The following is a 72089-nucleotide window of genomic DNA, read 5'->3' on the forward strand; positions in this document are numbered from 1 at the left end:
TCTGCTGACAAGTTTGAAAAAATGGATAGATGATATGCTTAGGCCATTATCTATCTAATTGTGGAGATTTTTTTGGCAAAGGAATATCTAAGGAAAAAGCGCAACACCTAGGCGTTGCGCTTATAACTGTTTCTGAGTTTCAAAACAGGCTAAAAGTCACCCAAAATTTCGAGTTTTTTGCAAACATATGGCTCAAATATGAAGCAATATCTCTCTAACCATAAGAATTTTTATAAACATGAGAGAGGTTTTTGTTCTTTGATATGTTAGGAAGAGAAACCTCCTCCATGTTTCAAAAATAGTTTCCCATTTTTTCAGAATCTAAGTTTGAAGTTGGTCACCTAAAATTGGAAAAGCGCAGCGCCGTGAGGGATATGTGCAATGCCTAACTTTGGGAGAACTTTTGGGGGAATCTACTCCAAATTCAAATCTTGATAGCTCATTAGAAATATGTGGATGTCTTGTTATCATCTTACTCATCAATAAAGTCATTTGGACACTCCATGATAGAGAAAAATGCATTTTCCCAAGACTGCTTCCAGAAGTGGAGCAATTCTCCTATAGCAATTACATTTTGGGAATTTCTACCAAATCATAAAACCTGTGTATAAACTGAAGGATTTTTTTGTTACTTGGTATATTATTGAAAAAAACCTCTTTCACTTCTGTAAAATTCATCTCCATTTTGTCAAAAACATACTTTGAAGAAAAATTGTCGCTATGTGCAGCAAATGATTTGTCTCTTGGAATGATTTCTTGAAAAATGGTAAAGACATTATCTCTTGTGTTGAATTTGGCTCATATATACTGATCTTACCTCCTTTGTGCCTCTTTTTTTCATATTATTCAGACTCCATGGAAAACCTAGCTCTATGGGAGAGAAATTAGGGTTTTAGTTGTAGGGAAAAACATCAGATTTGGGACAGTGTTGTAGATGGAGGGGAAATAAGGGATTAAGGGTTGTCTAAATTCTTGGGGAAATTTTGGGGGGTAGGGATAGGTTTTAGGGAGTGTAGGGAAATGGAATTCCTAGGAATGAGTGAGGGAAAGGGGTAGGAAAGTGCAAAACACAATCCTAGTCTAGAAATTTGCAAAAACGCAACATTGAGCTAGGGTTTAGGGAAAATGAGGGGAAATGAAAGGAATGGGTATGGGAAATGGTTGGGAGGGGTATATAAGGTATGTGTGGGGGTTATGGAACATAAAAAATAGGATTTTTCTCACTGCAATGAAACAAAATCATTTGGAGACCAAAATCACAACGGAACCCTAGGAGAGGGATTTTCACTAAGTTCTTCAAAATGAAGGATGTATAAGAGGTGCCAGATGTTTACCTACTTTCCAAGGAGACACTTAAACCTATGAATTCTAAAATGAAACCCCTTTTATGCTTTGGATGGTCCTTTGTAGCTTAAAAGTTAATTTTTTGCTTTGGTAGTGGCATGACATCATAGGTCCCTTTGAGAAATGACAAGACTAGGTAGTGTAGTGCAACATTGTCTTATTTGAAATAAAACATTACCTTTACCTTTATTTTTCTTTCCCTAAGCTGCTAACTCCCTTTACCCACTGACTCACATGATGGACATGTTTTTGTTTTGACATATGGTATCATGATGACACATGGAGTGAAACCCTAGACCATGACCTAAAATGAGGAATTTAACCATTTCATGACCTAAGACACTTAAATGAAGATATGATACCTCGAAGAAGACAATGACCATGATGAGTGATGAAGACCATGAGTAAGTGAAGGGAGCAACAGTGACCTAGACACAACAACCAGTGACCAAATTTTATTTTGAAACCTAATGAAATGATAAAATTTGACCTTGAGACCCTAACAAACCTTGTAAGAGCATATTTGATCACTAGTGACTAACATGACTGGCAGGCACTAACGTACAATTTTATCATGTTTTCCAATAATAAATAGGCCTTTGAGCCTGATTGTAACACAATTGAGAAGCATGTAGCCACCACATGATCTGATATTGATCTAAGACAAACAATTAAGGTATTACAGACTCATGTGCCTGGATGTGCCTATGTTATTTTATGCAATGGATCGATAAGATTGCGGAATACATAAACAATGAAGCAGTTAGAGAAAACATAACAGGCAAACATGTAAACACAACAAGTTTAATAAGGAGTTCACCCAATACTCTTGGACTATGTCTCCCGGTCCAGCCTTCAGTGGTGGCCTCTCTATTATGTTTTCACAAGAAGAATTTTTACAATAGTGAGCTCAATTTTAGTCTCACATAGCAGATATAAATCAGCAAGATTGTACTTGGATCCCCCAGTCTCTGGAGTACATAGACTCTACTTACTGAAACTTGACCTCTATTGGTCATAGTAGTATGAGCCCAATCTGAGACTCATACATGATAGGCATATATAGAGGAGTTCGCTTGAACCTCTCAAGCCTTCTCTGGAGTACAAAGACTCTCTGACTCTCTCTGACTCTGTCTAGCTCGATGCTGCTTTTTTTCTTCTGTAGGTCAGCTCAGATTCTTCTCTCCGCTCTTAGCTTTCTGTGTCTAACTTACTCTCTTTTTTTCTCTGTCAGTTCATGGCTTTAAAGCCAATCTACTTTCTGATTGTTCGTTTCTGCTTCCCGGCTTTCCGGTTTCCCTGCCTCTGTCCGTCTGAATCCCTCTGTTCTGCATAATCATCACTGTATAACGCCTCACAGGGAGGTGGCCACCTATTTCGTAATGAACTGAGTGTCAGTTCTCTTGGACATTCTCAAAATGATTGTTTATTCTGTTAACTCCAAGAATGCCTGCAAAACACGACTTCCTACCAACGCATCGTCCACGTTAGACTTCAAATCTTATACAACTCTACCTATTTACTTCGTTAAATCTGGTCACCCATCGGAACACATCTCCGTCATTGATATGGAGCCTCCAAATCCAACGGTCATCGTCCATATCGGGCGAATAAGTAACATGATGTTTACCCGTCCGATGTGAGCGGTTTTCTCTCTCTTCCACCGGACGCGTGGCACCCCTTGTGTGGCATCGGGCGGGACTCGGTTGAAACCGCTTACCGCTTGAAGCCCTTCCGATATTCTGCCGGTTTTTGTGGGACCTCGCCTCTGACGGAATCGGTGCAATATTCGTTGCATTTTATAAATTTTCGGGTTCGGGCGTTCGGGGCTTTTCCTTCTTTGAGGGGTTTTCCCGGTGTCGCTAATCACATATCAGAAACTACCCCCGTTTCTTAAATTGACCTCTGGGTTTGCTAATTTGTGGCAGCGCGTGTTACCATGGGCTAACAGCTTGCGCGCTTGACCGAGGGTCCTCGTTGCTCCGCGATGTTCACAAATTGCAATTGTTTCGAGGATATCTCTGATGAGCTTTGATCCTTATAAGACTTTGAAACTTTGGCATAAAGAGTTCATGAAAACTTAGAGAGTGTTCTAGGATCCAATTCGGATCACGACCTTCCCACTGAAAAAGCTTTTGGACCACCAAAAGTTGGTTTTTAAGCATCAATCAAGTGAGGGTATAAATTCCTCGCTTGCCCAATTTCTATCCATCTTGCACTGCTTGGTTTTGACCCTTTGAGCCCAATCCTGAGGTACTCAACATCCCCTCTGCGCATTGTTCTTACCTTCCTGTCCAGGACTATATCTTCCTGCAATTCATTGAGATATTCAAGCAACAGATCATCAATAGAAGGCAATTGACTCTGCTCTTCGAGATCTTCAATCAATGAAGGTTCAAATAATCTCAAGCTTTCGGCATTAACAACTGAATAGATGTGCATGTAAGCTGGCAAATCATGGCGAAAAGCAGTCTCACCAATTTTATCAAGTATCTTGAAAGGTCCATACCTTATCGGCTTCAGCTTCTTACCTTCAAATTGCATTTTGTCTTTGCTGATATACAGCCAGACTTGATCACCAACTTGGAAACTATGCTCAATCTGATGCTTATCATGCCTTGCCTTGTACTTGGCTTGGCTCTTTTCCAGTTGTTCCTGTACTGCCTGGTGAATCTCTTGGATTTGTTCAATGAACTTGGTTGCCTTGTCCACATCACTGTGTCCATCAACCGTTATGTCTTTACCAAAGACAAAATCCAAGGGAGACCTTGGTGTGAAACCAAAACAGGTCTCAAAAGGAGATCTCTGTGTAGAATAATGTTTAGCTCGGTTGTAAGCATGCTGCACATAACATAGGTGTTCATCCCAAAGCTTTGGATGCTTGCTGCAATAGCCTCTGAGCAACTAGATCATTGTCCTTTTGACCACTTCTGTTTGGTCTTCTGTTTGCGAATGAAAAGCTGCGTTCTTCTTCAATCTGGTGTCCATCAATTCCCACAGACTCGATCAAAATTTCCCAACAAATCGGGTATCTTGATCAGATACAATGGAAGTGGGCAATCCAAAATGAACCCATACATGCTGAAAGAACAACTTTGCAGTTTGTTCAGCTGCAATCTGTTTGTTACAAGGTATTAAAATACACATTTTGTTGAACCTATCCACAATAACATATAAATAGTCATGACCTTTTCTAGATTTAGGCAGTCCCCCAACGAAGTCCATGGAAACACTTTCCCAAGGATGAGAAGGAACTGGTAGTGGGGTGTATAAACCTAGTTTTCTATTGTTGGGCTTGCTTTTAGCACACATGGTACACCCTCTTACATATCTAGAAACCGTTTCATTCATTTTTTGCCAATAACAAAATCTTTGCAACTATGCAACTGTTTTACTGACACCAAAGTGACCTGATATTAGAGAAGTGTGTGCTTCTCAAATTATCTTTACTCTTTCAGTTTGTGGAATGCATAACTTTCCAAAATGATACAAGAGTTGGTCCTTAACATGATAATCTAATTCTTCTACTTGTTTTCCATGGCTTAAAGTTGCATATACATCTTTAAAATCTATATCTTGAGCATACTGTTCAATGTAGCTTTCATGCAACACTGAATTATGCTTAAGTATAGTAGATGCATTTATGATTGGTCTGGACAACATATCTGCAACTTTATTGTGTATGCCCTTTTTATATCTGATGACAAGATGAAACTGTTGTAGAAAACCCATCCACCTATAGTGTCTTGCTTGTTGCAACTTAGTTTGTGAGTGCAAATATTGAAGTGGTTGATGATCAGTATGTATAATTGTCTGTTTGCCCATGAGATAATGTTTCCACTTTTTCACACTCTGTACTAATGCATAGAATTCTTTATCATATGTGGGATAATTAACTACTGCAGAATTAAATGTTTCAGAATGATAACATATGGGTTTACCGTGCTACATCAACACTGCTTCCATGGCATAGTCACTGCCATCTGTTTCAATCTCAAATGGTCTTTGAAGATCGGGTAGTGCTAGTACTAGTGTTGTGCTAATTTTTTCTTTCAAGGTGTCGAAGGCTTTCTGTTGTTTGCCTCCCCACTGAAACACCTTGTTCAATCTTGTTAAAGAATGTAAGGGAGCTGCAATCAAGGAAAAGTTAAAATAAACTTTCTCCAATACTGTGCCGCTCCTAGGAAGCTTCTAACTTCAGTAGCAGATTTGGGTTTAGGCCAGTTTACAATGACTGCAACCTTAGAGGGATCTATCTTCAATTCACCACCCCCTACAATATGACCCAAATAATTCAAAGATGTTTTGCCAAATTCACATTTTGAGAGCTTAACATAAAGATTTTCTCTTTTCAAAACATCTAGAGTCTGCTTTACATGCTTCAAGTGTTCTTCCCATGTTTTACTAAATATAATAATGTTATCTAAATATACAATGACAAAATCGTCAATAAAAGGTCTAAGTACATCATTCATTACTCTCATGAAAGTAGCAGGAGCATTAGTTAAGCCAAAAGGCATAACCAACCACTCATACAATCCCTGCTTTGTTTTGAAAGCAGTCTTCCATGCATCTTGCTCTGTAACTCTGACCTGATGGTAGCCACTATGCAAGTCCAATTTGGAAAAATAAACAGCTTCTTTCAACTGATCTAGTAGATCATCTATGCGAGGAAGGGGATAACGATTTTTTATCGTTATCTTATTCAGTGCTCGGTAATCATTGCACATTCTTCATGAGCCATCTTTCTTTCTCACCAATAAAATTAGAGACCCACATGGCAATGTGCTAGGTCTTATGAACCCTTTCTCGAGCAGCTCCTGTACCTGCTTCTTGATTTCTACATTCTCTAAAGCGGACAACTTGTACATTCTGATGTTAGGCAATGGAGCATCTTGCTGCAAATTAATATCATGTATTATTTCCTTTTTGGGTGGCAAACCTTTAGATTCTTGAAATAGTATATCATATTTTGAAACAAATTTTTCTAAATCAGCTTCCTGTTTAGCATTACAACCCTCAAATACATTGGTTTTATCAGGTTTCTTTTCCTTTACAACCATCAGTAAAAATTGTTTGCATGAATTTACAATTCTTTTCACCTACCCTAAGTTTACGAGAGTATAATTATCCTTGAGTTTATGAGCTCTTACAATATATTCAATTCCATCTTTAACGAGTTGATACTTGTTTTATGCCCTATAGAAAATAGCTTTTCTATCATACAAGTAAGGACTTCATAAAACAATTCCACATATATCCGAGGGAACAATATCTAAATCAACCTCATCTACAAATGCTGACCCAAAAGAAAACCTAAGTTTACATTGTCTAGTCACTTGTAGCTTTGCTTTATCACATAACCAACCTAATGGATATGGCTTCTTGTGAGGTGTGGTTAGTAATCCCAACTTCTTTACAATTGCTTCCGAAATTAAATTTACTTGTGAGCCACTATCAAACAAAGCATCAATATTTTGACGCTTGGAAATAACTCTAATATGAAAAAGCTCATTTCTTTTCCTCTCATTTTCTTCATTATCAATAGATTGTGCAGAATTACTAGTAGATGCTTCAAAATTTTTACCTTTTATACCTGTGGCTGTGATTGTTGTTTCATCCCCTGAGTCTGACCCCAAATCTTTTTGAATAGCTGCAACAATCTTCTTCCTTTTGCCATCGTACTTCTTGGGCCTCAACTCCAGATGCAGAATCCAGTAGTGTTCATCATCATGCCCATCCTTCTTGCAGTGAGTGCATGAAGATTTGGTCTTTTGTACAGTATTTGTCTTCCTCTCTTTCCATTTTTGTTTTCTCTTTTCCTTATTCTTGCTTGCAGTGGGTTTTGATGATCCCCCAACTTCTGGGTTCACATTGTTGCCTCTAGCCTCTAGATGTGTAGCCTGAACAGATACCTCATCTATGCTAGTGGGATTAAACATGAGAATGGTGTGCTTTAAATAGCTGTGTAGACCACCTATATACTTCAGCAGAGTTTCAAGTGAGTCTAAAGAAATTCCTAGAATCAAAGCTCTTTTCCTAAATTCTTGGGTGTAGCCTTGTACACTTTGCCCCTTTAATTATCAAAGAGTTTGCCAACTCATCATGGCTTGCTGCATATAAGCTAGTGGATAGAACTATTTTTTAATTGTAGAAACAAATTCACTCCAGATAGAAAGAATTTTACCATGCTTCTTCATGTCAGCTTGTGTCTTGCCTTCCCACCATACCAAGGCAGTGCCTCCAAGGCGTAGGCTGGCCAGCTGAATCTTACTCTTGTCTGAATCAATGCTCTGCACCCTGAAATATACATCAATCTATCTAATCCAATTATCCAACTTCTCTGCATTCAACTCTCCATCATATATCGACAAATCAAATTTAACATCTAATTTAATCAAAGATGTTTTCTTTTTATTTTTAGGGCTATTAGGAGATGTGGGAGGTTTTTCTTCTTTCCCTTTGCCTTTAGAGTGGTCATGGAGGAGATATTCTTCTACTCCTTTGTCTTGTTTGGAGTTTGATGAATCTTCATCTCTACCTTTCTTGAATTCTCTATACATTTCTTCTACGTTGGCTCTCATGGTCATGAAACTATCCATGAACTGGGAGTCTGATTCCAAGGGATTTTCTTCTGACATTTTCCTCTTAGGGTAGACTCTTCCAATTTCTAGGTTAGCTTCAACCAACTCTCCTTCTCCTAATTTAAGCTTTGATCTAGTTATCATTCAACAAAAATCTAGCACAAGCTTGTCTAACCTTAGTAACCTAGACCTCTGATACCACTTGATCTGATATTGATCTAAGACAAACAATTAAGGTATTACAGACTCATGTGCCTGGATGTGCCTATGTTATTTTATGTAACAGATCGATAAGATTGCGAAATACACAAACACTGAAGCAGTTAGAGAAAACATAATAGGCAAACATGTAAACACAACAAGTTTAATAAGGAGTTCACCCAATACTCCTGGGCTATGTCTCCCGGTCCAACCTTCAGTGGTGGCCTCTCTATTATGTTTTCAAAAGAAGATTTTTTACAACAATGAGCTCAATTTGAGTCTCACACAACAGATATAAATCAGTAAGACTGTACTTGGATCCCCCAAGTCTCTGGAGTACACAGACTCTACTTACTGAAACTTGACCTCTATTGGTCACAGTAGTATGAGCTCAATCTGAGACTCATACATGACAGGCATATACAGAGGAGTTCGCTTGAACCTCTCAAGCCTTCTCTGGAGTACAAAGACTCTCTGACTCTCTCTGGCTCTGTCTGGCTCGATGCTGCCTTTTTGCTTATGCAGGTCAGCTCGGCTTCTTCTCTCTGCTCTTAGATTTCTATGTCTAACTTACTCTCTTTCTTTCTCTATCAGTTCGTGGCTTTAAAGCCAATATGCTTTCTGACTGTTCGTTTCTGCTTCCTGGCTTTCCGATTTCCCCGCCTCTGTCCATCTGAATCCCTTTGTTCTGCGTAATCATCATTGTATAACGCCTCATAGGGAGGTGGCCACCTATTTCGTAACGAACTGAGTGTTAGTTCTCTTGGACATTCTCAAAACGACCGTTTATTCCATTAACTCCAAGAATGCTCGAAAACACAAATTCTCGCCAACGCATCGTCCACGTCAGACTTCAAATCTTATACAACTCTGCCTGTTTACTTCGTCAAATACGGTCACCCATTGGAATGCATCTCCACCGTTGATTTGGAGCCTCTAGATCCAATGGTCATCGTCCATATCGGGTGGATAAGTAACATGACGTTTACCTGTCCGATGTGAGCAGTTTTCTCTCTCTTCTGTTGGACGCATGGCACCCCTTGTGTGGCATCGGGCGGGACTCGGTTGAAACCGCTTACCGCTCGAAGCCCTTCCGATATTCTGCCAGTTTTTGTGGGACCCCGCCTCTGACGGAATCGGCGCGATATCCATTGCATTTTATAACTTTTTGGGTCCGGGCGCTCGGGGCTTTTCCTTCTTTGAGGGGTTTGCCCGGTGATATGCGATTAGCGACTTGTCGCTAATCGCATATCAGAAACTACCCCCATTTCTTAAATTGACCTCTGGTTTTGCTAATTTGTGGCAGTGCGTGTTACCATGGGCCGACGGCCTATGCGCTTGACCGAGGGTCCTCGTTGCTCCGCATTGTTCACAAATTGCAACTGTTTCGAGGATATCTTTGATGAACTTTGATCTTTATAAGACTTTGAAACTTTGACATAAAGAGTTCATGAAAACTTAGAGAGTATTCTAGGATCTAATTCGGATCACCACATCTCTTCTCATAGATAAGCTACCATCACCCGAGCTATCTTATTTCCATTATGTTTGTAAGCCTGTTATGTAAGATGAAAAACCTTCTTGGTCTCTCATGAAATCCTTGGTATAGCATTGCTACTAAGAAGACACAAGGATGTATGTAAAAACTGATCCACGATATCGCTGAATGAATAATCTTCTGAATTTTTTCTGACTAAAGAAGTCAAGTGAATGACTGATAATGGACTTCCCTGATCATCCATTTTCTGTAACCGGAACTTGAACATGTTTGCTTGATAGAATAGCATTAAATATGTTAAGAATGATTTGTGTTTGAATGCACCTTCAGCCTTGAATTTCAGAAATTTCTCATGAATAACATCTGACAAGTATTGACTATAATTGAAAATGAAAGATGGCTTATGACCAACTGAAAATATTGACAAGAAACCTAACACTACTTCATCTACCCATTGGTATGTGGGATGACCTAAAAGGCAAGTAACCATGGAAATGACTTGTCTTGACATCTCATGGAAAATAGAAGCAGAGTATGGGGAGATTTTTTCTAGGCAATTTAGAATTCTTAAGCAGAAAACATTCAAAAGTATGGGTTCGCTTGGGGAAGGTAAGCTTTTTATATATCTCCATGAGTGCATCAGTATAAAATGGATGTAAAGAGGTTTGGGTATTAATCTACATGGCTTGACAAATAGCTTCTGGGGTACTTAAGAATAGGATTTCATTGTTTTGAGCAATTACTGCTTTCTGGTATTAATCTACATCCTTTTTAGGAAGCCTCTCGAAGATTGCAATTATGGATTTATGTATTTCTTCTTGATTTTACTTCATATTAATTTCCATTTCTTATATATTTTGTTTTATTCCTTCTTTATTTTCATTTATATTTAGTTTTATTCCTTCTATGTTCTTCTCTATTTCACTTTTAAGCTTTTCTTAAGAACTTGAGAAATCCACCTTTTTTAAAAAAAATACCATCCCTTTCATTAAATTTGTTCTCTAATTGTGGTTGAGTGCACAATTTGAGGAAGAATTGCATGAAACTTTCATCCCTCTTGGAGACCTTATCTTTGGGGTTTATATATGTGATATAGTGTGCATTCTGAGGTTGATCTTTGTGGCATAGTGTGATTTTTGAGGCAGACTTGGAGGACATTTCTTGACCTTGTTGCAGAGCTTCTTTGGAAGAAATTGTGGAGAGTTGACTTAGTCCTTAGTGGTTGGTCATTATGCTAATTAGTTGACTTTGATGTATCTCTTGTTGCATTCATTCTTGAAGGAAAAGGTTGGTTGGGTTTTTCCCCATTATGAGTTTTCGTGAGCTAAAATCTGCTTGTCCCTTGTGCATTGTGATCTCTATTACTTTATTGTCTATTTGGTTGAATTTATGAAGTATAATTACTTAATGATTTCTTTGTTGCACTAAATAACATATATATATATATATATGCAAGTACTTTATTTTTTGAACTATGATAATTACTTCCAATGATATATATATATATATATATATATATATATATATATCATTGGAAGTAATTATCATAGTTCAAAAAATAAAGTACTTGCATCTATTGTACTAGAAAAATCAACATTATCCATCCCTTACCCTCCTACTATCCCTTCCCAAGTTTATAAGTACAACCATCTCCCATTGAGATGGTTGGTTGGTAAATCTCAAATAGGATTTGGCTTTGATGAAACTTTGCTGAAATATCAGGCCTCTGATCTCAAGACTTTTGAAGGTGAGGCATTAAAATAAAGGACATCTGGAAGGGGACCTACAACATCAAGGTAGATTTAAGTTGTAACCTCTTCTTTATATATTAGTAAAATTATATGTTGCTGTCCCACAAATTATTGTTTATCTGTTTAAAAACTTTTGGTATACAATTCCTTGATCATGTATATAAGTTTTGTTAAATCATTTTTGGATTATATGTGATTTGATGGTTTTTTTTTTCGTTGTTTGTAGATCCATGCTTCAGGAGCATTGAAGGAAAAGTTGGGAGCTACAATATTTCAACCAGCCAATGAGGACAACCTTCATTGAAAGGTACAACGTCATCTCACTCTCATTTTCATTAATGATTTGGTTGTATTAAACTTAGGGAAAGCCACATATTCCTGTTTTTTTTTTTTTTAGATCTGGGTACCGGATTTAGGGAGATCACTCTTGTTTGTAAGAGTGATTTGTCCTTAAACAAGCTCCCTTAGAAGAGGGGTTGAATCTGCCTCAAAGAGGTTGAATTGCCTCAAAAAGGGGCCTAAGCTCTACCTCAGAGGGTCCAATGTGCCTTAGTTTGCCCATTGAAAAAACCAAGAAGATCTCCACAATTCTGTCATAGAAAAACCACTTGTCTAGAGAAGAATGCACCCAAAACCACCTTATATTTTTCTGGAATAGCTTCAATGAGTTTGACTTTTTCCAAATAGATAACTTCTTGCTTCCTAAACAAAATGAAAGATAAAAATGGTTTACTAACTAGGGTGGAATCTTTCACCACCAAAATTAATACTAGAGGAGAAAGGTATCTTAAAACCCTAAGAGCCATAACTCAAAGAACATATGTATTTGACTCCAATTTGATGCTCCCAATTTGATTTCGACTCTCTTCTATTTGATGCTCCCAAGAAGAAATACATAGAGAGTGAGAAGTGGAGAGAGGGAAGGAGTGAAAATGGTGAGATGGAGAGAGTGTGTATGTTAGGGGTGAGATAAAGAGACAAAGAAGGAGAGAAAAAGATAATGGGGGAGAGGAGGAGAGAGGAGAGAGGGAAGGATATAGTAACATAGTTGGAGAGAGAGAGAGAGAGAGAGAGAGAGAGATGGTGTTGGAGAGGGAGAGAGGGAGGTAAGAAGAAAGAATTAGAGAGATAAAGGTGGAGAAAGAGAGCGAGTGAGAAGGAAGATGGAGAGAGGGAGAGAGGACAATAAGAGGGAAGAAAGATAGAAGAAGGGGAGAGGGAGAGAAGGGGAAGAGAGTGAGAGAGAGGGAGAGGAGGAGGGAGTGATAGATAGATATATTGGAGAAAGAGAGTGTATGTTTTGGGGGTGATATAGAGAGACAAAGGGAGATAGAGATATAGATGGAAAGTGAAGAGAGGGAAGAAGAGAGAGATGGTGAGAGACAAGGAGGGACAGAGAGATTGATAGATATGAAGTGAGAGAGCGGGTGTGTTTGGAAAATAGAAGCAGAGTATGGGGATATTTTTTCTAGGCAATTCAGAATTCTTAAGCAGAAAACATTCAAAAGTATGGGTTCGCTTGGGGAAGGTAAGCTTTTTATATATCTCCATGAGTGCATCAGTATAAAATGGATTTAAAGAGGTTTGGGTATTAATCTACATGGCTCGACAAATAGCTTCTAGGGTACTTAAGAATAGGATTTCATTGTTTTGAGCAATTACTGCTTTCTGGTATTAATCTACATCCTTTTTAGGAAGCCTCTCGAAGATTGCAATCATGGATTTATGTATTTCTTCTTGATTTTACTTCATATTAATTTCCATTTCTTATATATTTTGTTTTATTCCTTCTTTATTTTCATTTATATTTAGTTTTATTCCTTTTATGTTCTTCTCTATTTCACTTTTAAGCTTTTCTTAAGAACTTGAGAAATCCACCTTTTTCAAAAAAAATACCATCCCTTTCATTAAATTTGTTCTCTAATTGTGGTTGAGTGCACAATCTGAGGAAGAATTGCATGAAACTTTCATCCCTCTTGGAGACCTTATCTTTGGGGTTTATATATGTGATATAGTGTGCATTCTGAGGTTGATCTTTGTGGCATAGTGTGATTTTTGAGGCAGACTTGGAGGACATTTCTTGACCTTGTTGCAGAGCTTCTTTGGAAGAAATTGTGGAGAGTTGACTTAGTCCTTAGTGGTTGGTAATTATGCTGATTAGTTGACTTTGATGTATCTCTTGTTGCATTCATTCTTGAAGGAAAAGGTTGGTTGGGTTTTTCCCCATTATGAGTTTCGTGAGCTAAAATCTGCTTGTCCCTTGTGCATTGTGATCTCTATTACTTTATTGTCTATTTGGTTGAATTTATGAAGTATAATTACTTAATGATTTCTTTGTTGCACTAAATAACATATATATATATATATGCAAGTACTTTATTTTTTGAACTATGATAATTACTTCCAATGATATATATATATATATATATATCATTGGAAGTAATTATCATAGTTCAAAAATAAAGTACTTGCATCTATTGTACTAGAAAAATCAACATTGTCCATCCCTTATCCTCCTACTATCCCTTCCCAAGTTTATAAGTACAACCATCTCCCATTGAGATGGTTGGTTGGTAAATCTCAAATAGGATTTGGCTTTGATGAAACTTTGCTGAAATATCAGGCCTCTGATCTCAAGACTTTTGAAGGTAAGGCATTAAAATAAAGGACACCTGGAAGGGGACCTACAACATCAAGGCAGATTTAAGTTGTAACCTCTTCTTTATATATTAATAAAGTTATATGTTGCTTTCCCACAAATTATTGTTTATCTGTTTAAAAACTTTTGGTATACAATTCCTTGATCATGTATATAAGTTTTGTTAAATCATTTTTGGATTATATGTGCTTTGATGGTTTTTTTTTTCGTTGTTTGTAGATCCATGCTTCAGGAGCATTGAAGGAAAAGTTGGGAGCTACAATATTTCAACCAGCTAATGAGGACAACCTTCATTGAAAGGTACAACGTCATCTCACTCTCATTTTCATTAATGATTTGGTTGTATTAAACTTAGGGAAAGCCACATGTTCCTGTTTTTTTTTTTTTAGATCTGGGTACCGGATTTAGGGAGATCACTCTTGTCTGTAAGAGTGATTTGTCCTTAAACAAGCTCCCTTAGAAGAGGGGTTGAATCTGCCTCAAAGAGGTTGAATTGCCTCAAAAAGGGGCCTAAGCTCTACCTCAGAGGGTCCAATGTGCCTTAGTTTGCCCGTTGAAAAAACCAAGAAGATCTCCACAATTCTGTCATAGAAAAACCACTTGTCTAGAGAAGAATGCACCCAAAACCACCTTATATTTTTCTTGAATAGCTTCAATGAGTTTGACTTTTTCCAAATAGATAACTTCTTGCTTCCTAAACAAAATGAAAGATAAAAATGGTTTACTAACTAGGGTGGAATCTTTCACCACCAAAATTAATACTAGAGGAGAAAGGTATCTTAAAACCCTAAGAGCCATAACTCAAAGAACATATGTATTTGACTCTAATTTGATGCTCCCAATTTGATTTCGACTCTCTTCTATTTGATGCTCCCAAGAAGAAATACATAGAGAGTGAGAAGTGGAGAGAGGGAGGGAGTGAAAATGGTGAGATGGAGAGAGTGTGTATGTTAGGGGTGAGATAAAGAGACAAAGATAATGGGGGAGAGGAGGAGAGAGGAGAGAGGGAAGGATATAGTAACATAGTTGGAGAGAGAGAGAGAGAGAGAGAGAGATGGTGTTGGAGAGGGAGAGAGGGAGGTAAGAAGAAAGAATTAGAGAGATAAAGGTGGAGAAAGAGAGCGAGTGAGAAGGAAGATGGAGAGAGGGAGAGAGGACAATAAGAGGGAAGAAAGATAGAAGAAGGGGAGAGGGAGAGAAGGGGAAGAGAGAGAGAGAGAGGGAGAGGAGGAGGGAGTGATAGATAGATATATTGGAGAAAGAGAGTGTATGTTTTGGGGGTGATATAGAGAGACAAAGGGAGATAGAGATATAGATGGAAAGTGAAGAGAGGGAAGAAGAGAGAGATGGTGAGAGACAAGGAGGGACAGAGAGAGATGGTGAGAGACAAGGAGGGACAGAGAGATTGATAGATATGGAGTGAGAGAGCGGGTGTGTTTGGGGGGTTGAGATAGAGAGACAAAGAAGGATAGATGGAGGGAGATATAGATATAGATGGAGGGGGAGAGAGGGAAGAAGATTTATTGCACTAGATGCATTGATTTCAGTTTAGATGGTGATTTCTAATCCTATTTCATTGCTTGCACTAGATGCATTAATTTTAGTGTAGATGTTGATTTCTAATGATATTTGATTGCTTGCACTAGATGCATTGATTTCAATGTAGATGATTTCTAATCCTATTTGATTGCTTTCACTAAATGTATTGATTTCAGTGTATATGTTGATTTCTAATCCTATTTGATTGCTTGCACTAGATGCATTGATTTCAATGTAGATGTTGATTTCTAATAATACTTTATTGGTTGCACTAGATGCATTGATTTCAATGTAGATGATTTCTAATCCTATTTTATTGCTTGCACTAAATGCGTTGATTTCAGTGTAGATGGTGATTTCTAATACTATTTGATTGTTTGCACTAGATGGATTGGTTTCAGTATAGATGTTGGTTTATAATCCTATTTTCTTACTTGCACTAGATGCATTGATTTTAGTGTAGATGTTGGTTTATAAACCTATTTTCTTACTTGCACTAGATGCATTTATTTGAGTGTAAATGATGATTTCTAATCATATTTGATTGCTTGCATTAGATGCATTGATATTAGTGTAAATGTTATTTTCTAATCTTATTTGCTTTTTTGCATTAGATGCATTGATTTCATTGTAGATGTTGATTTCTGATTTGATGTAATTGGACGTATGATGGTGCGTTAATTTTAAAGTGATTGGATTAATATTGTGCATTGATTTTAGTGTAAGCATAAAAAAATTATTGACAATGTACATTGTTTTATGTGTTACAGTAATTCAACCTACTAATATTGGAGAGAAAGAGAGACAGGGTATGATGTTTACTACAATATTCGAGCTAAAAATTTAAATGGTATACGATTTAACCTATCCTTTCATATAATCAAGGTATGATGTTTAGTACAATATCTGGAGCTAAAGATTTAAATGGTTTACGGTTTAACCTGTCCTTTCATATAATCAATATGAAAAGACTTAAATGGTTTACGGTTTAACCTGTCCTTTCATATAATCAATATGAAAAGACTTAAATGGTTTACGGTTTAACCTGTCCTTTCATATAATCAATATGAAAAGACGACAAAAGTAACAAGGGTGACAATAAAAATAGTAGGAGAAAATAGTTTGAGATTAATCAAAATGAATACTATTTGTAAATTAGGATATTCCTATTATTCACATTTTCTATCATTCAACGCTATTACATTGTCACTTTACATTCAATTTTTTTATTTTATCATGTATCATAATTAAAGTTATTCACAATATTTATCACTCAACTAACTGAGGTAACTAAGCAAATTTAAAATTAAAATGACCAGATTAATTTGTGACATATTTAGCATAAATTTTTATTGTATCACTTTTCATAATTAAAGTTATTCACAATATTTATCACTCAACTAATTGAGGTAACTAAGCAAATTTAAAATTAAAATGACCAGATTAATCTGAGACAGACTTAGCATATTTAAAATGATTATATTAATACCAAATGATTTTACACATTTTTGATAAAATTAATCATGATTTGGTTCTTCAACTTGTCGTGACGATGAACCACAATCGTTGGTTCAAAACGTGTCGACAAAAATACTATAATGTGATTTCTGCCGAAAAATATTCTCATTAAAATTAATCATATTTTCTTTCGCAGCTAGATCCATCTTAACTCCAGATCTGAGAGATCTGATCCTTCTCAGCGCTTGATAGATCCGGAGTTAAGATGGATCTTTAAAAAAATTGTTAAGAGAATATTTAAGTTACAAATTAATTAATTGTTTTATCAAATCTAACAAAATTTTAATTAATTCAAACAAACAATTTAATTTACATAAAGGTTATCTTTATTTCACAATGATTCAAAATAAAATACTCTACAATACTAATAAAGCAAATAGGACTTAATCGCTCCAACAACAATTATATATATATAAACCAGCCTAGATCTATCTTAACTATATATATATATATATATATATATATATATATATATAAACCAGCCTAGATCTATCTTAACTCCCAATCCGCAGAGAGGGATCAAATCTCTCAAGGTGCAAATCTTTTTTGAGTGCAAAACTTGAGGAAATGTTTGCACCTCCAGAGATTTGATCCCTCTGGGGGATTGAGAGATCCGGAGTTAAGATGGATCTAAGTTGGTATTTACTTAATGAAGTCTTAAAGACAAGGCAAATGGTAATTTAAGTAATGTGAAATTTGTAAAAAATGAAAAATCCAAGATTCAAATCCTTTTTTGTGACCCAATTTACTGAGAAATAGATATTGTTGTAAACCCAATTTGAAATAATTAAGTGTCATGCCGCCTACTAAATTCCATTTGAAAAAAATAAATATATATATATTTTAAAGCTCATCCTGCATTAACATGGAACAGAACACGAAGTCAACTTATGTTCAATCTCGAACGGTAATTTATTTTAATCGTGATTGATTAATTCAACAGAAAAATATAACTGTTAACTGGATTCGAGTAAAGAACATACAACATATGGAAGACTGGATCATGAGCCAACCGATGCATTTACGGAACTTGAAAATTTTTCAAAGTTGATTGCTCTCCATCCGCAAAGACAGAAGATCGGGGGATATACACGCGTTATAAAATGTCCAAGTTCCTTGTCATCCTCGCATACATTTCTGTTTTGTTATCAACACACTCTTCCTTTACATGGTGCAGTTCTGCTGAAGAGGATGAAATCATATCTGAGTTCCAGCAATATCTACGAATCCCAACGGCCCATCCAAATCCCAACTACAAACCAGCCCAGGATTTCATAGTTTCCAAGGCTAAATCCATAGGTCTCAACATCCAAATCCTAGAATTCGCCGAAGGAAAACCAGTTATACTCCTCACATGGACCGGAAAGAACCCAACATGGCCTTCCATACTCTTAAATTCTCATTTAGATAGCGTTCCTGCAGAGCCAGAGAAATGGGTCCATGACCCATTTCAGGCCATCAAGGATATCAAAGGCAATATCTATGCCAGAGGCTCCCAAGACGACAAGTGTATAGGAATGCAATATCTTGAAGCCATTAACAGACTGAAGACAAAGGGATATCAGCCTCTGCGGACAGTGCGCGTGTCCTTTGTCCCGGATGAAGAGATTGGTGGGAGGGATGGTGCCGGGGCTTTTGTTTCTTCCAAGGAATTCAAGAATTTGCATGTGGGCTTTGTACTGGATGAAGGACAGGCAAGCACAGATGAGAGTTATAGAGTTTTCTATGCTGATAGGATTCCTTGGAATTTGATTATTAGGGCTACTGGAGCTCCAGGCCATGGCTCGAAGCTCTATGATAACAGTGCTCTTGAGAATCTGATGAGGAGTATGGAGGCTATAGCTCGTTTTAGATCAGCTCAGTTTGATCTGGTGAAGGCTGGATTGGCAGAGCCAGGTGAGGTGATAGCTGTGAACCCAGTTTATGTCAAAGCAGGTACTCCTACCCACACTGTAAGTTCCTGTCCTCAGAACCATGATTTATTATATCATTTTGATCAACAAGAATACATTTTTTCTGTCATTTTCCTATTTCAAATCTACAATACTTTTTCAAGTTATTCAAGAAACAAGTCCGAACACCACAGACCTTCCTTTGGCTTCGGTGCAAGGTACGAGGAGCCACTACTCCACTAAAATAGTATAGGACTTAGCATTTATCCTCATTCTTTTGGAAATTTTCTCTTACAAGTGACACAGACCAAAGCAAGTATAAAACCTCTGAGCTCTTCAAGGGTGAGGTCAACCATAGCGAAAATGGATACCTATGATCTCACCAGATCCAGTGTCCCGTTGACCTATTTTCAATCTACTTTAAGATAATTTGGAAATGATAAGTAGGAAAGGTAATTTAGGTGCCAAATACGAGGAATGACTATTTTTTTAAAATAGTCTAGAACTTTGCAATTATCCTTTTGCCTTTGAAACTTGTGCCATTAGGGTGAGATAGACCAATTGTCTCTTAAGGTGAGATAGACCATAGGAAGATTGGAACACTTCTAAAAAATATGATAGACCACAGCAAAAAATGGAACTTCTGAGTTTATCTGATGTGTGTATTAGATGATAAGATTGTGTATTAGAGCTAAAGTTTCAGTCTTTGGCATTCTACGCATCTTGGTTGTCTTATTTGCTCTTTTCCTATCTTCCCCTGCTTTAATCGTGACTACCCTTTGTCTGTCATCATTTTACTGAATCAAAAATATGGTAAGAGTTATGTGTATTAGAGCCTTACTGAACCAAAATATAATAAAAGTTGTCTGCATGAGAGCTCATCTCTCCCTGCTTTAATCGTGACAACCCCATGTCTGTCACTACTTTACTGAACCAACAATATGATAAGAATTATGTGTATTGAACTCTTATCATATTTTTGGTTCAGTAAAGTGGTGACAGACACAGGATTGTCATGATTAAAGCAGGTGGAGATAGGAAAAGAGCAAATAAGACCACTAAGATGCGTAGAATGCCAAAGACTGAAACTTTGCACTTATCCTTATCTCTTTGAAATTGTTGAAAATGTAGCGAGCAAGGTCTTCTGGCTTGTGCCTTAGCCAATGAAGACCTCGAGTTGTCCTCATGAGTTAGAGGAGGTTGAAGTTGCAGGGCTGCAGTAGGGCCGAAATTCTGAAGCTGGGGGCCAGAATTCAGAATTAAAGCTGCATCTGAAAAGATGACACTTGGAGATTTTGGCAGGGATCATCTACTGGAAAGAAGGGCTGACTTGGTGGAGGAGGAAGGTCTTTTGGTCAGGTCTAAGGTCTTGGTTTGACTCAACTTGATTTGATTGTATTAATGGAAGACTTTGACTAGGTTTTCCCTAATAGAGGGGTTTTAGCCCTGGCTGAGTGCTTATATCTGGTGTCCTTGATCTTCATGTTTTGATTTGATGATTGCTTGACGAAAGAAGCTAAAAGAAGAACAGAAACAAAGTTAATAAGAGCACAAGAATATCACAAGTAATTGTCAATATAAGAAAATCTTTCTACCTTTTCGATTTTCTAACATCTATTACAAAGCTCAATTGATACAGTTGATCTTGGATGGCCTTGATCCTGCTTGATCTCGACCCTCTAGCACACAATTGTTCCTTTGTTGCCTCCTTAACTTGCTTTGCAAACCTTGCTGACTTGCTTCAATTTTGCTCCTCCTTCATTGCGCACTTGCCAACCTTATTCCTTGCACCAATCTCCTATATTCTAGTGCACTCGAGGCCCTATATTCTAGCGCACTTGTGCCCTATTTCTTAGCACATTTCAACCTCCTATTCTTTAGGACCCCAACTCCGCTTTCCTGTGCACAACAAACTCCTAAATGCTAGCTCATTTGTGCCTCCTATTTCTTAGGACACAATTCCTCCGCTCTCCATAATCAAGGCTCTCTCACAAACTCGTGAGCTCTGTCTTGTCACAAACCTCTGTGCACAAAACAATTATGATTTCCTTGTGCCTTTGTCCTCCTCTTTATAGGCCCAATTTGAACATGCAAGGATACCCAGTTCTGATTTTAGAAGTCGAGTTTTGATTGAGAGCTAACTGAGAGTTCTTCTTGTCCTTTCTCCAATTAACATTGGAGTTCTTAATTCGTTCTCTCTCCAATCAAAACTAAAGACTAACTCGCTCATTCTTCAATCAAGATTGAAGACTAACTCGTTCTAATTGAACTGTTAACTGCTGCCTCCTTCTGTAGTCAAACTGATGAAGACTCCACATAATTGAAGCTCCAACTCTACACATACTAACTTGATGATTATTCCAGTAAATTGGTAATAACTCATCCTAATTGAAGTCTAACTCAAGAGGACAATTCGAGGTCTTCACTAGCTAAGGCACAAGCTAGAAGACCTTGCTCGCTACATTTTCAACAAGGAGGAGATTGAGCCTAATAATGAGGATGCAAATGTTAGGATATCAGACATTGGGAATGATTAAGATCATCTTGCTTTTATGTATTTTAGTCATGTCTGTTTCTTAGTGTGCACAAGTGATGTGATGATCATGATTCTATCTTGTACATGAGTGATCCGATGGTCATAGTATTCTTGATATTCATGACACTTGATCCTTGTCATTTCATCTTATTGGTGTTAAAAAATGTAAAGTGGCAATTTATTACTCTTATTTTCTTTAACCTTGATACTTGCTTGTGAATCTTAATTATCTTCTTATTTGTTCTTTAGTTAGATCTTTTCATCAAACAATATCAACAACAACAAGAGCAAATGAGGACATAGATATAGGCTCTTAACCAGGTGTTATAGCATCATTCAACACTCATGTAGACCTGATGCTCTTTTATGGCCTTAGGCAGGCCCTATACCCAGACAGACTTGACTTTTTACTAAAAAACTATATTTCAAATTCCATACGTGACTCTGCCCACTCAAAAACGTGTACATATGCGAGTTCCAGAATATTATACCTGCGTATACATTTTTAAATATGAAAAAATAAAATAAAATACTATTTTTGGGCGGGGTTTACGAGTTTTACCGAGAACCCACCTACAAAAGCCCGTGGCTAATTCAAATAACCAATTTGAGGTGGTATATATACACCCCTTGGTTAGGCCTAATTCATAAGAGAAGAGTGATATTGACATTATACTCGATTTCTCCTAGATTAAGTCTGCTTTTCCTGTGCCTTTTGCACTCCCAGTCTCTAGGAAACCCTAGTTTCCTTTGCAGAGTTGCCCAATCTCCTTATCTAGCATCTTCTTGCACTTATTAGAGAGGTTGTCTTTGTGGCTTGAGCTGGACGGATCAGGAGGAAGGCTTCGTTAGTGCCTTTGGCCTGGATCAAGTTGTATCTATCCCGTACTTACTACTGTTAATCAATAAAGAAGCTCATGTCTTGTTCCTGATATATGTTGTCTTCTTATGAATGATAATTTGAATTGTTATATATGATTATCTAACATATTTTTATGCATGCACGTTGAATTATCTATTATGTATATGCTCATGTGATTGATTTGTAGGTCTGCACATCTTAGAGGAAGCAAAGGGTTTGGATCCCCTATGGGAACATCTTCAAACCTAGGACCTTCAGGTATGTCTCTAAGTCCAAATTTGACAATTCGAATGTTTGGCATGCTTGAATGGGTATTCTTTGTTGATTGTTTTATCTTGCTCTGTTGAGGCTTTCAACCCTTCGGAACTTTTCCCGCCAACACTAGGGAAAAACCCCTCTAAGGGGAAAACCCAAAAACTCCTCTTCTTAGAATTTGCTTCAAATGAGATACAAAGACCCAATTGTCAGCCCTTACTCAAGTCCTTCTTGAATCTGCTCCAAATTGCTACACCCTGCAACTTCGACTTGCCAGCTTCGATATTGCTACACCACTTGCAACTTTGACCCTGCAATTTCGGCCTTGCAGCTTCTTTGAAAACCTTGATGTAACCTCCTCTTGAGACGTACTTAGAACAAGACAACTCTCCCAAGGTCAATGAGGTCAATACAAGGGTTTCCTCCTTCCAGCTACAAGTTTATGCACTTCGTTCTACTGCAACTCGGACCTGCAACTTCAACTTGTTCCTGCAACCTAGAAACCCTAGAATTTCGCGCGTGTGAGAGAGATAGAGCCCAAAAATAAGAAATTTCGTCCTCCCAGCTATTTCTAGACCTTCACTCTCATCTTTCTGCTCTTCCCAACTACAAATTGAACTCTTTCCTTGTAGATTGAACTTATGAGTGAGTGTGTCTTCAAATGAGGTCAAACTACTCTTTATATATAGACCTTCGCTCTCCTCTTTCTGCTCTTCCCAACTACAGATTGAACTCTTTCCTTGTAGATCAAACTTATGAGTGAGTGTGTCTTCAAATGAGGTCGAACTACTCCTTGTATAGTCTTCTCAAGGCGTCGAATTCCCTCCTTTAGGCCGACTTGATGTTCCCATGACCAACTTGTACTCTTGGAGATTCCAGGACTTTCTAGATTCCAAAATAACTCTTTTTACAATTACAAATTGCCCGGAAGGGTCTTATAAACATGATGTTGACTCCTTTGACTCATGAAAATAAATCCTAAGACCTAACAAACCCTAGAAGCACGAAGAACACACTTTTACCTAGAAGACCATCAATAATGTTCATGAAACCCATGCTTTAATAATAATAATTTTTTCTTTTCTTTTTCTCGTTTGTTAAGTAGGATACGTATTGAAATGAGTACAACAATTATGAAGACCAAAACTAGTTACATTTCTCAACAATTAGTCTATGCTTTCTTCCCCACTTGGGAGAAACTATTTGAAAAAACATAGGGCCATTCTTGTGGAGGGTCATGGAGCATTAGCTATTTAGAATAGTATTAAAGCTTTTATTTTACAAGGTGGAGTTTTCTTCCCCATGAAGGTTTCTTCTCCATTGTAAATTTGGTGTCTTGATTTTTTGTATGCTTTGTGAGTTAATATTTGAGTTGTTCAACCTTGTCATCACAGCCCACTTGTTTTCTAACATGGTATTAGAGTACATGTGAGATCAACTTTGCTTGTGATCATGATCGAGGTAGCTTTCAGTAGGTAGGAAGGTGTATTTTTGTCCATGTTTAAGTTTTTCTTTCATTTGCATGGTTTGGCCTTATCAATTTCTACATTCTAAGAGCTTTAGATTTGTCTAGATGGATTTGAGATCAAACTTGTGAAGATCTCAAAATTAGCACTCAAAAGTTTGAGGTTTCTTGTCTGTTCTACTAGAATTGAATGTCTTGTAGTTTTTTTGATCTCACCGTCATCCTAAAGAATCATTGATCCGGGATGCCTCATCACATAATTTGTCATCTATTTCGGCACTTTTTGGGTCAAAAAATTTGAGTTGTTGACTTGTAGGGCTTGTTACCCACCAAAAGTGGGTGACTCCTAGGAGAAACTTTTCTCCTATTCATCTCTTTCAACTGAGAGCTAGCAGCCCCTAAGAGCCACCAATTATCCTATGTGATGTGCCATCCATATCTCTGCCACTTGCGTCAGTCATATGTTTCCTTGCCCATTTGCGAAGAGCACATGTTGGAAGGTGGGCTTCTGATCAAAAGGTACTTTATTCATTCTGCAATCAGGAGCTTATGCTTGTTTATATTTGGGCATTTTGGCATCGATAATGGGGTGACTTGGATTAAAGAAGGGTCTTGGCCGTGATCTTGTTCCCTCACCTTAAATGAAGGATTAATTTTGAATTGTAGTCTAGTGGGACTTCCCCTAATGGCCTAACACATATAGCAGGGATACTAATTGAGAAGTCATAATTGAGATAGCATAGCCCCATCTCTCCCTATTCCATACTTACCACTTTCCATCTTACATTACAAGCCCCTATTCCACCTCTATTCTTCAAGTTCAACTGACCACTGGTTGATTGGGATTCAATACCCACAAATCCTCATACTTGGGTAGGGCTTGGAAATGTACCCTGGGAGGTTGATGCAACTAAAAGACACTGAAAAGACCATATGATGGCCATAAGAAAAACAAAAGAAAAATCAAAATGCAAAAGATGGTCAGGACTTACAAATTAGCACGTGGGCAAAAGCCAAGCATGAGCTCTACCTCACTCATATGGCCATCACCTAGTTCCTGGGCCAATGTTACCCTATATTGTAGACAAGGACCCCTTGCATGTCCCATCCCCTAATGGGCATTGAACTGCCCCATCCTAAAGGGAGTAATAACTGCTATACATCATACAAAGTAAGCTCTCATCCTTGAGCTACAAGCATTATAAAAAAGAAGAATCAAGAAGAAAGTAAAAGGCTTTTAGAGGGGTGGAAAAACAAAGGTTGAGTTAACTCATACATCCACGATTGCTCCCTCCTCACATTCGTACATCTAGAATGAGGTACTCCATCATAGTTGGTCCCTTTGACCATGAAGTCTTTTCCCCTCCATTCCATCATTATTCACATGGCACCTATCGATTGAAGGTTGGACCAAGGACAAATCACTTCCCCTTAGGGGTTGATAACACTTAATAGGATTGTTTATTAACCACTCCTACCCAGTGAGGTAACACCATTATGTGACTAAAGCCCCAATTTTGGAAGAGAAGCCTTATATGAAGTGTTAATTTGCCCATTTCTTTCAAGCTTGGTTCACGCAGATGCAATAATGATTAATGTACCTAATGGTGAAAGTTGCAACACTGGATATTGTGTAATTGGTAGGTGGTTCCATCTATAGGCTTGGGTAACTTAACTAGGGTCCAGGTCCTCTAGAGGGACATATTGACACCACAAGTGATGCGTTGAGAGCCATTGGACTTAGGAAAATTGTAGAGCATCATTTGCATCCATGGGCACCTTAAGCACGCACAAGGTTCCTGTACTTTGACCTATATCCTTTATGGGATGATGCACCTGGACCAACATGCCCCTAATCGACTTAGTAGTACTATAGGGTCAGGTAGTTGATCAGGGCCCAGATGAGGTTTGTTTCATGCCTTGAGACATGGGAGAGATAACACTATCTTCAGTGCACTCAGGGTTGGAGCAGAGCCAGGTATTTTCACCACTTAGAGACCCATGAGACCCATTTTTGGTTCCCCAAGCCCAAAACTGGGGTCCACCGAGGATTTTGTTAGAGTCCTAGGGGCCAACCCCTAGAACATGATTTTAGAGGGCCTCTACACTCATCACGACACTTTAAGCCCTCAACATCGTCGCTAAAGAAGCCTATGCTAGCATGATGTCAACATTTCGCCTTGCATATGTGGAGATTTAATTATATTGTCAAAAGCAATAAGTTCGACTTGTGACCTTACATGTTGCCACACATTACTTTATGATTTTGAGGGGGCTTGTAGGCCTAATTAAGCATTCACATGCCTCATACAAGTAGATAAACATACAATTGTAACTTCTCATCATCACACCTTTGGATTTTCGGCCTCATTAGAGAAATTCAAACTTGTTCTCTTGTGGATATATTGGATATATTGGATGCATTTTGATATTTGGAGCTGATCTTGGATATTCTTTGGTCTAATGGATGGAAATATTGCATGTTATCTTGTAAGTGTACTTAATTGTTGAATATCTATTTCTTAATGTCTAATGTATGGAATTATTGATTCTAGGTTATGCTAAATTGTGCCCTAATTTGTTGAAGATTAATTGAATTGCTATCTAGATAAATATTGCATGCATTATTCATACATAACATGTAATGAATCATCCTAGTGGTGAACTCCTAGAAGCTCTCCTATAAAACATCCATATTTCCTTTGCATAGGTAAATGCTTGAAATTTCGTTGCTAGGGCATTAAATTTCGGCCTCCTTATGAACTTTTTTGGTTAATATATCTCATGCTAGACTCCATATCCCAAGGGACAAGGGACTAGTCTAGTTGGTTGGTGATCATAAATTATTTTTATCCATATTTCCTCTCTTCTAATTTGGCCCTTTCAAAGCCAAGCTAGGAAACTAGGGCTTGTTGTGAATCCCTAGGCAAGTGGAGTTTTGGTGATTGGAGAGCCTAAACATCAAAGGGATAGTATTTGCCACAAAATCGATCCTTTTGGTGGGCATTGACTTCAATTTCATCCATAAACTTTCTCGCCCTAGTTGTTTGCCTAAGGGGGAAACCCTAGTTTCTTTGCTTCAACTTAAGGGCTTCCTTGAAGGTTTCATGAGCCTTGGTATAGCTGGTATACATTGTAAGAAACCTTTTCTCTTTGCCTTGACCACTGGATACTCCAACACTCATCAAATATATCAAACCCTAGGTCTTGTGCTTTATCTTCTAGGTCTCATCATAGAAAGCAAATTGTTCCCTTGTGGAACCTTGAACCTAAATTGTGCCTTTCTTGAAGAGCTCTTAGTGAGGTCATCTTACATATTAAGCGTAGAACATCTGATATAAGTGATCTCTTTCCTACCGAGACTCCTCCCATTGGTGAAAGTCCATAAAGAGTAGGTGGTTTTGGCTGTGGTGATAGTGGGCCTTTACCCCTTTGTTGTCGCTTTGTCTAGTTTATGCCTTGTAGGGTTTCCCTGTCCAAGGCTTGCTAGATTTTGCGGCAACATTTTTGGCGCCATTGCTGGGGACACAAAGCGTCTGTCTTCTTCCCAACGACATATAGATCCTTATTTGGCAACTCCATTGGAAGAACGACACCCTTGTTTTTCATTGAACTCAAATTTCAATACTTGTAGGGTGAAGCAAGGAAGTAAGGATCTCTTAAGGCATTTTAAAATTCACCTTGGTGACTCCTCCTGTGGTTGATATGCAACACTTAAAGCAACGTGAGATTGGGAAAAACCATACTCGACTTTGGATATTGCATGGATCTGTTAATTTGGCAGCTCAGGGACAAATTCCCTACTTTGGACAACCTTCCTCATCTAGAGAAGACCCTCTTTTCCCTTGGAAGAATTTAATTTGGTTAAGGAAAAATATATTTTTAATGTGAAAACCCACATGTGCACAAAAGTATAGGTCGACTTTAAAGTTAAATTAGGTCTCCAAGGAAGCATATAAATACAAGACAAGTCAACTTCATTTGGCATCACATCAACTCATCCATTCTTCTCTCTCTCCTCTTGTGATTGGTTCGTACATCTGAAATTGCAGGTCTCTCTCTCACATTTGGAAGGAAAGAAAGGACAATTTGAAATTTGCATTGACTTTTTCAGCTGGGACAATTTGACCATCTATTGACCACCTTTGACTTGGATTTTTGACTTGGTTTGACTTGTATAATTCCAATTTTGGGAGGCCAAATTCTTTGGTACAAAGATCGAGTTGTTATGGGTAGTTTGACTACAGTTGACCGCAGGAACTTTGAGTTTGACTGTGGACTTTCTCTCTTCTTTGACTGTGGATTTTGGGACTATTTTGATTGATCTTTGACTAGTTTGGAATGCTGCATCGACTAGCAGTTTGACTGAGACTTTTGGAGGGTTGTTAACCGTTGACTAGAGGATTGGTTAGGGCATCATTTGCTGCTGTTAACTTTAACCAGATTTGACTTGGAATAAATTTGACTATTGGCTCATCATTTAGATATTGGTTGGTTGATTTTGTTGGATAGTCAAAGGATTGACTTTGACTCTTGATTGGTGAATCACAACATTGTAATCTCTCCGTTGAACATTTTATGACAATCTAATAAGAAGAAGAATTTGAAAGGGTTTTCCTCCTTGTGGGGTTTTTTATCCTTGTCTTTGACCAAATTTGGTGTCTCTTGTTATTGCTCTTGATTGTTTACTACTCTACATTGCATTTACTATTCTATCTACAATTACTATTGATCTACGTTGCACGGGTTCGCGAACCCGGGGGTGGGGTTCTTGACCCCAAGTACCGGGTTATTCTAAAACGCACCCAAAAGAATCGGGTTCTCTGAGTAAGCACCAGGTTCTTCACAACCAAAATTTGGGTTCTTTTGTCTAATTGGGTGTGTCGAACCCCGACAACGGGTGCGTGGAACCCCAAAATCGGGAATGTTAGGGTTATTTTTTTTTGATTGATTTTGTTGTATTTCTTTTCAATGTCAACCTTTTTACTTCTCTTTCTGCAGTTTCGACCTAGAGACGACCATTGTAGATTCATTGTGTAGGCCAAATGTCATTATTATTGTAGCTATTTTAAGGTCGTTACTATTGTAGTTATGTAGCTGGAGAGCATGCTGACTGAAGATCTAAGTGATGCTGATGACATGGCTTGAGGAAGCCACTGTTCACTATTTTGAAATTTCCTAGTTCATGTTTGGAGATGCCTTAAGGCAAATTTTGAATATGGTATGACAATGGACATATATCAATGTATCACGATTCTTATTAACATGTAAACTCCAATTTGCACTTGATATGAAACTATAATTTTGAGATTTCAATGTGAATGTTGAATGTTCAATGATGTGCATGTTTAAATATTTAAAGTTTGAATCATAAATATTTTATTTTTCTTGTTTAACGTTGGAAAATATACAAATTCATATCTTTTACAACTTATAATCTCTCTCTCTCTATATATATATACCCTAAACGAACCCACGAACCTTGTTTCAAAAAGTGACATACCTGTCCCCGTCCTCGTCCTCAAACCCACGTTTCCTAGCAACATAGCTATTGATCATTGGAAGATTAAATTGTTTTGAAATATTGCTAATTGAAAGTAAAAATTGGGCTAAAGTGATTGTAACAACATAAAACAATGGAAATTTGACATGGTATCAAAGCCAAGGTGAAGACAAGCCTAAGGAGACGAGATGTGAAATCATCTTTGGAAGAAATTGAAGGAGCCTATTTGACTTGGTCAATATGTCTACCTCTTACTTCAAGGATTCTGAGAAGCTGGGTGACTCATCAAACTTTGCTGCTTGGAAGATCAGGTTGGAAGTGATATTAGATGAAAATGATGTCTTGGAATATGTGGAAGGAAAGGTTCCTGTGCCTTTGAAAAATGCTCTTGTTGCTGCCAAATCCAAGTATAAGAAAGGTGAGCTCAAAGCCAAGAAAATTCTCATTGATGGTTTGCAAGATCATTTACTTGTTTATGTTGGAAGCTTGAAGAAGTCTAAGGATATTTATGACAAGTTGGTTGGGATGTATGAAGTCAACAACTTGAATCACATCCTCTCCTTGAAAAATCAACTCAAAGAGATGAAGATGAACAAAGGGTGTTAAAATTCCTAAATTGGAATCCTATTGCAGCAACTGGTATTATTTCTCCTAACTGATAAACTAATTATTCAGTTTATTACTACGGCAACATCGAAATAAACACATTGCAACCTTCACAAATAGAGAGAAAAATTATCTCACTCCATAAGCAATCCCGACACTGGCTTCTGCAAAAATCTGGTCGTCCAAACCCCAACGTGAGCCCTTCTACGCTGCGTTTGCACTGTCTCTCACACATGTGGCTCGATTTTGCCTCTGATCAAACCGTCTAGCCTACCTCTGCTATTGGAAGCGACTCTTCAGCCTTCTAGAAGACTTTCCCGTCCTCTAGAAACTGAATTGGCCTCCTCAGCTAAATCAAACTACTCTGCGTCAGCCTCTGCTCTACTTTTGTGTGGATCACTTCTGCCACTTGCTGCTGCCTCTCCGTATCTAGAAAACGTCCTCCGGATCACTGCCCCTGCCCCTGCCCCTCACTCACTGTTTCGATCTCTAGCTCTCCGACAGCTTAGTGCTGCTACTCTGGAAATCAATCTGCTAAGAAAATCGAATTTTTGGTGTGTCTTCTCCAAGTGCCCATCGATCCATTCTTATGTCTTCCTGTTGGGACTCCAACGACTAAGATTAAAACTTAATCAATGGCTCAGATCATTTTTGGATTGATCCATGTGAGTTTCTAGATGATTCTCACCTTATCTCAATTAATATTGATTAATTAACCATATTCCCTAAAGTTTAGACTTAGGAAATATTTAAAAAAATCGGTTAATAATCTAATTGAAACACTTCTAGGTGGAATTTCTAGAACAATTTCTAGGTCTTGGAGATATCATGTATTCTAGCCTCTCCACCAAATATCGTGGCTAGAACCAATGTTATCAGAACTGGACCGAAACTCGCTGAACCGACCGGTCCGACTGGTTTGGGGTCAAATCCGGTCCGGACCGACCCTTTGAACCGGAATAGACCGGTTCGGTACTGAACTAGTCTATTTCGGTTTAGAGGCCGATTCCGCCAGTCTGCAAAGCCCGCAACTGTGTGGCCCAGGCTTTAAAAAATTCATTTTTATTTATTTATTTTACTTTTTCCTAATTTCTAACCTAGTCTAGCCCCCTAAAGCTATTTAAACACCCCCACCGCCTCTATTTCACTCACACTAATCATTCGAGTCTCTTGCAATTCTTGAGCTGAGTTCAGTGAGGAGAATTCAAAGAGCTTTTTGCAGGGTTGTTTTGAGGGAGATTTTTTGCAGATTTGAAGAGCTGATTGGAGTCTTGGAGAGCTGTTGGATTGGGAGATTTTTGAGCTACTTCAAAGATTTTTTTCCCAGAGATCTTTGGGTTTTCTTCAGTGGTGTTTGGAGTTGGTTGAAGAGTTTTTTTTTTTTTTAAATTTTGTTGGGGTTGCTACATATTTGATTTCAGAGGATTTTTGAGCTGATTTTCTCCAAAAAAATTATTGGATAAATCAATGAAATTTTTGCTATCTATTTTTGTTGCATTTTCTCCAAAAATATTTTTTCCCCAAAAAAATTAAAAAACCCTAGTGTTTTTATGCCGATTGGTAGGGGTTGCTCCATAGTTGATTTGGGAGGATTTTGGAGTTGATTTTTTTTAGAAAATTAAGAGGGAAAATCAAAGTATTTTTTTCAACCATTATTGTTCTATTTTTCTCCAAAAACCTATTCTTTTTTTCCCTAAAATTTTTAAAACCCTAGTGTTTTTATGCAAAATCCAGATTTGTAATTTTTTTTGGAAAAAAATTATGGCCGTTATTTTTTTCTCAACAATTATTGAAATTTGCAGGGTTATTTTGAGGGATTTCGTTGGCAAATTTCTAAGGGAGATTTTGGAGTTGATTGAAGAGTTTATTTTCTGATTGGTTGGAGCTTTTTCTCTTCTCAAAATTTACAGATCTTCTCCAGGTATTTCATTGCCTCTATTCCTCTTTTATTTTTCTCTAAAAAAAATTGCCATAGAATTCTAAAAACCCTAGGGTTTTCTATGCAGATTTTTCATTTCTTCTTGTAGAAGTTGTCATGGCCCCCAAAAACAAGAATGATTCAGCTTGGGTTCACTGCCATTTAAATGAACAAGGGATAAAAGTCTGCAACTATTGTGGGAAGAAAGTTAAGGGTGGGGGGATCCATAGAATTAAAGAACACCTAGCACATTGGAGAGGGCAAGTAAAACCTTGTGAAAATGTTTCTGATGATCTTAAAACAGAGATACAAAGTCTAATTGAAGCCTACAATGATGAAAATGGGAAAAACAAAAGAATTAAAAAATATATAGGCAAAAGTCAAAAGGATGATGCTATGCTTAGTGACCCTGATTTTGAAGAATATATGCCCAGTTTTGAAGATTCCTCTAGTTTCCCTGCTAGAGTTGGAGAGGGTAGTTCAAGTGCTTTTAACTTGAAGAGGACAACAACCCGTAAAGGGATTGACTCCTTCTTTGTACCCCGCACCACCCCTGGTTCTCAACCAACCCTTGATGCTAAATGGAAGAAGATAGAGAAGGAGGCTGCATATGAATGCATTGCTAGATGGTGGTATGATGCAGACATACCTTTTAATGCTACTATTTCTGCATATTATCAACCTATGATTATTGATATAGCTTCATGTGGAACAGACTTCAAAAGCCCTAACTTCCATTATATTAGGGGGCCACTTTTACAAAATGAGGTCCAAAGAATACAAGAGTACCTTACAGAGTACAAACAATCATGGACCAAAACATGATGCACAATTATGTCTGATGGATGGACTGATGGTAGATCTTGCACCATACTAAATTTCTTAATTGCTTGTCCAAAAGGTACTATGTTTTTCAAATCTATTGATGCATCTGATCAGGTGAAGGATTCGCAATTGTTATTTCGTCTTTTGTAAGAAGTAGTTATGGAAGTAGGAGTTGAAAATGTTGTACAAATGATCAAAGATAATGCCTCTGTTGCAGTGGGAAAGATGTTGGAGGAAAAACACCCCACCATTTGGTGGTCTCCATGCACATCCCATTGTTTGGACCTCATGCTTGAGGATATTAGCAAAATTGAGTGGATTAAGAAGTGTGTGGATGATGCAAAATCCATAACTAGGTACATCTACAACCACTCATGGGTTTTGAACCTTGTGAGAAAGCACACAGGGGCTAAAGAGCTTGTTCGATCAACCATCACACGATTTGCAACCAACTTTCTTTCGTTGCAATCCCTGATGAAGATGTTTTCATGTGATGAATGGAATTCATCTCAGTGGAGCAAAAAGGGTGAATGGAAACAGATGATTGACTAAGTATTTGACAAAATATTTTTGTCAAAGGCAGAGGAGATTGTGCTATTTAGTGAGCCTCTTGTCAGAGTTTTGCGGATGGTGGATGGTGATAAACCTGCCATGGGTTTTGTTTATGAGGCCATGGATCAGACCAAGGAACAAATAAAGGTAGCATATGGGGATAAAAGACAAAAGTACATTCCTCTATGGAGAATCATTGATGAAAGATGGAACAAACAACTCCATAGACCTTTACATGCAACTGGCTACTACTTAAATCCAAGGTATGTAATTTTGGATTTCAATGCTTATTACTTATAATTTATAAGTTATAAGTTATAAGTTTTGTTGACTTGATGAATATGTTTTTGTTTTCTGAATTTTGAAGGTACCATTATGTTAGCCTCCTGTTGCAACAGGGTTTCATCTTTCATGATTGACATTTTTACATGCCAAATATGTCATACTTTGCAAGCTGCAGTGTTCCATATTTTCAGAAGAAGCCAAAGAAGAAAGCCATGAAGTGTGCTAGTCCAAATGCCACTGCTGATTCCAATTTTGATGAGTTGTTCCAGTTTTGAAGAGTTTTCATTTAAGGAAGGTCCAAACAGTCTAAACTTGGCTTTCCTAGGTTTCAATTTCCTGTTTTAGAATATAGAGAAATGTGTCTGTCTAAACAGTTTAATCTTGGCAGATTTGTAGATAGGTAGAGAATCAAAGGGACCCAACTGTTTAATCTGGGCCCTGGCAGAAATAAGTGTAGAGCTAGATAGGAAACATTAAAAAAGAAAAATTGTAAATTTGGGTCTGCAAGTCTAAGTGCACCCAAACCAAAAAAGAAGAAGAAAAAATGTTAGGTGAGTAGGCTGGGTAGGTAGCTGAGAGGTTGCAGAAAGATGACTTATGATCAATTTTGTGTTACTAAGTGTATATTTTTCTGGATCACAGTGCAGACAGTTTTCATTCAAAGGAGCTCAAAGGTGGACATCACTAACTCCCCCTTCTTCTAATTCCCTAAGTCACTTACTAATTTCCCCAAAGAGGTCAAGATCTGCTTGATTCCTCTTAGTTCCATCATCCTCCGCATCAGATTGCCTTGGTGAAGATCTGCTTCACTCAAGGATTTTATTTCTTTTCAAATTCTTTTCCCCAAAATTAGCCCAAGGTCCCTGACCTTGGCGCCTGCTTATCATCACCATATTAACCACTAATTCTACTAAATAACTCCCTATCAGTTTTCCCCCTTCCCCTACTAAAACTTTGTATATAAAAATCCCCCTATGTAAAATATCCCCTCCCTGGCAATATAGCCATATTTTTATAAGTCCGGGAAAAAATGGTCCACCTGGGGCTGTTTTTAGCCCATCCGAGTCATAACAGGAGTTAGATGACACCTGGTCATGCTAACAGCCTCTTCCCTAGCCCTAAAACCCTCAAAAAACCCACTTTTTGCCCCCTTATCCTAAGTTTCGGGCATAAATTGTTAAACCCGCTCGCAAAAAACCATGTTTGACCCCTTATCCCTAAGCCCCAACTGTAAATACATTAACCGCGCTCATTTTAAACCCATAAAACCCCTTTCCCTAAGTCTAAACCCACCCGCGCGCTTTATTAAATTCGGAATATCCTGCGCATATTCCCTGCCCTTATACCCCCGCCGACTCACCATCGCCGCCAGCCGTTGGATCGTCAGCCCCGCAGATCTACGGCTGACGGGCCCTCCCATCCCCGAACCGCCCGAAGCTTAGCGTCCGGGAGATGGGCGGTATTACCGCCGTACTCCCGCCACGCGTCAAGCTCTCGGGTGTGGCGGAGCCCCTCCCTCCAAAACCACCCAGGCGCTAAGGCGGTGCGCCCAAAACCGCTTACCGCCATTTCCCTTGTGACGTCACCCGCCTGCGTCACCTCCCTGCCCAGTCAACATGACACGTCATCCGCCTGCGTGGCCTCCTGCCACTGTACCGCCGAGTCACCTGCCACGTGTCCTGCCACATCATCAGAGCCGTCGTACCTGCCACGTCACCGTCCGTACGTGATGACGTCATCATGCTGACGTCATCCCGCCACGTCATCATGCTGACGTCACCCGCCGTACGAGGTCCCATCGCTGACGTCATCATCACTTTTTGGCGCGAAGGAGCAAAAATCGCACTTCGGAGCCTCGGAATCAGTTTCTGAGGCAGTTTTTGATGAGCGACTAGCGCAAATTGCTCATCGCTGGATTTTTTAGGTCGAAATGGGGAATCTTTAGGGAATCTTTTCATTTTGCACCCCCCAGGAAGCCCGAAAGGCGCCGAATGACCCATTTTTCTTCGCGAAGCTTGCCGGAAGGAGCAGAAGACAGTTCTCGAGGAAGCAGAGGCCGAACAACGGCCATTAATTTGTGATTAGACCCACAGCAAAGGAAAACAGCGGCCCAGTTTATTGTCAAAGGGTATCAGAGGAAGAAAAAGAGCCAAAGAGTATCAGTCAAGATTTTTTAGGGGCTCGAAGCACCTGAACATTGATGAGCCCCCCAGAAAGTCAAATCAAGAGGCGTAAGCCCATCCTTGCTCTCAAATCACAGTTAAAGCTTTAAATGCAGACCGAAAGCAAAGAAGCAGAAATCCATACACATTTATTGCACAAAACACTGCACCAAAGCCGCCAAGGACTACATCATTTACTCAGTTTTGATAAGGCAGCCCGAGATATTTCTTGTATTTATTTCTGGATAGGATTAGGTCAAGTAATCATCTTTCTTTCAGACCTGTTTAGGTCAAGTTGTAATAAAAGCAGTTGTAGAGAGTTTTTCCCTATATATACCGCCCTCTACATTGTTACAAGGGTTGGACAATTGAGAATTTTCACTAGAGACTCGCCTTGTATACCTGGGTTTTTCTATAATCAAAGATTGCTGAAAGCTTGGAGAGCAAACTGTCTGTTGTAAATGAATGTTTTTGGAGATATGAAGATGGAATTCTTGTGCTGCAGTCTGAAGCAATAAGTGCATCTTACCTCTGTTTATTGTTTACCACTATCTAGATAGCAGAAAGAAAGAATAGCTTAGAATTTGTTTAAGTACACTCTATGCTCAATTTCTGCTGTTTCTTTATGTTTTCCTCTGAATGAATTGGTTATGAATGTGAATTCCCCCGGGCTCATATTTACCCCGATTCACCTGTGCTAGCCAATTATCTAGGGATTCTTTACTGCCCCTAGGTAGAGCTCTGTTACCCCCATCTGTTAAGTTGATTGAGAGATTCTTAACTGCCTCTCATTACTTAGCATTCTTTCCATCACTTAAACCTGAAATACTGTTTCATGCGCAGCTATCTGGCTCCACTTTCCCTCTCCTGTGACTGAAGAAGTGCACCAGCAGTTCTCCTCCTCGACTCCACGCCCAATGGTTTGAAACTCCCAGCCTATGCCTTGCCTCTCTGTCTGAAGACATCAATTTTCCCACCAAAAACAAAACAAAAACCCTCTGAACTCAAAACCTAGCCTAAAATCCTTTTCAACAAAGCTAAATATAAAAGAGAGAGCCCTCTCTGATTGCAGGTTGGCTAGAACCTGCAGTCCAAAGTTGGTCTGTGGTTACCTCGGCCGTATTCTTTTCCGGAGCTTAAGGACAACCTGAGTGATAACACATTACACTACAAATTTTGAAGCTGATGGGGAGGTATTAGGGGGATTGTATAAATGCATTGAGCGCATGGTCCTAGATTCCAAGACTCAAGATCAGATTCATAACAAGCTCTTGAATTTCAGGCAGAGTATCGATACCTTTGGAATTTCTATGGCTGTATGAAATAGAGCAAAGACTCCCCAGGTAAGAACTGTTAAAATTTGCAAATCCTTATATAAATTCATTTGCTAATACTTTTTTCTCCTTCCACCTTTTTTGCAGCTTATTGGTGGCAACACTTTGGTGGTCAATGCCCTCAATTGCAAAAATTTGCAATTCGAATATTGAGCCAGACATGTAGTGCTTTAGGGTTTGAGCGGAATTGGGTTGTGTTTGAGCGTATACACACAAGAAGAGGAATCGTTTGGAGCAAAAACAGTTGAATGACATGGTTTTTGTTCATTACAACCTTAGGTTGAGGTGCAACCAATTGTTGAATAAAACCCTTGAATCAAGCAACATTGTCTTGGCTGAATTTGATCCAACATCAGAATGGGTTGTGGAGAGTCAAGCACCAACATTTGACAATGAAGAACTTTCTTGGTTGGGCTTGGACCCACCTCCAGAGGATGCAAAGGCAGATATATTAGAAGCACCAGTAGTAACTTCAGGGCTAGGGGAATCAAGCCATAATCCCATTGCAGACTTGGATGCTACTCATTCTTCAATTGAGGATGAGGAGGATGATCAGGATGATGATTGATCATTGATTTGCTGTGGCTGTAGCTTGTAGTATTGTAGACTGTAGTATCATACTATGATCTATCATGTTATTTTGGACTATAAAGGCCTTTTAGAGCCTGCTTCTTGATGTTTGTAACTTTTCTAGTTTAGTAATGTTTTGCAATAAGTGCTATTTTGGTTATATGCACTATTACTTGCTATATAAATGAGAACTTTTGCATATTTGTGCCTAAATGGTTTGGATTCATATGGATGCACATGAATATATCTTTTTCTTTCTTTAAAATATGAATATTTTGTGTGTTTTTGGTAAATTGTTTTTTTTTTTGTCCGGTTCCAACCGGTTCCCTATTCGCAACGTTTTTCGGTTTGATCACTAGTTCGGTTCTGATAACATTGGCTAGAACACATCCGATCCTACAAAAACCAACACTCCCTCTTAGTGAGGAATGTGTTATATCGCTGCACACCTTGTCACAACACCCTGTCTCTGTATCATCTCCTGTCACGCTGCTGATGTCTGGTCACTGTTGCCCACCAACCATTGCACAACTTTGATATATGCTACATCTGTGCTGCTGCTGACCCTGCTGAACCACTGCTAACATTGCATCTGCACTGAAACTTTGTTGCTATTGCAACTGCAACATCTGCAACTGAAAAACATCCAAAATACTGAATCATCTGTGATCAATATGATGCATCTATCATTCAAGTCTTTGACTGCTACTAGCATCTGCACTGTCCACTGAAGACTCTGCGTTGCTGTTGACTCTGCACTGTGCCACCTGCACTGTTGCCAACTCTGCACTCTGCTCTCAAACCTCTGACTGCTACTAATCTGCAACTGTCACCCTGGTACTGACTGTTGAAAAGTGTAACTAGGTTTGGTCTTCGTAATTGTATGAGTCATAATAAAATGTACTTATGAAAAAGAATGAAAATAAATTTTATTATTATTATTATGACTTATTAAAGCATGGGTTTCATGCTTGGGTCATCATGTTTTAGGTCAAAGTCCCCATTGTGGACTTCTTGGACTTACTCTAAGTCAATAGAGAAAGAGATCCTTCTTGGGAGTTTGAATCGTGTGAAAAGAATTATTTTTGAGTCAAAAATGAATTATGTCACCTCCACACCAAGTTGGTCTGAAGAAGATCAAATCGGCCTCAAGAAAGGTAATTCGACCTCACCAGAAGCCTATATATTGAAGTAGTTCGATTCATTTGGAGGACAATCACACACACAAGTTCGATCTCCTAGAAGAAGCCGTGAAAAAGTGTGAAGATGCAGTGGAAGAAGGAGAATTGCAGGATCAAAGGTTTTGGGTTATCCCTCCCTATCACACGTGAGATTTTGTGGGCTATGACATCGAGGTCAAAGTTCTGTTACGACATGAAGAAACATCAAGAAGGTCAGTTACAGCATCAAGGTCGAAGTACGACATAAGGGTCGAAGTGCTGCTTCAAGGTAGAAGAGTTGCTTCAAGGTCGAAGAGCTAAGTGCTCCAAGGTCGAAGCTGTTGCATTAAGATTGAAGTTGCTAGGTTAAAGATACTACTGCATCGATGTGATGCTGCTGCTACTACTGCATCTAGGTCGAAGATAGTACTTGAAAGTGATCATCTACTGAAAAAGGAAAGGGCTGACTTGGTGTGGAGGAAATCTGTGTCTAAGTCAAGAGTCTTGGATTATCTCAGGAAAAACTATTGAACGAAGAGCTGTTGACTGGGTTTTCCCCTGACTATCCACCTACATTTGGTGTCCTTGATCTTCGTGCTATTGTTTTGGTAATTGCTTGATGAACTAAGATAAAAGAACATAAGAAAGTTAATAAGAACACAAGAATCTCATAAGTAATTATCAAGTATAAGAAAATATTTTTTCCTTTCCGATTTTCTAACACGGACTGCATCAACTGCCACTAATCCATCCTGACACTGAATATTGTGGGCCCTTGTAGCAAGGTATTGATCCATGAGGTTGACTCCTCAAGGATCCAACCCAATCTCTGTAGCTCTTTGGGGCTACAACACCAAGTCACCCCACCTCACTCCTGGAGGTATGTGGGCAATCATCGCGAAGTCTTTCTCCAACCTGGAGAACAACCTATCGATCTCAGCAGAAGCTGCCTGCTGGTCTTGCTTCTCCGACTTGTCCCTTCTTCCTTAGAGGACACTGGGTACTGTAGTGACCAAGATCACCACACCTGAAGCACTTGACCTTTGATAGGTCCTTCTTCTTCTTCTGCTCCCCTTGCCCCTGACTAGGACCCTGAGATGCGAGGGCCACATTCTTCTCCTCCTTCTGTTTGCTGCTACTGTTGCCACTGATGGAGCTCCTCAACAGAGCTCGTCTCAATTCTTCCTGTTGCAGCTCGGCCCACATTCTGTCCCATCTTGGTAGTGTGTCTATGCCCAATATATTTTGGAGGAAGACCTCCCAATCCTCAGAGAAACTGTTGAGTGCCAATCGTACTAGAGCTGAAGGTTGAGGCACTGCCCCAACAACCGACAACTAGTCTCAGACCTCCTGAATCCTGGTGAGGAAGGGGTCTATGCCTTCTCCCTTCTGCATTCTGATGCATCTCAACGTCTCCTCTAGGAACATCTTTTGCTGCTAGGAAGTGCCCTGGTATATCGTGGAGAGAGCATCCCACATCTCTTTGTCTGTTCCTTTGGCTGCTATATGTGAGACTATATGGTCCTGGACTCCATCCAGAATCAACCGCTTCGCCTGTGCCATCTCCTTCCTATATTCCTTGAGCTAGTCTGCATCCTTAGGAATTGCCATTACATTATCAATGTAGGCTTTCAGGCCATATTCATCTAGAAGGAAGGACATTCTAGCATTCCAGATGACATAATTGGATGATCCATCCAACCTATCCTGATCTCTAAGCCCGACAGTGGCCATCTTTGAAATTGTGGAAAACTCCCTCTTTCCTTGTGCTTAGCTTTTGCTCTGCTATTCGCACTCCCTTTTGGAATGCGTAACTCTGCTAGTTGCTACTGCCAATCTGCAACTAGAAATTCGAACTTCCGAGACTCGAAGTTCCCTAAGGAAAATTTTCCCTTTGCTGTGTGTGATTTTCTCTTCCACTTGGTGCGGATTCTGCTTTTGCAACCTGCACCAAAACCCTCTACATCCAACCAAGGAATCTGCTTAGCGAAAATCTGAGTTGCTACTGTTCCCTTTGACTATTGGAATCACTCTCTTGGGCAAATCGATTTTTTTTCCCAATCTTGCACTGAAAAAAGTCAAACTGCTGCTTCAACAATTTTGGCTTGCCTGTCTGGATATAGCGCTGCCCCTGAAAATTTCGGCTTGCGACTCCTTAGCAGCGAAATATTCTTCTCCGCTTCTGAACTTCCTGACTGATCAATCACTCTCTAATACCATGTGAAAATTCCTAAATTGGAATCCTATTGCAACAATTGGTATTATTTCTCCTAACTGATAAATTAATTATTTAGTTTATTGCTACGACAACATCGAAATAAACACACTGCAACTTTCACAAATAAACTGTGGAAAATAAATAGCGCTGGAACTGAGAAAATACTAGCACGTACACACATAAAATGACACCGTTGTTTTTGGACAAATGTCCCCAGAAAAACCCAACTTGGGAAAACTAGTGTAGCAGTGAGGGTTTTTGTTATTATGTAACAATGAATTCCTAGTACAATCTATGGATGCCCAGCTGACAATTTGTTAAGTTATGGTATGTTCTATGCTTATAACAGTTTACTTCTTTTCCTTATTATATTCCACCGATTAGCAATCACATGTACATAAAGTAAAGTGTAGATAGAACATTAAACGATCGACAGAAAACAAGCCAAGACAAGAGACACAAGATGTGGCGGCTAGCCAGGGACAAACCCCACAATGTGTGGGGAAACCCTTTGATCAAATATTCTTTTATCTTCAATAATTTAGCAGAGAGAAATAGTACAATAAATCTGATTCATATCAGAAGTAGCAAACCCTAGATCAGTAGCATCAGCATTAGCGGCTTCATTATCAAACTAGGGCAGACCATATCTCACAAACCGACAGTCGGATTGACTTCATTCCACCACCAAAAGTTTCGGCTTCCAGAGGAGGTTCAGATGAACCTACAGAGCAGTTCAGATGAGGAGATCTTCTAGGCCACGCAAGTCAATCTTTACTTCTGCAGTTGCAGCTTCAGTTTCAGCAGTTTCCGGCTTCAAACTAGGGCAGTCGATATCTTGCAAACTGTTCGTTGGATTGACTTCATTCCACCACCAAAAGTTGCGGCTTTCAAAGGAGGTTCAGATGAACCTACAACGCAGTTCCAAAGAGGAGATCTTCTAGGCCACGCAAGTCAATCTTTACTTCTGCAGTTGCAGCTTCAGTTTCAGCAGTTTCCGGCTTCAAACTAGGGCAGTCGATATCTTGCAAACCGTTTGTCGGATTGACTTCATTCCACCACCAAAAGTTGCGGCTTTCAAAGGAGGTTCAGATGAACCTACAACGCAGTGCCAAAGAGGAGATCTTCTAGGCCACGCAAGTCAATCTTTACTTCTGCAGTTGCAACTTCAAATTCAACAGCTTCCGGCTTCACATGTGTGAGAGAGAGAGACCCATTTCAGCGCAGTAGAGAAGAGATTCATATCTGCGCAGTAGAGAGAGAGAGATGTGATGAGATGAGAGAGTCCAAATGAGGAAAAGTCCTCTTATATTTATACACAACGTTGGTGGGTGAATAGATGCGACTGTTGGGCTTCTGAGCCTACATGAGTTGTAGGTCAGCTTGATAATAATTCCATAATCAAAATAAATTCATATCTCCATGAATACTTATCGGAATCGGATGATCTTTATATCAATCCTACACCTCTCGACGAGAGGAATCTAATAAAAATATTATCAGCCATGAATAAGATGACCCACATGAAGTTTTGCCGTGGTTGCCAATTTTAACACTCCCTTTCAACCATGGAGAACTTCATCTGCAATCTGTCTATCGGTCGTTACTATTCATCCATCAAATGCACTGCCTTGTACAGCTTGACCCTTGCCCTGCTCTGCTCTATTTTGCCCGTTCTGCTTTGTCTTGTTCTGCCCTGCACTGATCTGTACTGTTTTGTTCTATTCTGCTATGCTCTTGCATTGTTCTGTTCTACTCTGCTTTTGTCCGAATTATGAAGAAGAAGAAATGATCGAGGATGTATCATACTGACTCAAAGTCAGTCTCAGAGTATGTACCACTGGTCCCAGACCAGTCTCAACCAACCCAAAGTCAGCGTCATAGTGAGTACAACTCCAATGGTCCCAGACCAATATCATCCTCCACTGACTCAAAGTCAGTCTCAGAGTATGTACCACTGATCCCAGACCAGTCTCAACTGACCCGAAGTCAGCGTCATAGTATGGTACAACTCCTACCACTGGTCCTAGACCAGTATCATTGATCCCAGATCAATGGAGGTCACCCTAGCGTAGGGAGTACGGTAGTTACAACGATGCGTCCATCGGTACTACTATGGTCCCTAACTTCATTTCCCTGCTGATTGATCAGATGAGAGGTACTTCCCATGAGTCCCAGACTGCATGGGTAGGATGCCTCGACAGGAGAACTAATCAATCCCGTCCTCACAGGAGAACACATCAATCCTGCTACAATTGCCATGGAGAACACATCAATCCAGGCCTCACAGGAGAACACATCAATCCTGCTACAATTGCCATGGAGAGCACATCAATCCAGGCCTCACAGGAGAACTAATCATCCTGCTACACAGGAGAGCGAATCATCTTGTTCCACAAGAGAGCGAATCATCTTGTCCCACAAGAGAGCGAATCATCTTGTTCCACAAGAGAGCGAATCATCTTGTTCCAGTGCGCACCACCAGGGGAGGGTGAGTCACCACGTGGTCGTATGTTGCTCCAGTAAGAACCACAAGCCCTCAGAGCTCCCAGAGCTCAATGTATGCAACATGCAGGACCCTTGTACAAGGGTTTCTTGATGACTCCAAGTCGTTTGGGAAAATCATAGATTAGATCTTTCCTTGGGGCTTTGACAAGGTGTATTGACCTATACATCATCTTAATGCGATGGAGCCTCCTTGCTCATCGACTTACCATATCCCAGATGATGTCTATCTGCTGGAGCAATTGACGAATACTGGATTCCTCAATAATCGAATCCCACCTCTGGTTGTTACAGAGAATCACAGTGGTATCCAATGTAAATCCAAACAGCTCATTGAAGAGCTTTCGCAACCAGACTACCTCACACGAGGTCATGCTAGCAACAATATATTCTGCTTCGGCGGTGCTCAAAGCCACCGACTTCTGCTTCCTGCTCATCCAGGATATCGAAGCAGATCCCAAGGTGAAACAGTACCCGGAAGTGCTCTTACGGTCCACCACACTGCCTGCCCAATCAACATCAGTATATCCAAGTAGTCTCACATCTCCGGCAGTGTATCTTAATCCATGAGAGATTGTGTCCTGAAGACATCTCAGAAGATTCCTGGCATCAATCCAGTGAGGCTCAACCAAATATGAGCTCACAATGCTAACTGCGAAACATATGTTCGGACGGAGGTTCACCAAGAACATCAATGCGAATGAGTTTTTGAAACTCAGAGGCATTTCCCAAGTCTGGTCCGACATCACTACTATATAACTTCTAAAAGTTAAGATCCTCGAGGTAGTCACAGGCTTGTAGTCCATCATACCGAATCTTTCCAATATATTTACCACATATTTTCCTTGAGATAGGAAAATTTCCCTTGGCTTTTGCCACACTTCAAGTCCTTTGTGCTTCATTTCAAATTCAGAAGCCATCTCCCTCTTACATTTGTGAATGAGAGGGTTTGCACCTGTTAGAAAGAGGTCATCCACATACAACACCAGTATGAGAGGCTTGTCATCTTCAACCTTAAAGTAAAGGTTAGGATCGGCTTCACTCCTAGTGAATCCCAGCTTCATCAAGTAGCTATTGATCCTCTCATACCATGCTCGGGGTGCTTGCTTCAGCCCATAGAGAGCTTTCTTCAACCTGCATACATGAGATTTTCGATCATAAATCTCAAATCCTTCGGGTTGCTCCACGTAGACCTCTTCTTTGATCGAGCCATGCAAGAACGCAGTCTTGACATCCATCTGATGTAGGTTCCATCCTTGTGAAGCAGCAAGGGCTATGATCGAGCGGATGGTCGTATATCTGGCAACAGGTGCAAATATCTCATCATAGTCTATACCTTCCTTTTGGGAGAAACCTCGAGCAACAAAACGAACCTTATACTTTTCCGTGCTTCCATTTGCTGCATGCTTTATCTTGTAAAGCCATTTTGAAGTAACAATTGTCTTGTCCAGGGTCTGGAAACTACTTCCCAGACATCATTCTCCATAATAGACTCATATTCTATGGTCATAGCATCCTTCCATAGTTAATGCTTGATGACATCGATTTTGTACATATACGGCAGTGTTTGCAGCTTCAGCGCATAGAAACTTAGGAAGACTTTGATCATGTAGCATGGCCCGGACAGCTTCCATAATTGTGCGATTCTTCCTTTCTGCCACACCATTTTGTTCAGGAGTATATGGTGTAGTAGTCTCCCTCTTGATGCCAGCCTCTTTACAAAAATCATGGAACTCATTAGGTTCATATTCAGTCCCATTGTCAGTTCTTAAGATCTTGATCTTCTTTTCGGTTTGATTCTCGATTAGGGCTTTGAAGTGTCGGAACCAAGGGAACACTTCATTCTTCTTTTTCAAGAAGTATATCCAGGTCTTTTGAGAATGGTCATCTGTAAAAGTGAGATAATATGAGTATCCTCCCAAGGAGTTCACAGGCATCTTACCTGATATGTCTGAGTGAACTAGTTGTAATATATCGGAGGTCTTGCTTTGACTGAAGGGAATGGTCCCCTTTTGAGCTTTCCTTCGGCACATCCCGGACATACACCTTCTTTCTCTACTTTCAGGCATCCCTGTTACCATCTGTCTTACATCGGGTAGAGCTTTGTAATGAAGGTGGGCAAACCTCCGATGCCAAAGTTCGGACTGAAGCGTTGTGTCACAAGACATGACACCTAGCGGACTTCCATCGACCTGATATAATGAATCAACACTAAACCCAAGAGTAAAGGCATATTTAACATTATTTTTCCATATACGTACCTTGCCATCGTTGAAGGTTACCTTGTAGCCTTTGTCTTCCGTTGCCGAGATGGACACTAGGTTCTTTTTGAGGTCAGGTGCATTTAATACATCCTAGACTTTCTAGCCTTCTTGAATGGTTGTCCTCTTCCTTGATTCCCAGCTCTCCTCTTACCTTTGCTATTGAATTTGTCATTCCTTTGATTGCCATCAGAGGGATTTTGATCATCATCCCAGTGTGAGTACTTTCTATCAGGGCACTTCCTTGCATAGTGACCTGCTTCATCGCAGATGAAACATCGTCCTTTTCTTCCACCCTTAGATCCATCCTTTCCTTTTGATTTAGACCCAGAATTATTTCTTCTCTTAGCATGAGAAGAAAAAGCAGTAGGAGGACCTTTAGGCATGGGCATTTCTTGCTCTTCTTCCCTTGTTTCTTCTTGAATGCATCTAGCCATTAATTCCTCGAAACCAGGAATTACATTATAGTTCAGAAGAGTAGTCCTGAACACGTACCATTCGGATGGTAATCCTCGAAGAGTCGTGAGCGCCATTTCCCAGTCTATCATAGATTTCCTTGGAGGTGTCCAGTTCAGAGATGTAGGACACCAAGTGCTTGTCGATAGAGTCCCGGATGATCTTCTATTTTGACTTCTTCGATTCTCCATTTGTTCCATGCAGCAGCGGATGCATTTGATGGAGGCTCAACAATATTTCCTCTTACATGGTTCAACACTCCTGGATCTTCTAGGGTTAGATCGATAGACATCTTCCATGCGTGATAGTCATCTTTCTCACGGAGCTTGTCTTCGACAGGAAAGATTGTTGAGGACCCCATAGTTCTTTTAGGATAGCCTTGCCAGTCTTCTCTTCAATGATTGCTCTTTCTCTTGCTCGGGCTTTGTCTTCACCTCAGCTCTGATACCATGTTAAGTTATGGTATGTTCTATGCTTATAACAGTTTACTTCTTTTCCTTATTATATTCCACCGATTAGCAATCACATGTACATAAAGTAAAGTGCAGATAGAACATTAAACGATCGACAGAAAACAAGCCAAGACAAGAGACACAAGATGTGGCGGCTAGCCAGGGACAAACCCCACAATGTGTGGGGAAACCCTTTGATCAAATCTTCTTTTATCTTCAATAATTTAGCAGAGAGAAATAGTACAATAAATTTGATTCATATCAGCAGTAGCAAACCCTAGATCAGTAGCATCAGCATTAGCGGCTTCATTTCTCACAAACCGACAGTCGGATTGACTTCATTCCACCACCAAAAGTTTCGGCTTCCAGAGGAGGTTCAGATGAACCTACAACGCAGTTCAGATGAGGAGATCTTCTAGGCCACACAAGTCAATCTTTACTTCTGCAGTTGCAGCTTCAGTTTCAGCGGTTTCCGGCTTCAAACTAGGGCAGTCGATATCTTGCAAACCGTTCGTCGGATTGACTTCATTCCACCACCAAAAGTTGCGGCTTTCAAAGGAGGTTCAGATGAACCTACAACGCAGTTCCAAAGAGGAGATCTTCTAGGCCACGCAAGTCAATCTTTACTTCTGCAGTTGCAGCTTCAGTTTCAGCAGTTTCCGGCTTCAAACTAGGGCAGTTGATATCTTGCGAACCGTTTGTCGGATTGACTTCATTCCACCACCAAAAGTTGCGGCTTCCAAAGAAGGTTCAGATGAACCTACAACGCAGTTCCAAAGAGGAGATCGTCTAGGCCACACAAGTCAATCTTTACTTCTGCAGTTGCAGCTTCAAATTCAACAGCTTCCGGCTTCACATGTGTGAGAGAGAGAGACCCATTTCAGCGTAGTAGAGAAGAGACACATATCTACGCAGTAGAGAGAGAGAGATGTGATGAGATGAGAGAGTCCAAATGAGGAAAAGTCCTCTTATATTTATACACAATGTTGGTGGGTGAATATATGCGACTGTTGGGCTTCTGAGCCTACATGAGTTGTAGGTCGGCTTGATAATAATTCCATAATCAAAATAAATTCATATCTCCATGAATACTTATCGGAATCGGATGATCTTTATATCAATCCTACACCTCTCGACGAGAGGAATCTAATAAAAATATTATCAGCCATGAATAAGATGACCCACATGAAGTTTTGCCCTGGTTTCCAATTTTAACACAATCCAATCAGCGAGTATCTGATAGAAATAATTAGAGAGAAAAATTCTCTCACTCCACAAGTAATCCCGACACTGGATTTTGCAAAAATCTGGCCGTCCAAACCCCAGCGTGAGCCCTTCTGCGCTGTCTCTGTGCTGTCTCTCACACATGCAGCTCGATTCTATCTTTGATCAAGCCGTCGAGCTTGCCTCTGCTGCTGGAAGTGACTCTCCGACCTTCTAGAAGACTTTCCTGGCCTCTGGAAGCTGTATTGACCTCCTCCTTAGCTAAATTGAACTGCTTTGCGTCAGCCTCTGCACTGCTTCTGCATGGATCACTTCTGCCACTTCCTGTTGCCTCTCTGGATCTGGAAAACTTCCTCCAGATCACTGTCCCTGCCCTTCACTCACTGCTTCAATCTCTGACTCTTTGGCAGCTGACTGTTGCTACTCTGGAAATCGATCTGCCAAGAAAATCGAATTTCTGGGGTTCTGGTGTGTCTTCTCCAAGTGCCCATTGATCCCTTCTAGTGTCTTCCTATTGGGACTCCAGTGATCAATATTAAAAGTTAATCAATGGCTCAAACCATTTCTGGATCGATTCGTGTGAGTTTCTAGATGATTCTCACCTTATCTCAATTAATACTGATTAATAAACATATTCCCTAAGTTTAGACTTAGGAATTATTTTAAAATATCGGCTAATAATCTAATTAAGACACTTATAGGTGGAATTTCCAGAAACGATTTTTAGGTCTTGGAGATCTCATGTATTCTAGCCTCCACCAAATTTCGTGGCTAGAACACATCCGATGCTACAAAAACTAACAAAGGGGAATCTATGGAATCCTATGTCATGAGGGTATCCTGCCTAAGGGATCAATTGCAGACTGCAAGAGAGCCTATATCTGACAAAGAGATGGTGTTGGTGACTCTTCAAGGTCTTCCTCCTATTTGGGAAACCTTCTTTACTACTAAAAGCATCAATAATCTACTCCTGACATTTGATGAGCTCGTTGGTAAATGCACTCAAGAAGAGACCAAGATGATTGCCAGAGGGAGGATTCAAAAGCATGAAGAAGGAGAGCCCTCTGCATTTGTTGCTCAAGACAAAAAGAGAAAAGGAAGAGGAAGACCATCTGGTTCAAGAAGGCCTCCCCCTGAATCAAAGGACTTCAAGAGAAGAGGAAGTAGAATTTAATGCTTTAACTGCCACAAGCATGGTCATTATGCTTGAGAGTGTCCGGAAAAGAGAAATGATTCAAAATCCAACTACAACAACAATTGAGGCTTCAATTCAATAATCCAAGAAGAGGAGATGATAGAAGAAGAAGGGATGATAGAAGAAAAAGAGATGTTCAAAATGATCATGAAGAAGGCCATTGTCCTCAAAAGAGGTCAATTTATTCCAAGTATGAGAATAATGCAGCTACTTCCCAATCTGAATATATTCTTATTTCTGCTCTTTCTAGTTCTTCCCCTCCGGATTCGTATGATAGTTGGTTGTTAGATAGTGGGGCTTCTAGACATTTCTCTGGATACTGGGAAGTCCTCTCGAACCTGGTTAAGAGGGAGACAAATTTGAAAATCATCCTTGGATACAACACTACTCATTCTATAAAGGGTTTTGGTTTTGTTAGATTTCATTTGGAATTTGGTGAATCCGTTCTTCTTCATGATGTTATGTATGTTCTGGGACTAAAGAAGAACTTGGTATCTTATTTGCTTTGGAAGACAAAGGGATGAGAGTAGCCTTCGTAAGAGGAAGAAACCCTCATTGGCTTATGGAATCTCACATGAGGGATGCTTTTACCTTGGGATCTAAAATTGAAGGACTCTATAGAGTCAATAGGAGACCTCTGCTAGCAATGGTCCACGACATCAATCATCAAAGTGAACTATGGCACCAAAGGTTGAGACATCTACACTATGAAGCCCTACCGAAATTGAAGAAGTTAGTCTTTGGAATACCTGATGTTCATGCTAGTCATGATGGAGTATGTCCGGGATGTGCCAGTGGAAAGAAGACAAGGGGACCATTCCCCTCCAACAAGAACAAGACCGATGGTATTCTTCAACTCATTCATTTTGACCTATGTGGACCCATGCCAGTGCACTCTCTTGGTGGCCATCTCTACTACATAATCTTTATTGATGACTTCTCCAAGAAGACATGGATATTCTACTTGAAGCATAAGGACGAGGCTTTTGATATGTTCAAGGACTTCAAGGCACTGATAGAAAATCAAATAGGGAAGAAGATCAAGGTCTTTATGTCTGACAATGGTGGAGAATAAACATCAAACAAGTTTGTTGACTTTTTGCAAGAAGGCAGGAATCAGGAAGTAAATATTGTACCTTATAATCTCCAGCAAAATGGAGTAGCTGAAAGAAAGAACAAGTCCATTGTGGAAGCTTCCCGAGCTATGCTGCATGATCAAAAGCTGCCGAAGTTCCTCTGGGGAGAAGCTACAAATACAATTGTCTATGCTCAAAATAGGGTTCCTCATCAAGCTTTGAATAACAAGACTCCAAAAGAAGTGTTGGCTGGTGTAAAGCTTGATATTGGACATCTCAGGATATTTGGTTGCCCCGTATATTTTCATGTGCTGAAGGATAAGAGGAACACGCTAGAAGCCACTGGAAAGAAAGGTACGTTTGTTGGATATTGTGCTCTAAAGCCTTTAAAATATATATATATATATATATCCAACCAAAGGAAAATCGAGTTTAGTAGGGCTGTAACTTTCAATGAAGATGTTGTGCTTGGAAAAGCAAGGGATCTTCCTTCGCCTCCTTTTGAGAAGAAAGATGATGATATGGACCTACTAGAAGGTCCTTTTGTGGCCGAAATAAAGAAGGATATTATTGATGATCCCATGGACCCCATGGACCCCTTGGATTCTCCTCTAAGTGATCCCTTGCTAGGAAGAGACGATTGTGGCTTCGTGATACATTACAGGATGTTGAGAGACATGTTCCTACCAAAGGGACCTTTAGAGAAAGCAAGAAGCCATGTTGGTACCAGGGATACGTTGTAACTATGAGCTTCATCATATAGACTAAATCTCCCACTTTTGATGAAGCAATGAAAGAGCAGGTTTGGAAGGATGCCATGGCCGAAGAGTATGAATTATATGAAGAATGATGTATGGGATATTGTTCTGAGACCTAAAGGAAAGTCTGTCGTATCTTCGAAGTGGTTATGCAAGATTAAGCATGGAGCCGATGGAAGCATTGAGAAGTATAAAGCGAGGTTCGTGGCTAGATGTTTCTCCTAGAAAGAGGGAGAAGATTATGATGACATCTTTGTACTTGTTGCTCGCTACACCGCCATTAGATCGATTGTTGCCCTTGCTGCTAGTCAAGGATGGACGCTTCATCAGATGGATGTGAAGATTGCATTTCCTCATGGCATAATACAAGAAGAAGTATATGTTGAGCAACCTTAGAGATTTGAAGTGAAGGACATGAAGACTCATGTTTGCAGTTTAAAGAAAGTTCTATATGGCTTGAAGCAAGCCCCTAAAGCCTAGTATGCCGGCATTGATCGTTACCTGCTGAAGCTTGGATTCACAAGAAGCAATGTTGATCCAAACCTCTACTTCAAAGTGGTCCAAGGTATGCCTTTAACTTTGGTTTTATATGTTGACGGTTTATGCTTGACAGGTAATGAGCCTTTGATGCTCAAGTGTAAGAGGGAGCTGTCTTCTAAGTTCGAGATGAAAGATCTTGGTTTGATGCATTACTTCTTGGCACTAGAGGTGTGGCAAAGACTGTAGAGATTTTCCTTTCTCAAGGAAAATATGTCGTGAAGTTGTTGGAAAGATTTGGAATGGTAGAATGCAAGTTCCTGGCCACACTGATGGATATGAAATTCAAGAAGCTACGTGGAGATGCTGCTGGACTTGATTTGACGAATCTCTTTGAGTATAGACAGTTGATAGGGGCATTGATCTTCCTCGTGAACACTCGTTTAGACATATGTTTTTCAGTCAACACTTTGAGTCAATTCATGACTGAGTCCCTTCATGCACATTGGGTTGCCTCTAAGCATGTGCTAGGATATTTGCATGGGACAATCAATCTTGGTTTGAGATAGACTACTAGAGATGTGAGACTGCATGGATGCACTGATGTTGACTGTGTTGGAAATGTTATTGACAGGGAAAGCACATCAGGGTGCTGCTTTAGCTTGGGGTCTGCCATGATATCTTGGATGAGTAGGAAACAAAAGTCTGTAGCTTTGAGCATGGGCGAGGCAAAGTATATTGCTGCTAGCATGGCTAGTTGCGAGGCAATTTGGTTGAGGAAGCTCTTTGGAGAGTTGTTTGAGCAGGTCCTGGATACGATCGTGATATATTGCGACAAAAAGTGGGATCCGATTGGCAAAGAATCTTGTATTTCATGACAAGTCCAAGCATATTGAGATCATGTATACTACATTGAAGATATGGTGCATAGAGGAGCCGTGAGACTCCATGACATTTTGATTGATGAGAAGATAACATACCAAGGCTTTGCTGAAAGGGAAGTTCTTGGTCTTCAGAGAACAACTTGGACTGATGGATGTGACCCTCCTAGGTAAGGGTCCCAGCTGATCGAGAACACTTAGCATGCCCTTCCCCCCTATTGAGCTCCTAGGGTGAGGAATGGAGTAGTAAGGGCTCTTAGGGTTGAGGGAACTCTGGACAATAGGATAGGGTGTGATCCTTACCCCTGTGGTAAGTCAATCTCGCTTATTATCACTTTGATAGAGTATACCCTAGTTGGCATCCTACCTACAAGCTAGGCTTGTTGGGATTGGTCCTCCCCATTTGGCCAATGGGTTGAAGTGACTTGAGATAGGGTGTGATCCTTACCGGGCTAGGAAATTTGATCTCACTCAAGTCTTGGGATGCAGGTGTTCTACCACTTGACTCTTAAGGTTCTAGATGGAGGATCAACAGACAATAGGACAGAGTGTGATCCTTAAGTCCATATTGCCTATTGACACTAGATAATATGATAGAGTGTGATCGTTATGTCGATCTCGCCTATTGTCACAGGTCAATAGGACAAAGTGTGATCCTTGCTCTTGCGGTAAGTAGATCTCGCCTATTGCTAGAGGGTGGTAGCTTAAGCTCCTCTATGATTTCAAACTCTTCTTCTTTGAGATTCGAGATGTTGATTTGGGGTAGCATATGATGTGCTCTAGCCATGAAAATTGGTGGAGAGGCTAAAGCACATGAGATCTCCAAGACCCATAAATGGTTTGGGGAAATTCCACCCGGTTAGAGAGATATGAAAATAATTAATAATTTTAATGGAGTTTCTAAGTCTAAACTTAGGAAAATAAAAAAATTAATGAGTATAAATATAAAACTGGGTGAGAATGTTCTAAATGACATGGATCAAGCCAAATCTAATCTTACCCGTTGATTAGAGATTTAATCTTAGCTGTGGAAGACTCAACAGAAAAAGTATAAGAGGAGGCTTGAGGGTCAGTTGGAGATACACCAAGATTGATCAGTCAGTTTGATTTTCTGGAGCGGGGTTTGCTGAGAAAATTCGAACAAGTGATCGAGTTGCAATGATGGGTAGTGAGTGCATAGCAGAGAGGTAGAGATAGTGCCGAAGGACTAGCGTAGAGGCAGAAGAGGCTACGCAGAAGCCACACAGAGGCCCAGAGAGACTGCGCAGAGGCTAGCAGGGCCTGCGTGGGTGACGTAGAAGGCCAAAGAGCCAGCGCAGAGCAGTAGAGGGTTGGCGCAGAGGGTTTCAGAGCTACGGAGAGGCCAGGAGGGCTGACACAGAGCCTCAAAGAAGCGTTGGAAGGAATTTCGTGGAGCAGACTTGCTGAATATCTACTTTTGAAGGGAGTTATTACTGCCAGATAGATATCTCCGTTGGGTGAGCCAGTTTGGCACCTTAGTTATACTCAAGAAAGCTGTTTAATAATAAAACCCTCAGAACCGCTGCACTGGTTTTCCCAAGTTGGGTTTTTTTGGGGATGATTGTCCAAAAATAACGACGCCCCTTGTGTGTTTGTCTGTTATTTCAGTTGTTGATTTGTAGATGGTTGAGATTGCATTTGTGTTTATTTTCAGTATTTATATGGTTAAATAACTTGTTGACTAATAAACAAGTAGGTGCAATAATCCAGATAATGCAGGAAGAATTTCTAACGTGTTAGACTTAGAAATTCCAGCACGAGAGTGGTCAGTAGATGAGTAGAGATGAACAAACATGCGCAGAGTCGACACTTGACTTGATGATGATGAGACATTTGAGATATGGCATATGGTGCAGTCGAAAATTTCTCCCTAGTTGAGAGGGAGTGTTAATTTGGCAGCTCAAGGACAAATTTCCTCCTTTGGACAACCTTCCTCATCCAGAGAAGACCCTCTTTGCCCTTGGAAGAATTTAATTTGGTTGGAAAAATATATTTTTAATGTGAAAACCCACATGTGCACAAAAGTACAGGTCGACTTTAAAGATAGATTGGGTCTCCAAGGAAGCATATAAATACAAGACAAGTCAACCTTATTTGGCATCACATCAACTCATCCATTCTTCACTCTCTCCTCTTGTCATTGGTTTGTACATCTAAAATTGCAGGGCTCTCTCTCACACGTGCTAAGGAAAGGAAGGACAATCTAAAATCTGCGTTGACTTTTTTCTGCTGGGACAGTTTGACCATCCGTTAACCTCCTTTGACTTGGCTTTTGACTTGGTTTGACTTGCATAATTCTGATTTTGGAAGGCCAAATTCTTTGGCACAAAGATCGAGGTGTTCTGGGTAGTTTGACTACAGTTGACTGCAGACTTTTGACTGCAGGAAATCAGAGTTTGACTGTGGACTGTCTCTGTCCTTTGAAGTTTGTGGGTTATTTTCTTGTCTATTTGCTGGAGCTTAGTTTATTTGACGGAACCCGAATTCATTTGCTTCTAGAGTGAATTTTTTTATGCAGAATAAGAGACCCTAGCCGGTTTAATAATTATCAAGGCGAGTTATTGCCTTGCAGATCGAAGATCACAATTTAGCTGAGCTCAAAGTCACCATTTGATTCACTTTTTTCTATTAAGACTGAATTATTGCCTTCATTAGAGGCCAAGTCTAGTTGTAAATTGCAAATGTGCCATAGTATATTCTCTGTAGTAGTATATCGACATTGGTTTGTGGAAAGATCCGAGTGCATGTGGAAGATTATTGGTTCAAACTGTCACCGGTTCAAAAATGATGTCACCCTCAAGCAGGTTGACGAGATCTCATTTGTAGAGCGATTTGTTGTGCATGTCATTCATTATGGAAGGGCCAAGACATAATATGTACTAGTTCACATGTAGATGAGGCACAATGCGCATTTACCAGAGTTTTTTGTTTTTTTCTAGGCGTTAATTCTTTGGATCAAGTGTGAAGGGGATAATCGGATAAATCAAGGCAACGGGTCAATCTTGTAGCGGCAAATTCATGGAACGCAGACATGCTCTGTGAAATATTCATGAGGGCCAATATCTGAGCGTATTTGCCATCGTGACCCTCAATCCCACAAAGGGTGAACTAACAATCCTTGTTAGTGGTCACAATTCTTATATGCTCATGGGACGGATCCATTGGATTCACAGGAGGCCACGTTGTTTCTTTACGAGGGTGGAATTTAATTATAGACCGAGCTGAATTATACTTTTAGGAGCGTATTTTTTCAGAAGGGTCTGTGCATAACTGTCAAGTACCTAGATCGACAGCAGAAACTCAGGGTCAAAATTATCAGTTGGTCATTGTGAAGAGAGTTGTTGTAGCGATTGGACCATATGATGAGTACGTGGTTAAGGACTGCAAGCCCAAACTTGTGCATTGAACACCTGTGCAATTAGATCAGAGATATAGTGTTGCTGAATGTATAGTTGGCTGAGAGATGTATATGTTGGTAGCGTGCTACAATGTTATGGTTGTCAGTCCAAATGTGTATGGATGTTGTAGATGGGAAGTGTAATGGCAATTGCTGACTAAGTGGAGTTGGGTTCGCGGTCTGGTTTTCATTGGAGGCTGATTCTTTTTCAAAATTCGTGCTCAGTCTAGATTGCCAGTTAAAAGGTTGAGCTATTATAGTGCTGAATTGAGTCATTTCTATAGTTATTTCTGAAGGATTACATTCACATTTTAGAAGTTGTGAACCAAAGAGCTATATGGCCATAGCAGAGGAGTCAAATTCTTACCACCGTGAAAGTGAAGTCATCTGAAGATTACATTGCTGGTTAATTACTGAAGTCTATAACTGCTAGAGCAGCACTGGGTTCTTATTACCCCCAAAGTTTATCTCTGAATTTATTTCTATCTGTCTGCAAGGTGTTTGACAGAATATTTCACCACCAAGTATCTGAAAAGCTTAAACTCTGAGGGGTAAGCTACAATATTGGTAAACTACATAGTGGCATGGAAGTCAAGTTTATAGCTATACTGACATGTATCAATTATGTGTGAGGCCGAGTCTGTGTTAAAGGTATTGATGTTGTCATGTATATGTTAGTAAGAGCTTTGTACTAAGACTGCAAAAGAAATTAAAGTTTTATTAGGTTGAGGCCACATGAAATGCTCATATACATAAATCCCTATGTAACTGCTATATGTGTATGCTGCTGCCCCTTGTGAGCAGTTGCTGTTGAGTGTTATTAACTGCTGCTAGAATAGCGAGTCTATATGTGTTGTCATAAATAGGAGTATATTGTCAGTGAGGGTTTATCAGAGTGTGTGAGGGAAGATTTGACTTATTGAACATGAGAACTCATATTTATGCCTTGTACACCAGAAAATGTGAAGCATGATGCTGCTGTATACATTTGATGTAGGACTGAGCAAGCTGTGAAATGCGTGTGTAATGCTTGAGGGGAAAAGTGATTGTGTCAGAATTTGTATTGCTACCATAAACTTTGTAAATTTGTGGGGGTCAGGAGTTATAAAGTGTCATCAATCCTAGCCCATTATTTGTCAAATATGTCACTATGGATGATTGGGAGAAGGCCTTAGAAGGCTACACAAACATCAAAAATACCCTAGAAGATCTTGAAAGAAGATTGAATCAACACAATGCTTCTTTGGGGCAAAGAGCAAAAACATACACCAAACCCTTTTCAAAGGGGGTACGTGCTATCCTATAGCTGAAACAGATAAGGGACTTGCAGAAAGAAATTGAGGCAGGCAATTGGCTTTATGCACTTGGATCAGACTTAAAGAATATGAACGTGACTGAAAAAGCCCTCCTTATTCTGGAGAAATTAGACTCACAACTTTCTAAGATGAGGCGATCTAATTTGAGGATTCTAAATTGGGCTCTAAAGCCAACAATGCTTGCTTTGATACAACGGAGATTCATGGAGCATCCTTGTGAGAGGGTGAGACTTATAGTTTCCTCTTGTCTTAGCGAGGTCATGAGGATAACTTCACCTATACCTTTCTAGTCCTACAATGATGATATTATGAGGAAAGCTTTCCAGCTGATAGTAAAAAGCTTCCAAGACTTGGATAACATCTTGGATCCCACCTTGGGAAGAAAGCTCAAGATCTTAGAAATCATGGCCGAAGTTAGATCATATGAAGCCATGCTCGATCTAGAATGCAATGACTTGATTCTTCAAATGTTCCAATGTTTCTTCCGCATTAAGGAACATCATCCTGACACGGTCAAAACAAACATGCAGTCTATATTGTCTTCAGTTATGGGAGATCATGATGCCATTTGTAAGAAGCTGCAATCCAAATTATTGGCAATTTGGAGGAAGGAACAAGTTGTCTCACTTGTTGCCTATGAACTAGCCGAAGAGTTGGTTGAGCAGAATCAGAAACTATTCAGAATGCAACTGACCAAGGAGGAGCTGATGAGGATGCAAATTGGTGAGGGGACAAGGGCACTAAGGTGCAAGCAAGCAGTAAGAATGAATTGAGAAGGAAGAATCTTTGCTTAAACTACAAGGGGCCTTGGGAGCCAAATCACTCATGCTCGAGTAAATTGGAGGAGATGACAAAAGAGGAACAAGAGGAGATTCCTTTTGATGATTTTGATAAGGCTAAAATGAGCTCAGAGTATGAGCAATCATGTGGAGACGTTGACGGCAGTCCAACCAAGCATCCATGTTTGGAGGTTGAAGATGGTGAGCAGTAGATCATTCCCATGTATAAGGAAGGTCAAGGAGAATACATTCAGGGAGATGAGCTACTAGCAATCTAGCGTGAAGAGCACATAGAGGAGCATGAGTCAAATAAGGAGGATGATATATACAATATTCATGATGAGCCATCTTTGGAGAGCTAGTTAAAGGCTCAAGTTGGAGACATGGTGGAGGTGGTTGAGTATCTATTTGTGGGTCCACCCATTGATGAGGTACAAATAGATACAAAGGTAGCCAACAAGGTTGTAGTACATTCAGACAGTAGCTGCCACAAGAAGATTGAGCATTTCAGGACCGTTCTTATGGCATTGAAGCAAAAGATGCAAATAGTATGAGGCATCATCTTGCAACAAAACAATGAAATGGAGGAGCTTAGAGTGGTGTGTGCTGAGTCAACGACCAAGTTGTCTAGCATTGAGGGATGACTGAGGGTCCTAGCAAGGCAACAAGAGGAGTATGCTTCAAGGATATAGAGAAACACTCTCCAAGAGTACATAAACAGGGCTTGTGATACTGTTTGTCCACTTGTATCCAATTGAGAAAGAGGTGCAAGGTTTCTTGGATGGATTTTATTGCTTGACTAGGCGGAGCGACATGAGTTGAGCATGGAGCAGCTTTGGTATAGTGGATTTGTTCCATGTATAGGCATTCATGCATTCAATTTTTCCCACGGGATGGATTGTTGGGAGATTATGATTTGGTACTCTATTGATGGGATGATTATGAGGATATTCTTAGTTGGGGGCATAAAACAACATCAGCCCTTAGGCATGAGAGTGATGGAGGGCCAAGATGGTATCGTAACCCACAGGTCTTAGGGCCTAGGTGGCATTGGGATCCAGGCTAATCTATTGCTGGCAAGATTGGATGGAGGTTTGTTTTGGATCTAGGTGTTAAGGGATTTGTTTATACTTTGGTGGTATGGAGGCATGGTATAATCTAGTGGTTCGTATGGGATCCTGGTACCATTGTGTAGATGCCTCTCTGTGGACAAATATGGATTGCTTGAGGGCAAGTGATCTTGGGGTTGGAGGACTTGCAATGTCCCCATATCCAGTTTCCTTTATAGTATAGCTAGGATGGATTTCCAGGGTACGTGATGGCCAGGTCATAGGAGCAAAATTATGTCATCAGAGGTTCTAGAGGGTTTTGAGGAATTTTATGGGGTCCGACGGTGTTCGCTTGGCATATTCCATCATCAGGGTCAGTTCCGCACAACTTACTTTTGGTTTCGTTGCATTAGAATAATTCCCATACAATGAGGTTATTATTGAGCCTAATTAATTAATTACACTTAAGGTGGCATTCCAGGAGGAATATCTGATGGAACACCTTAGTGTAATTGCTTGTTGGAACCGAAACGAGAAGATCTACAAGATGGGATGATAGGAAGTGACTTCTAGTGGCTAGAGAAAGTATGGTGGGCGATTTACCATTTTCCCGAATTAAATGTGACTTTAATTAGTCAATTAATTAAAAGAAGGGGAAATGATTAATTGAAGGAAAAAGGCCAAAAGTGGTTTAAGTAAAACAAAATAAAATTACAAGTCACTTAGATGAAGTCAAGGAGGAACTTCTAGAATAATACCAAAATAATCAAAATAAAATACTTCTAGATGATTGGAGATCTATTTATAAAGCCTTTAAAAGGAGGAGGATGAGATCATTTGGGACATCTTGGATCTGTTGTACTTTCTGATTGGTGAGGTTTAGAGAACTAGGTTCTTAGCTTCAGTTGTCCCAGGACGAAAACCCTTGGGTGATTTGGTGAGAGTGGATGCAAACCTACCTCATCCCTTGGTGAATTCATCCATAATTCGTCCATGCACTTATTGATTTCCAATTATATTTTGGAGGCCCGATTCAGTGTTGTAGTCGATCTTCTGGATGCCATCATCTCAACCATTTCCAGTGTTTGTATCAACATGTAATCTTTGATTCCATAATAATAAAATAAGCTTGAGAATTTACTGCATGTGTTTATTTGGCTATCCTGAGTTGAAGTTCTTATATATTTTGCCGCTTATTTCTTGTTGCAATTGTGTAGTTCAATTAAGAAATTTATGGCTTCATTAATTAGTAGCGAAATCCCAAGAAATGTGTCAAAATTCATAACTGGGATATTAGAAAAGCTTCATCCCTTCTATTGTAAGTTCCTTCATTGTCCTTGGTCCAATCTCCATAGTCCATCCCGACAACAAAAAAAGTATAGCTACCCATGTGATAACTTTGTGTAGTTGCATCGTTATTTTGTAGAATGATTTCCGTGAATCCTCTATAGGTGCCATTACTTATTGACGTATCAACCTTTGGTGGCCTGTTCACTAGTTTGTCTGGGAAATTAATCTTGATGACTCTAGTTAGATTAAAATAATCAGCAAGCTTGAGTGGAGTTGCAGGAGCTTCGTAAGAGTTCCCATTCAAAGTGCAACGTTGTTTCCCATTGATCAATTCTGGTGGTTTGTTTTTTACAAAGGCCTAAGTGACATTGATCTGTCCATATTTAAAAGACCCTTGTGGGTTAGGCCTAAGATCCCCGACAGATACATTCCACCTAATAGATCTTGCTTGGTTCATAGAGAAGTATTTGTCATAAAAATCTTCTGTACTAGTTGGAAGATGCCCTTTGGTCTTACCTTTAGAATCGGAATAATGCAGTATCACCACACCCATGACATTGAACCAAGTAGTTTCACTTGCCACCATGTTACAATCACTGCTTCCACTTGGGTCCATCGTTACCAGGAACGAGTAAAACTGACTAGCATGAATATCCAAGTTCGTGTAATTTTGCTGTGATGTATAGGATCCTTCTGTTTCTGCAAACAATAAATTATGATTCTGAATTCTGAAGTTTAGAGAAGTTGAAATCCCAACATTGTGAACCCTCATATAATACGTTTTCGCAAGTTGAACATTGAATATCTCGTAACCAATACCAGCAGAGATCGACTTATTGTAACATTAGGGCCCTCTCCATTAAAATAAACTCCATCAGGCATTTCAAGGTCCCTGTCAACATCAAGGATTGCTCGCAAATCTTTGTGACTCCTTGTATACCAGTCATCAATAAAGATTGTGAAATCTCCTTCAGAAGTTCCAAAGGGTACACAAATCACTAGGCGATGGTTAACTCTGAACCCTCCTGCTGCCCTCTGAATGTAAAAGAAACTATCAACCCGATCTCTGGCCTGAAAACTATAGGTCCAGTTCCATTCTACAGGAATAGGACAATTGGTCCCAGATACACCATCTTGCCAAGGATTTCTTCGATTCTGCAAACCATTCCATGTGATCAGAAGTGGCTCATCCAAATTGTTCATAACATTTATTGCAAAATTCCAAGTGGTTGGCAGGTTGACCCAGAGTCCAAGAAACTGCTCATTAATCGTAATCACACTTGTTAGAAGATTGTTGGACCTTCCATTGTTGTATTACTGTTTAACACACCTATTTACACGCTTTTCAAGATTTCTGTTAGAGTCAATATGTCCTAGACTTTCTCTCTTAATAGGACTACCTTCAATGGACCATCCTCCTAATCTCTGTTCCATAAGATCTACAAGAAAACCTGCTTTTGCAATTTTATCTCTTCTATGGCCATTCACATCAGTCTCCAACCCACTTCCACAAAGATCATACTCCAGATTCAAAATCGAACATTCCTTATATTGAATAAAGTACTCCAAACAATGCCCATCTATAACCTCAGCTGGTATGTCATGCGCGGTCCTAAAGAACCTCTCCTTGAGTGTAGATTTAGGGACCAAATATATCTGGTCTTTATAGAAAATGACCTCATCTTCTACCCTGTACCTGTCATCTTGGATGAGACTGTCCATTAATTTGCAGGTAAACTTCTTTTTGGAGTATTCTACTAGGAGGTGGGCTCTCCAATCTTTGGTCATTTTCGTGAGTGTGCATATGTCAATGTCAACGTTCTTCTTGCATTTTGTACCCAACTCATAAGCTTGTATGTTGCTACTTGATTCCCCATGAAAATCCTTTTTGAGCATTATTTTGTCCATCTTCACAAAATGTGATTCCAGAATTATATTTCATGTCTTTCTTCCCCTTTAGACAAAGCCTCAAGTTATTGTTGCAACCTCTCAGAGATATCGTTTGGCAAAAATGTTTCACCTTGCATGTAAATGGGCCTCTCTAAAATATTAATGTGCATACTGCCTGACTGATTGACTTTTCACTTATGATTTGGTGGAATTCAATGTTCCGTTCATATTCTTGCCTTTTTAGAGCCTTCAACGCTTCAAAGTATCTGCATCATTCCATTGATCTTGCAATTGCCTCAAATCAAAGTTCAAGCCACCAAATTCTTTCTCAATGGCTTGCACATTCTTTTCTGCTTTAAAAGCCTGCTTTTTTAGGGAATCCAATTCCTGATCCATAAGCTTACTACGTTCTTGAATTTTATCAATGTGGTTAAATGTCTCTTGAAGTTTAGAATGAGATCCTGTAGCTACACATAGTTGTGAAAATTTCAAAACTGAAACCGTATTCCAGCAACTAGAAATCATTCTTCCGATTGTTAATTAATTTAACAATTTATTTGCTACGACAAACACTGAATAAATCACACTGCAACCTTCACAAATAAAACTGCGGAAACAATAGCGCTGGAAACTAAGAAAATACTAGTGCACACATAAAAATGACATCGTTATTTTTGGAAAATGTCCCCGGAAAAACCCAACTTGGAAAAAACGGTGCAACAACTGAGGGTTTTATTATTAAGCAACAGTGAAATATGAGTACAATCCATGGATGCCCAACTAACAATCCAAACAACAATTAAATCTGTCCAAAATTACCTAAGGGAATTTCCCTTCCTCCACAAGCAACCCCAACACAACTTTCCTTCAGAAAACTCATCTTGTTGGACCCTCTACGTCAGCTTCTGCGTAATGCTTGCGCAGACCCTTGGACATCTAAGCCTGAAAATGCCTCTGATAAAGTTGTTTTGCCTGTCTCTGCTGAGGAAACTAATTCTCTGGCCTTCTGGAAGACTTTCCCGGCCTCTGGATGCTGAATCAATTTTTCCTCCAGCCAAATCGAGTTGTTCTTTGGAAGTAATTGCGCAGTCCTCTGTGTTGCCTCACTGAGAATAACTCAACCCCTTGCTACTGCCTCTCCGGATCTGGAAAAATTCCTACGAATCACTGTCTCTGCCCCTCACTGACTTTGCTTCGATTTCTGGCTCTCCGTCAACTACCGCTGCTCTCTAGAAATCGATCTGCAAAAGAAATCGAACTGCTAAAGTGTCTTCTCCAAGTGCCCATCAACTTCTTCGTATAATCCTCTGTTGGGACTCCAATGACCAAGATTAAATCTTAATCAAGGGCTAGGATCATCTTGAAATCGATCATTGTGAGTTTCTAGACCATTCTCACCTTGATTTAATTAATTCTGATTAATTAACCATATTCCCTAAGTTTAGACTTATGAAATCTTTAAAAATTGGTTAATAATCTAATTAAACCATCTCTAGGTGGAATTTCTAGAAACGATTTCTGGGTTTTGATCTCATGTATTCTAGTATCTCCACCAAATTTCGTGGCTAGAGCACATCCGATCCTACAAAAACTGGCACTCCCTCTTAGCGAGGACTGTGTTCTAGTGTTGCACACCCTGCCACAATACTCCGTCTTTGTATCATCTCTTGTCACGCTGCTGATGTCTAGCCATTGTGACCTCCTGCCACTACCCACCAACCACTGCGCAACTCTGATGTTGCATCTGTGCTGTTGCTGACCCCACTATACTGCTGCCAACACTGTATCTGCACTGCAACTCCCTCTCATCTATTGTTGCTGCAACTACAACAACTGCAACTGAGAAGCATCCGAAATATTGAATCAACTGTGTTCAGTATGATACATCTGCCTCCCGAGTCTCTGACTGCTACTAGCCTTTGCATCATCATTGAAGAATCTGCGCTGCTACTTACTCTGCAATGTGCTCTCCAACATCTGACTGCAACTAGTTTGCAACTGTCACTCTGGAATTTCACTGCATCTCCTGACAATGATCCATCCTACTACTGAATACTGTGGGCTCTTGTAACTAGGTAATGATCCATCCTGCTACTAAACATTGTGGACCCTCGTAGCCAGGTAATAATCCATCTTGCTACTGAACTCTGTGGGCCCCTGTAGCCAGGTAATGATCCATGAGGTGGACTCCTCAGTGGACCCTGCCCAAATTTGTAGCTCTCTGGGGCTACAACTCCAAGTCTCTCCACTTCACTCCTGGAGGTATGGCTGCCAACATTGCGAAGTCTTCCTCCAACCTGGAGGACAACTTGTTGATCTCAACTGACGCTGCCTGCTGGTCTTGCTTCTCCTGCTTGTCCTTCTTCCTGAGCGGAGACTGCGTGCTGTAGTGACCGAGCTCACCACATCTGAAGCACTTGAGCTTTGATAGGTCCTTCTTTTTTCTTTGCTCCCCCTGCCCCTGACTGGGACCCTTAGATGCAAGGGCCACATTCTCCTCCTCCTTCACACTCTTCGATATGCTGCCACTGCTGCCACCACCTTATCTATGTAGGTTTTTAGGCCATATTCATCTAGAAGGAAGGATATCCTAGCCTTCTAGATGACATAGTTGGAAGCTCCATCCAACCTATCCTGATCTCTAAGCCCGATTGTGGCCATCTCGAAAACTATCGAAAACCACCTCTTTCCTTTGCTTGGCTGCTGATCTGCTACTCACACTCCCTTCTGGAATGCGTGGATATGCTAGCTGCTACTGCCCATCTGCCCGGAAAAATCGAACTTTTGAGACTCGAAGTTCCTTGAGGGAAATTTTCGCTCTGCTGTGTGTGCTTTTCTCTTCTACCTTGCTGTGTGTGCTCTTCTCTTCTACCTGACGCTGGTTTTGTTGCTGCAAAACCCTCTGCGTCCAACCAAGGAATCTGCTCCCCGAAAATTTGAGCTGCAATTTCTCCCTCAAATTGCCGGAATCACTAACCCAGGCATTTCGACTTTTCTGCAACCCTGCAACTGAAAATCGAATTTCCGCCCCAACAATTTGGCCTGCATGTTTGGGTACTGCGCTGCCTCTGAGAATTTCGGCCTATGACTCCCATTGAATAGCGAAATTCTCGCCTTCGCTTCTGAGCTTCCCGACTGATCACTTACGCTCTGATACCATGTTGTTAATTTTAGGATAACAATGGTATGTTCTATGCTTAGAGCAATTTTACTTCAATTTTCTTTATTAGCCCAATATCATATTTTGTATAGCAATCACATCAACATGATACTAAAATGCAGATAGAACATAAACATAACAATAGAAGACAAGCCAACACAAGAGGACACAAGATATGGCACCTGCCAGGGACAAATCCCAATGTGGGGAAACCCTTGATTAATTTTTCTTATAATTCTTCAAAAGTTCAGCAGAGAGAAAGTACAATTTACAATATTCAGTTGCCTAAACTGACTAGTCAAAACAACAGAAACAGAAAGCCCTAAATAGAAAGTCAACGCTGGTCAACAGGGATGAAATTGTACCAGGACACAAGATATGGCACCTTCCAGGGACAAACCCCAATGTGGGGAAACCCTTGATCAATTCTTCTTTTAATTCTTCAAAACTTCAGTAGAGAGAGTACAATTTACAATATTCACTTGCCTAAACCGATTAGTCAAAACAACAGAAACAAAAAGCCCTAACTAGAAAGTCAACTCTGGCCGACAAGGTTGAAATTGACCTCCAAAACAAATCGGTCAACCTTGGTCAACTCGGCCTCCAATAACAAGATAATGCAGCCCAAAACAGTCCGAAAATAACTAGTCAAATATAGTCAACAAAAGTCAACACAACAACTTGAATTAGGGCAGTCAACGCTGGTGAACACAGGGGTCAAACTACCTCGGTTTTTGTGCCTAGAACAACGATTTGCCCAAACAAAAGTCTCCCTCACAAAACCAAAGTCAAATAGGGTCAACGCTCGTCAAAGTTAGCCTCCTGAAATTTCGGTCAAATCTGGTCAACGCAACAGCTAGAAAAGACAATCTTCCTTTCGCACGTGTGGAGAGAGAGAGGCCCAAAAATATGTACCCAATCAAGATGAATGAGATGAGATGCCAAAATGAGGAGGAGGCACCTTGTATTTATATGCAACGTTGAACGCTGGAGGAGGCTAATTTGATGGCTGGCCGACTAACCTTGACAATTTGTCCATAATCAAAATAAATTTATAACTTCATTTGTAGGGATGATATTTAGATCAATCCTACACCTCTCGGAAAGAGGAAACCAAGGAAAATATCAGCTGCCTCATAAGAGCTGTCTAAAGTGATGTTTGGCCCTAGTTTCCAAATTTAACACACTCTCAACTAGGGAGAACATCACCTGCCAAACTGTCTGACAATCTTTACCATCAGTAGAGTTTAGGCTTCTGTGATCCATATCAAGTTTACAAAAAATTCTTCGGCGAAGATCACATGAGACATCATTTGTCGACGCGTTTCGAACCAACCAGTGTGGTTCATCGTCAGGACAAGTTGAAGAAACAGATCCAGCCTAGCAGTTTAAATAGACAGAGCAAAGCCCCCAGCGGTTAAAAAGACTAACAACTACTTTTGACTAGGTATCTTAAAAAATGCTACCCGGGGGGACCAGTCCTATAAATAAATAAATATAGTGATGAAAATATTAAAAATAATTAAAAATATATAATAGTTATGCTCAATTATAACCTAAAAATAATTTATGTTAATAGTTAGTTAAAGACCAAGAAATAAAAATCAAATCTAAGGGGAAAAATTACCCTAGAGGGGGACAGTCCCTCAAATAATAATGATAAATTTAAAAAAAAATAAAAATAGACAAAATGTTCAACTAGTAAAAATAATTTATAAGAATAGTTAGTTAGACATAAATTAAAAAATTATATCTAAGGAAAAAATATTTCTTATAGAGGGACCAATCCCTTAGAAAAATAATTATGTGAAAACTTTTTTATTAATGAAACTAATATGATAATAGTTAGTAAAGCTAAAATTATATTAAACTATATTAAAATTAAATTAAAATTAAAATATAATTAAAACTAGATTATATTAAAATTATATTAAAATTAAAATTAAACTATAATTAAATTATATCTAAAATCAAATTATGTTAAAATTATATTATTAAATTATGTTAAAATTATATTACAAAATAAAATGATTTAACTCAATTTTTTTTTTTTTTTTATAAGTTAAATTAGTAATTAAAAATACTTAGTGATAATATTTCGTTACAAATAAATTATTAAAAATAAGAAGGAAAAATAGGAAGGAAAAACAATATGAGAAAAATATATATGTATATATAAAAATATAAAAATAAATAATTAAATAAATACATAAATAAATAAATAAATAACAATATAAGAATAATAATAATAATAATAATAATAATAATAATAATAATAATAATAATAGTATTTAAATAAATAAATAATTAAATAAAAAAAAATACTAATAATAGCAATAATAATAATAATAAAATAATTCAGAATAATAATTCGGAAAAAAAAAAGTAAAAAAAAAGGAGGACTAGGACGAGAGTGCTGGGACCCAACACCGACTGATTTTCCAGCCATCATCTCTATTGAGATTACTCGGCCTCTTTTCAATCTCAAGTGCTTCCCTAAATTTCCGATGATGCAAGTGCGAAACCTTAGCAATAACACTAGCTTCTTCAATACAAACATGATGATTGGTTTTCTCGGCGTGCTCAGCCAAAGCGGAAGACTTAGTACGCCTATGCTTAAGATTAGCTGCATGCTCACTAATCCTCTGATTAATGGAGCGACCAGTTTCCCCAATGTAGGGGGTCCCTGTCACTGCACTGCTCTACTGAACCATGAAGAAAGAAGAAATGATCGAGAATGTATCATACCTTTCTCCACTGACCCGAATTCAGTCTCCAACAACAAAGAGTGTGTCATACCACTCTTAACTGACCCATAGTCAGTTTCTATTGATCCCAGATCAATATCAACATCCTAGCATAGGGAGTATGGTAATACACGATGCATCCATCGATAGTACACGATGCATCCGTCGATAGTACTATGGTCCCTATCCTCATTTCCCTGCTCATTGGCCAGATGAGAGGTACTTCCCATGAGTCTCGCACTGCATAGGTAGGATGTGCCAGCAGGAGAAGGTGAACCATTCATCTTGTTCATATGCCATAGGGGAGGGTGAATCACTCAGCCTATGCATATGCCACCATAGGGTATCACAGGGGAAGGTGAACCATTCACCCTGTACACAGCACACCACTAGGGGAGGGTGAGTCACCCTATGGCCGCTCATTGCTCCAAGAAGTACCCCAAGCCCCCCAGAGCTCCCAGAGCTCACTATCCATCTCATACAGGACCCTCATAAGAGGATCTCTCCACAACTCCAAGTCGTTCATGGAAGGTTAAGAATTTGACCTTCCCCAGGGGCTTCGTAAGAATATCGGCGACATGCTCATCGATCCCAATATGATGGAGCCTTATTGCTCTCCGCTGTACAATATCTCGGATAAAGTGGGTACCTAATATCAATATGCTTGGAACGATCATGAAACACAGGATTCTTAGAAATACTAATCCCACTTTTGTTGTCACAAAAGATCACGGTGGTATCCAACACATGTCCAAACAACTCACTAAAGAGCTTCCTCAACCAGACAACTTCACAGGGGGCCACAGTAGCAGCAATGTATTCAGCCTCAACAATGCTTAAAGCAACCGACTTCTGCTTCCTGCTCATCCATGATATTGAAGCAAAACCTAGAGAGAAGCAACATCTTGATGTGCTTTTGTGATCCACCACACTGCCAGCCCAGTCTACATTAGAGTAACCATGGAGCCTCACATTCCCGATAGTGTATCTCAGTCCATAAGTGATTGTGCCCCAGAGATATTTCAAGAGATTCTTGTCAGCAATCTAATGTATATGATGAGGCTCGACCATAAACTGACTCAATGTGTTCACTGCAAAACATATGTTCGAACAGGAGTTCACCAAGAACATCAGGGCCCTTATGAGTTGATGATACTCAGAAGGATTTCCCAAATCGGGCCCGACAACACTTCTGCATAACTTCTTGAAGTTAAGTTCCATCGAAGTAGTCACGGACTTGCAGTCCACCATCCCAAATCTTTCAAGTAGCTTCACAACATATTTTCCTTGAGAAAGGAAAATCTCCCTTGGCTTTTCCAAGATCTCCAACCCTAGGAAGTAATGCATCAGTCCTAGGTCCTTCATATCAAATTCGGAAGCCAACTCTCTCTTACATTGATGAATAAGAGGGTCTGCACCTATCAGAAAGAGATCGTCCACATAGAGTACCAAGATGAGAGGTCTATCATTCTCAACCTTAAAGTAAAGGTTCGGATCAACTTCACTTCTTGTAAATCCCAACTTCATCAGATAGCTATCAATCCTCTCATACCAAGCATGGGGTGATTGCTTCAACCCATAGAGGGCTTTCTTCAACCTGCATACATGTGTCTGACGATATTGAACTTCAAACCCCTCAGGTTGTTCCACATAGACTTCCTCCTTAAGTGAGCCATGCAAGAAGGCAGTCTTGACATCCATCTGGTGTAGATTCCATCCTTGCGAGGAAGCAAGGGCTATAATCGAACAGATGGTGGTGTAGCGAGCAACGGGTGCAAATATCTCATCATAATCTACAACTTCCTTTTGAGAGAATCCTCAAGCAACAAATCTGGCCTTGAACTTCTCAGCACTTCCATTAGCACCATGCTTGATCTTGTAGAGCCATTTAGAGGTGACAATATATTTGTCCTGGGGTCTAGGGACCACATCCTAGACATCATTCTTCATAATTGACTCATACTCTTCGTTCATAGCATCTTTCCATACTTGTTGCTTTATAGCTTCTTCAAATGAGCAAGGTTCAGACTAAATAATGGTGCTCATAGTAGTTAAGTACCCTTGGTACCTATTAGGCTTCTTGCTTTCACGAAATGTCCCCCTCGGTGCAACATGTCTCTTGACATCTTTGAGAGTTTCCCTCAGCCATGAGGGTCTCCTTTTGGAGGAGGAGGGTTCATGAGGAGGAGGATCAATGGGATCCATCGGTTCTTCAACATCGGGCATTGACTCATCCTGCGAATCTCCCTGATTTCCTGCATCTGCTTCTTTGTCCTTCCTTGGAATAGGAAGGTTGCTAATCTTCCTTAGGGCAACATCCTCATCAAAGGTGACATCATGACTCAACTCTACTTCTCTTTGACCAGGCACATAGATTCTATATGCCTTACAAGTTTCATTGTAGCCCACAAAAGTTCCTTTCTTCCCAGATGCCTCCAATTTACTTCTCTTTTCTTTCGGCACATGAAAGTATACGGGACTACCAAAAATTCTAAAATGAGAAACATCAGGTTTCTTATTGATGAAAACTTCTTCGGGAGTTTTGGAGTCCAATGCTTGATGAGGGCATTGATTTTGAACGTACACAATAGTGTTGGCAGCTTCTCCCCATAGGAACTTTGGAAGTCCTTGATCATGAAGCATGGCATGAGTGGCTTCTATAATGGAACGATTCTTCCTTTCAGCAACACCATTTTGCTCAGGAGTATATGCAGTAGTAGTCTCCCTCTTAATGTTGGCTTCCCTGCAATAGTCATTGAATTCATTTGACTCATACTCGGTTCCATTATCGGTCCTCAATATCTTGATCTTCTTCCCTGTTTGATTTTCCACCAAGGCTTTGAAGGCACGAAACCATGAGAATATTTTGTCCTTATTCTTCAAGAAATATATCCAAGTTTTGCGAGAGAAGTCATCCACAAAGACAACATAATATAAATATCCTCCTAATGATGTCACAGGCAACATACCAGATAGATCAGAATGAACCAATTGCAAAATGTCTGTGGTCTTGCTATCACTTGAGGGGAATGGTCCCCTTGTATGTTTTCCCTCGGCACATCCTTGACATACACCTTCATGCTCTATTTTGAATTCGGGCATACTTGTAACCATATTCCTTGCATCGAGTAGAGCCTTATAGTGAAGATGAGCAAACCTCCGGTGCCATAGTTCGGATTGAAGAGATGTGTCGCAAGACATGGCTCCTAGTGGACTTCCTCCAACTTGATATAAATTGTCAACCCTGAATCCAAGAGTAAATGCTTCTTTGAAATTTCTTTTCCACACACGTACCTTTCCATCGATGAATGCCACCTTGAATCCTTTGTCTTCCATCGCCGAGATAGACACAAGATTCTTCTTTAGATCAGGTACATATAGTACTTCTTGAAGATGAACAGTGTTACCTTGATTCAATTGAAGGGTAACATTCCCAACTCCCTTCACGGGATAGGTGGCATTGTCTCCAAGGATAATTTCCAAATTTGTATCCTTCTCTATCAGATTTGAAAGAGCTTCCTTGTACTCGGTGAAGTGCCTTGAGGCACCACTATCAATCAACCAATTTCCCAAAGTATCCAGAGGAGAGGCAGTAGAGAGGGTAGATATAAGATAAAATTCCTTTTGCTTAGAATTTACAACATTAGACTCATCATACCTGGAGTTTCTTGTTCTTTTAGAAGCTCGATCATTTCCAAGTTGAGTAGCAGAAGCATTCCTTTCCCTTTGTTGTTGAACCTGCCATTCCTTTGATTGTTGTAGTTGCCCCTGGAATGATTGTGATCATCATCATGAGATGTGACTCTTCTATTTGGACACTCCTTGGCATAGTGACCAGTCACCAAACTTGTTGCAAATGAAGCATCTTCCCTTCCTTTCATTTTTGAATCCCGATCTTCCTTGACTTTGCTTCTTTGA

The 72089-nt window shown here is 39.7% G+C and overlaps 1 protein-coding gene and 1 pseudogene across 1 annotated transcript; one reads left to right on the forward strand and one right to left on the reverse strand.

Moving 5' to 3' along the window:
• The first annotated feature begins 18117 nt into the window (after nucleotides 1-18117).
• On the forward strand, nucleotides 18118-51149 carry LOC149236595 (uncharacterized). The gene is made up of 3 exons (XM_089368968.1): nucleotides 18118-19046; nucleotides 50481-50760; nucleotides 50884-51149. Exons 1-3 carry the CDS (start codon nucleotides 18198-18200, stop codon nucleotides 51147-51149), a joined length of 1395 nt encoding a protein of 464 aa, XP_089225094.1. The 5' UTR covers nucleotides 18118-18197.
• A 9214-nt stretch (nucleotides 51150-60363) lies between these two features.
• Nucleotides 60364-62096, reverse strand: LOC149236596 (monocopper oxidase-like protein SKU5 pseudogene; annotated as a pseudogene).
• Nucleotides 62097-72089: the final 9993 nt, after the last annotated feature.

The sequence above is a fragment of the Pinus tabuliformis genome, chromosome 8 (assembly GCF_031772625.1).
Source record: "Pinus tabuliformis cultivar Carrire ecotype Pingquan chromosome 8, CPIR1, whole genome shotgun sequence".
Taxonomy (NCBI): domain Eukaryota; kingdom Viridiplantae; phylum Streptophyta; class Pinopsida; order Pinales; family Pinaceae; genus Pinus; species Pinus tabuliformis.

What these genes read in the sequence shown, in the direction of transcription:
- LOC149236595 (XM_089368968.1), top strand. Translation starts at nt 18,198, where the DNA reads ATGTCCAAGTTCCTTGTCATCCTCGCATACATTTCTGTTTTGTTATCA. An exon ending in CAGGTACTCCTACCCACACT is followed by an intron (nt 19,047 to 50,480) that starts GTAAGTTCCTGT and finishes TATAATCTCCAG; the next exon opens with CAAAATGGAGTAGCTGAAAG. An exon ending in AGAAGCCACTGGAAAGAAAG is followed by an intron (nt 50,761 to 50,883) that starts GTACGTTTGTTG and finishes TGCTTGGAAAAG; the next exon opens with CAAGGGATCTTCCTTCGCCT.